Here is a 65,857-nt window from a genome sequence, read left to right on the forward strand (position 1 = left end):
CTGTGTGACCACCTAGAGAAGTGGGATGGGGTGCGAGTGGGGGACTCAAGAGGGAGGGGGGATATGTACACTTAGGACTGACTCACATCATTGTACATTTTAAAGAAAATAAAAGTAAATTTAAAAAATAATATATACATCTATCAAATTCTCATGTTATATACTTTAAATATCTTACAGTTTTATTTGCTAATTCTGTCTAAAACAATACTCTGCTTGCTAGACACTATTCATGAAATTTGATTTATATATGTCGTTGTCTAATAGGAAAAAAAAAAAACTTTGCAGTATCTACTAAAAAGGCAAAATGGAGACTTTTTTGATGCTTAAATATCACTTAAGCAAAAGGTTTTATGATTAAGTAGTTACCAGTGGATGAATAGCCCCTCAGCCTCACAATCAAAAAAATAAAACTGCTAAAAAAATAGCACCTCAGCAACATAACCAAAAAATTAAAATGGCTAAAAAAAGAACTGTTGGTATCTTACCAATATAGTGGTTTTAATTATGAATCTTGGAGTCCTGTAGCCCTTGTACATACTCCCACTGCACCACTCACTAGCCCTGAATCTTTCAGTTCAGTTCAGTTCAATCGCTCAGTCATGTCCAACTCCTTGCGACCCCATGAACCGCAGCACACCAGGCCTCCCTGTCCATCACCAATTCCCAGAGTCCACCCAAGCCCATGTCCATCGAGTCAGTGATGCCATCCAACCGTCTCATCCTCTGTCATCCTCTCCTCCTCCTGCCCTCAATCCTTCCCAGCATCAGGGTCTTTTCAAATGAGTCAGATCTTCGCATCAGGTGGCCGAAATGTTGGAGTTTCAGCTTCAACATCAGTCCTTCCAATGAACACCCAGGACTGATCTCCTTTAGGATGGACTGGTTGCATCTCCTTGCAGTCCAAGGGAGTCAAGAGTCTGCTCAACACCACAGTTCAAAAGCATCAATTCTTCGGTGCTCAGCTTTCTTTATAGTCCAACTGTCACACCACACATGACTACTGGAAAAAACATAACCTTGACTAGATGGATCTTTGTTGACAAAGTAATGCCTCTGCTTCTTACTATGCTGTCTAGGTTGGTCATAACTTTCCTTCCAAGGAGTAAGTGTCTTTTAATTTCATGGCTGTAATCACCATCTGCAGTGATTTTGGAGCCCAAACAATAAAGTCAGCCACTGTCCTTTTTCCCCATCTACTTGCCATGAAGTGATGGGATGGGATGCCATGACTTTAGTTTTCTGAGTGTTGAGTTTTAAGTCAAGTTTTTCACTCTCTTCTTTGTCTTTCATCAAGATGCTCTTTAGTTCTTCTTCACTTTCTGCCATAAGGGTGGTGTTGTCTGCATATCAGAGGTTTTGAGATTTCTCCCAGCAAACTTAACTCCAGTTTGTGCTTCATCCAGCCCAGCTTTTCTCGTGATGTACCCTGTATATAAGTTAAATAAGCAGGGTGAAAATATACAACCTTGAAATACTCCTTTCCCTTTTTGGAACATGTTGTTGCTCCATGAGAAAATAATCTAAACAAGAGTGGATATATGTAGATATATACAGGTTATTCACTATTCAAAAAAAAACTGACAATTATAGCATTGTAAATCAATTATACTTCACTAAAAATAAAATAATGAATTAAATATAAGTCAAAGATCTGAAATAAACCTTAACCTCATGTATAACAGCTTTCAGTGAACTTTTGGAGTCCTAGCTGATTATGGAACCCAAGAATGGTCTTGGGAGATCCCCAAACTTGTAATTGCTATCTGAAGTGAATAAAAGCTTGAGGACTTTCCACTCTGAAATTTGCATCTGTCAAAGGTCCTTTTCTTCATATGCATAGTCGTGATATTATTATGTGGCTCAAATGGTACTTTGTCTAAGAACTCAGTAATTAACTCATATTTCAAATAGGAACACGTATAGGAGGGGGGGATTGCTCAATGACTGATAGCCAAGGAAGATGCTGGAGACACTCATGTAGTATTGTCAAATTCATCAAGGAGTTTGCCATCTCAGGCCTGCCCCCCGGGGCTGCTGGTCCTCACTCAGCTCCCTTAGTCCTCGGCTCCCTATCAGCACACAGAGCACTCAGTGGCATGAGGCACTGGGTCACCTCAGACCAGTCAGTCTCCTCGTCGGGCACCATGGTCTAAATGCTGTGTTCTTCCAAAATTCATATGTGGAAAACCTAATCCCCAAAGTGATGATTTCAGGAGGTGGGACCATTGGGAAATGATTAGGCCATGGGGGCAAAGCCCACATGAATGGGATTAGGGCTCTTATGAAAGAGTCCTGAAATACTTACTCATCCCTTTTATTTAGGGATATATCCTGGAAGAGGCCCTCACTCACTGAACCATGCTGGCACCCTGATCTTGGACTTCCAGCCTCCAGAACAGTGATAAATAACGTGGTTGATTAAACCACTCAGCCTCTGACATTTTGTAACAGCAGCCTGCATCCACTAAAACACTGGACATGATTAAACAGGAGAAAAAAAAAATGTCAATCTTATTTTCCCTCCCAAGGTCATGAATGAGGAACAGGCAGCATAGATATTCAATTCCAAATAAAGTGGCACATGGTAATATATTCCATAGAATGTACAATTCTTTCAAATTGTAGTTCTTTGACATGCTCACCTGGGAACATATTTTCTTAGAGGTAATTAACATTTAAACCTATAGATTGTGGATTTTTTGTGATCAGTTCAGGGCCTTAAGAGCAACAAAAGAAGTTTCTCAAAATAAAAGCAATTCAGTCTGAAGACGGGACCATTACTGGTAGCCCAAATCCGGCCTGTCAGCCTAAAGATGAAGCAACTGGACCCTAAGGCCTGTCACCGGGTTCTCATCAGAATCCTAGAATAACTACTCTTTGACTTGGAAAACCTATCTTCACTTCCCTAGGACTTGGTTTTCTCAACTGGAAAAGGAAAATTAGAGTAGAAAAGCCTTTACCTTTCCAAAGATTATGCAAATCTCTGTATAAAACATGATTCCAAACTGACGTTTGTTCTTTTTTCCGAAATGAAAATTTATCCATTGGTGGACCAGCTTCCCTGTTTGTATCTCTTATACTTCTCATTATCTGCTCTATGTCACAATGTATATCTCCAGCTTAGCTTTAAGAACAAATCATTGATGGAAATAATTACTTGACTGTTATGGAATATTACTTTTATCTTTGATCTTCCATTGAAAAGCAGGAGTTGTAGTTAAGCACATTAGTGAGAGAAAGTTTTCTAAATGTCAATATGTCAATTTGAGAAGTTTGCTGTGTGTAATTGCTCCATCTTATCCAAAATTTTATAACCCCATGGACTGACGACCCCATGGATTGCAGCCCGCCAGGCTCCTCTGTCCATGGGGATTCTCTAAGCAAGAATACTGCAGTGGATTGACATGCCCTCTTCCAGGGATCTTCCTGGCCATGAATGGAGCCCAGGTCTCCTGTACTGCATGCAGACTCTTTACTCTCTGAGCTGCCAGCCCCTAATGAAATGGGTCTTGAAGTATACAGAAGATGAGTGATTTGTCTACTTTTGTTTCCTGCAACAGTAGCTTTTTTTTTTCCAGCTATCATATAAGTCCCATGCCTATTTACCTGAACACTCTCTAGTGTGCAAGTTCTCTCTAAAAGAAAGACATTAACACAAAAGGAACTTTTATCTGGAATAGCAGATAAGATTTTGTCCAGTTGTCAGTTTATCCAAAATACCAGAGGCTGGATATTTGTTTTTAATTATAGGAATAGCAGTTAAGATTTTGTCCAGTTCTCAGTTTATTCAAAATACCAGAGGCTGGTTATTTGTTTTTTAATTACAATATTTACCTCAGAAAGAACAAATGGCTGGACAGTTTCTGCCATATTTGCTACTCAGTAAAAAGTAACTTCAGGGCAGTTGGCATACCTATGTAGCCTCAGGGAAACTAAATTAAAGTAGTGGGCATTGGTGTTGTTCAGATAATTAACTACAATATAAGTCAGAGTGTGGTCACGAAGATAAAAATGGTGAGAGTAAAATTAGGAAGCCATAAGGAGGAAGATGGCACTTTCATCTAGGAAAAGTAGGTAACAATTCATCAAGGAGGTGAATTTCTTTTGTACCTTAAAAGAGAGATTAGGTGTTTGTGTACAATGTAAGAATATTTGATTTGTAGGCTCTCCTTAAAGTATTTTTACTGTCATGATCAGAGAGTACAGCTAAGAAACTGAACGCCTCTTAGTGACGTTAAGAATCTTATGGTAAAATGTAGACTCAAGTGGCAGGTTCAGAGCACTGTCTCTAGTTCTGGCCTATTCAGCCTTTTAGTCAGTGACTCAATTATCACATTATTATAGGACAGGAAGCTGTGAGGGCTAGTGTATGTGGGAAAAAAGACCAAACATCCAGGGATTTCCATCTAGTAGGGCAACAACTAAATGCAAATGCATCCACAGTTCTTTGAAAGAAGGTCGCTCCGTCGTGTCTGACTTATGACCCATGGACTCTAGAGTCCATGGAATTCCCCAGGCCAGAATACTGGAGTGGGTAGCCTTTCCCATCTCCAGGGAATCTTGGAATCTTCCCAAACCAGGGATCAAACCCAGATCTCCCACATAGCAGGTAGATATTTTACCAACTGAGCCACAAGGGAAGCCCCCACACTTCCAGTTCTGTAGTATGTCCAAATATTAAGGGTATGATGGTTTGGGTGGGAAGAAAAGACCTCAATGGTTTTAGTTCACTCTATGCTGTGAGAGCAGCATCAAAATTTCAGTGGAATCTAACTCTGCACAAATAAAAGTGTTTCATTGACCAAACACCTAATGAAGGTCTGCTGGATGCAAAGAATGGACAGTAATCAAGAGCACACATGTGGAGTTTGTAAATTAGGACTTCAATTTTAATAGAAAAACAGAAATGAGGTAAACTTCAAAGTCAAATGTTGCACCATAATTGGGACATGTGTCAAGAGGGAAAAGCACAGAATCCCATATGTCCACATAACAAGGAGACCTGAGCTGTCTCAGAATTATGAAAGGCTGCTTTGTGGAAGTGGTTTTTACTGAGATCTGAAAGATGTCAGGGAAGTCATGAGGTAAAAGAGCGAGGGTCTTACAGGGAGAAGAAACAGAATTTATAAAGAGCTTTAGCCATATGTGAGAATATAGAGTGAGATGATCAGACATGCCAGGATTGAACCGTCAAGGCATTTAATTTACTTGGTAAAACTTATGCTAACTGGACAATGAATACAAGGCAGAGTATGATCACTTCTGTGAAAGAGATAAGAATCAAATTTTGCAGAGCATAGGAGATATTTCTATTTGCCGGGAAATTCGGTAAACATCCCCGTAAACCTAGGAAACCTGGTTGCTATTGTTACTTTTGCATTGAGTTTTATAAGTTTAAATAAGTGACTTAATCATTCTTGGAATTCACTTATAAATCCTTAATATGGGAGGAATGTCTAGATAATTTCCAACGTTTCTTCCATTTTTGAATATCCAGTTAATCCTACATGTTATTATATGGAATAAAGAAAACTCTTTTACATACCAAGAGTAATGATTGAAATATCTACAATATTATATAAAAAGCATTGAAATTCTTGTTTTTTTTCCTTTGTTCAGTTTTAAAATATAATTTCCAGATAAAATGGCAAGATATTTAAAGTATACCTGCCAGTTTAAATAGGTATACATGATTAATGGATTCCCTCATTGATTTAATAAACATACCTATTAATATCACCTCACATATTTATCTTAAATATCTTTTAGGTGAGAACTTTTAAGTTTTCCTCTTTTACATGTGTGCTAAGTGACTTCAGTCATGTCCAACTCTTTGTGACCCCATGGACTTTTTAGCCTGCAAGGGTCCTCTGTCCTTGGGGATTCCCCAGGAAAGAACCCTAGAGTAGGTTGCCATGCCTTCCTCCAGGGGATCTTCCTGACCCGGGGATTCACCCCACATCCTTATGCATCCTGAACTCGCAGGAGGGTTCTTTACCACTAACATCAGCTGGGAAACTCCACAAATGTCAATGACACATTACAAACCATAGTCACCATGTTACACATTAGATCCTCAGATCTTATTCATCATCTTACAACTACAGTTTGTGTACTTTTACCAAATTCATTTTTAAATCATTAATTTCTCAGCACTTATTTTTACACAACCTGTGACATGTTCTTGTATTTATGATTTTGGTGTCAGGAAAATAGATGCCGCCCTCCTGTTGTAAGCAATTTAGAATTAGAGCTTTGAGGGATCATCTTTATCTAGCAGCTCCATAACCACCCCTATCATTGTCAGAAATCAAGATGATACACACAGATAAGGAAAACAAAGAAAACTGGCTTCCCTGGTGGTACAGATGATAGAGAATCTCCCTGCGATGTGGGAGCTCTGGGTTGTTCCCCAGGGTGAGGGTAGATCCATTGAGAAGGGAATGGTGACCCACTCCACTATTTTGTCTGAAGAATCTTTTGGACAGAGAAGCCTTGTAGGCTACATTCCATGGGGATCAGAAAATGTCAGATATGCCTGAGCGAGTAACACACGAAGGATTTAAGGATTTGGAAGCTGTAGCAGAGCTAAGGAGAGCTTAAAAGGAAAAGTACAACTCTTTGAGACTTGCAAGAACAGGGGTGCATGAACACTTTTAGGGCCACGGGGCAAAGAAGAGAATGGATATTGCAGTCTCTAAAGAGTCTTGTACATAGCTGCAGCTAAAAGCAAGCACCTCTGACCAGAACTCTGGGCTTCAGTGGAGAGATCTGGCCACTGCCCAGGAAGAAAGGAGTCAGAGGAAAGAATCAATCCACGAATCTCTTTCTCCACTGACTCAACAATTTCTTTTGTCCACCACTGGCCAAATTCCAGTAGAAGTCAGAGGCCAGGAGAGCTAGAGGGATGAAGTCTGGTCTTCTCAACCTCCAAAGGTTCATAACATAATAGAAAATGATCGACATGTTTCCAATTGGGCAAATAAAGAATATCAAACACACCCACCATTTCTATGTAGTAGGAATGCTTTCCTTATCTTATGAATCTAGTTGCAATGATTTTTGCTAGATACTGAAAACGACTGGGTAGGATTAACTTTAATGGGAGAAGTCAGTTTCAGATTTGACCTAGACCAAGGATTTTTCACTGCATTTCTGGTATAATAATATTCTTACTGGGACCCTAACTGTGATGCTGGGAGGGATTGGGGGCAGGAGGAGAAGGGGACAACAGAGGATGAAATGGCTGGATGGCATCACCAGCTAGATGGACATGAGTTTGAGTAAACTCTGTGACTTTGTGAAGGACAGGGAGGCCTGGCGTGCTGCGATTCATGGGGTCACAAAGAGTCGGACACGACTGAGCGACTGAACTGAACTGAACTGAACTATCTATATACTTGATTCACTTAAACTCTTTGAAGAGATAGGTAATGTGACAAGACTTAGGAAGGGACTAGAAACTATCAAGAGAGATTTTTATCCATTGTTGAATTCATTTGGTTGATTTGTATGTGTGAGAGTGAAAACTTTTAATTCCAAATTTGTCAGAGACGTTAGTCTGAAATTTCCTTTTTGTTCTGCCTTTATGTGAATTTGATATAGAGCAATACTGACCCCATCTAATTAGTTGGGAATGGTTTCGTACTCTTTCTTTTTCTTGAAGAGATTATGTCAAATTAATATCAATTTTTAAAATGTTTGTTAGAATTCTCTGGTCAAACTATCTTGGATTGATGATTTCTGTTTCAAAAGTTTTATGTCATACTTTCAATCTCAAAAAGTGTATAGGAGTATTCATATGATGTATCTAATTTTGCTTCAAGTATTTTGAGATTATGTTGTTTCATGTATACATATTTAGGACTAATATGTGTTCCTGCTGGATTGATTCTTTTTTCCTTATGTAATGTCCTTGTATTCCTTTGTACTTAGATATTTTCTTTGCTCTAAAGTCTACTTTATCTAATATTCACATGTGTTTTTATCCTTTTAATTTCCAAATATCCATGCCATTATTAAATTATTCAGGCTTTCCTGGTGGCTCAGACAGTAAGAAATCCACTTGCCTTGTGAAGACCTAGGATCAATCCCTGTGTTGGGAAGATCCCCTGGAGGAGGACATGGGAATCTGTATTCTTGCCTGGAGAATTCCATGGACAGATGAACCTGGTGGGCTACAGTCCATGGGGTCACAATGAATCAGACACAACTTAGCAACTACACCACCACCTGGTGTTCCTTCACATTTACTCCTTGGGAGGAACAGGCCCACTCAGGCTGCCTTCTGATGCCAGGTTGGAGGTCAGGAATGCTGGGCCTGGCTGTCTTCTGTCAAGTGCTGCTGCGTTTCTCTTCCTTTCTTCAGGCCCTGAACTAGTTCCCCTTCTTCTTGCCAACTATAAAAGGTCTCCTTAGTGGTCTCTACTTATTTCCAGAATAAACAGAGGAGTGGGCACAACGAGATCAAGGTCATCGTGTCTGAACCAGAAGCCCAAAGTGTGTTTTATAACCTGGGGAAGAGATTTCATGGAGGGAAGTTGAGGAGGGAAGTGGAAAGGAGTCCACAGTGGGCTGGAGATGAATGTCATGGAGTCCCTTTCTTCAGAAGTCATCAGAAGCTGTGAAAGTATTTTTTCTAGATTATATGTATATTCAGCTGTGAATGAGTACACTCTGTTTCAGCAAACTGTAAGTCTTCTGTATTTTTTCATTAATTTTCTTTACAAATGCATATATATATATATATATATATATAAAATGATATCCATACACCATTTTTTTTGGTTCAATTTGGTTCAGTTGCTCAGTCATGTCTGACTCTTTGTGACTCCATGAACTGCAGCACTCCAAGCTTCCCTGATCATCACCAACTCCCGGAGGGCACCAAAACCCATGTCCACGGAGCCGGTGATACCATCCAACCATCTCATCCTCTGTTGTCCACGTCTCCTGCCCTTAACCTTTCCCAGCATCAGGGTCTTTTCAAACGAGTCAGCGCTTGGCATCATGTGGCCAAATTATTGGAGTTTCAGCTTCAACATCAGTCCTTCCAATGAACACCCAGCACTAATCTCCTTTAGGATGGACTGGTTGGATGTCCTTGCAGTCCAAGGGACTCTCAAGAGTCTTCTCCAACACCACAGTTCAAAAACTTCAATTCTTCAGCACTCTGCTTTCTTTATAGCCCAACTCTCACATCCATACATAGCCACTGGAAAAACCATAGCCTTGACTAGACGGAACTTTTTGACAAAGTGATGTCTCTGCTTTTTATTATGCTATCTAGGTTGGTCATAACTTTTCTTCCAAAGAGTAAGCATCTTTTAATTTTTGGCTTCAATCACCATATGCAGTGATATTGGAGACCAGAAAATTGAAGTCAGCCACTGTTTCCACTCTTTCCGCATCCTTTTGCCATGATGTAATAGGACCGGATGCCGTGATTTTAGTTTTCGGAATGTTGAGCTTTAATCCAACTTTTTCACTAATCCATTTTTTTCAAGACCATTGCTCGACTTTTATTATGAAAAAAAGAAATCTATTGTAAAGTTTGGATTTCTTTTACCAGTAGATGAATTGACGGAATAACAAAAGAACTAAAGATGATTACTTAATTGAGCTCAAACTTTTACATATGTATATGAAGAAAGTTATTCATAAACAATTTATTCTTGCCCCCTTGTGGTATTCTAAGAATTTTGATTGAAGCTATATATAAGAGAAATCAGTTTATTATTATAAACACCTGGTATAATTATGTGTGTACATTCAGAATCTATTAGTTCAGTGGCCAAAAAAATGAGTGTCCTCATCCACTGGGGAGGAAAATGTTAGCATTTTCATTTCTATTTATTTTTATCTCACTGTCATTTAATTTACATTTTGTGTATATTTTTAAATGTCATAATACATTAGAATAGCAATGCATATATATTATTTTTATATATTATTCAATCACTGACAGTGTGTTGTAAAATGAAAAATAATTTGGAAATTAGTTCTTCAGGAAACAGAAAATTATCAAATTTTGCTGCATAAAATGTTACTTAATTTGGGGGAGTTTATCAAAAATATTTTTTTTTAAACCAGTTCAACTAAAGTGAGGCAGAATTTTAAGAACATCCATGTTTGCCTGTGTTTGCATAGAGCCTCAGAGACAGAAACATTTTGAAGTTGGGTAGAAGACCAAGAGACCTGACTGGACAGGGGAAAACTGGAATCCTGAATGCAAGAAAGGGTGTTTGCTCCCCTCAGTGTGGTCTAAGTTGTTTTTCTTTAAATCACCTCTCTTTCTTCACATTCATTCCCTAAACCCCATCCTCTGCTTTACTATTTCTTTTCCCACAGTACAGATCATCTGTTAACATACCATATAATGGACTTGGATTCATGTTTATGGCAGATTATATGTCTGCCCCCAGCTGGAATATCTGTTCCATGAGGTTAAGTGTTTGCCTGCTTTGTTTATTGATATAAACTAAGCACCTATAAGAGTTTCTGAGTCAAGGAAGAATTAAGTCAATGATCATTGGTTAAATGACCAATAGCAGAGTACCTGGCAGGCCTATTGGCTTCAAAATTTTGTGGTTTCGATTAGCTATTGTAAATAAGCTGTTCCACAATTAATGTTACAAGTTGAAGACACATTTCTGTTTCTTTTATCAGCATAAACATAAACTACATATGAAGATAAGGTTTTAGACCCAACATGATAGCTAAAATGCACATTTTAAAAAATATATATACTAGTTGATTTGATTTCTTTATCCAAAATAGAATTACATTCCTTTTCAAATCTTTTCTTTACATAAGTGTGTATACATATATGTTTTTATATATGAATACAATTCCATCTAGTCAAAGCTGTGGTTTTTCCAGTAGTCAGGATGGATGTGAGAGCTGGACCATATGGAAACTGAGCACCGAGGAATTGATGCTTTTGAACTGAGGTGTTGGAGAAGACTCTTGAGAGTTCCCTGGACTGCAAGGAGATCAAACCGGTCAATTCTAAAGGAAATCAGCCCTGAATATTCATTGAAAGGACTGATACTGAAGCTGAGGCTCCAATAATTTTTCCACCTGAGGCAAAGAACTGACTCATTGGAAAAGACCCTGCTGCTGGGAAAGATGAATGGCAGGAAGAGAAGGAGATGGCAGAGGATAAGATGGTTGGATGGCATCACCCACATGATGGACATGAGTTTGAGCAAGCTCCAGGAGATGGTGGAGGACAGGGGACCCTAATGTATACAGTTTATGGGATCTCAAAGAGTTGGATATGACTGAGTGACTGAACTTAACTGAAGGTATGCATATGTGTTAGGTATTTAACATAATGATTATATGATATTTATACATAGGTCACATGACAAATAATGCTATTTAAGTTTCAGGTATCATTATACATAGATAATATTGACATATAATGTTATTTTGGTTTCAGGTATACAGTGTAACTATTTGATATATATTGCAAAATGATCACCACAGTAAGTCTGGTGAACATCTGTCAATAGAAATAGTTACAATGTTCTTCTTCCGATGAAACTACTAAAATCTCTTAACAGTGTTCAAATAGGCAATGAGTATATTCCAGTTTTGACTTAGTTCAGTTGAATGAGAAAGTGGCTTTGAGTCTTAGAATCAAAGAATCAGGTTGGAACAGTTGAGTTGAATCAAACTTCTCAGTGCCAACTCATACAGAACCTTCTTGAATAATCCACCCCTGAATAAACCCACCTGGCTCCCATCACATGTGGTATGGTGTGCAGGCATAGATCGGTGTTTAAGGCTTCTGCTCTCTTTTCCACTTGTCCATGCGATTCTTTCTCAACATCTTTCAGTGCTTCTTCCATCTCCTGTCTTTACTATCCAAACAGGTTATAATTATGGCAGATGATGTCTAAGTAGCTACACTCACAGTTGCTGCCCACTGGACATTTGGAAAGAGGCTGGGAAGGAGTTCTTCCAGTATTAGAGTTTTATGTTCACGGGATTAGAAACATTTTCAGTTTGAAGAGTCCATCAATACAAATATATTACAGGAGTGAATAAGGTTTATTTATTTGATTAGTGATTAGCTGGCCATCTGCTGAGAGTAAGGCAATGAAGGGTTAGTAAACAAGGGAGGATTCAGGCAAAAGGAATGAGGAACTCTTGGAGAAAGGGGACACATGATTAAGGAGACCATTACCTCTATTTTGGTTAGGTTTTAGGTTTTGTTTAGGCTGGCTCTGTAAAGGTATGTGTTGTTTCCAATTTATTTCCATTCATCCTCTATGCTTTACAATCTATGTCTTATTTAAGTGTTGAAAGTGACTAGAGACTTACTGCTTGTTATCACTGGGTGGTTGTGCTTTGCTTCTAGTATTCTAGGGGGTCCAGCAGAGGGTCTAGCAGAGGCTCTGTAGAGTACTTATTTCTATCATTTGCTGCAGAATCTTAACATTTTTTGGTGATTTCTGGTACTAAGTTGATGAAATACAGGAAAATAGAGCTCAGGTGCTTTTGGATAAAACCTTAATTTATCTCCTCCCTTCTCTCTTACTTTTCATTGATTGACTCAACTAGTCCCATATTGTTGGATGTCTTTTTTGGCTCTTATGTCTGCCTCATTCCTTGCATGTGATCAAGGTCTATTTAATTTCCTTTATCTCTCACATCCTTTGCATCTTTTCACTTGGCAGAGCCCTCTTTGATTTTTATTTTCATAATATTCCTAGCTCTTTCTGCTCTCTTTCTTATTCTCTACGAGTCCCAACAGCCACAACTCCTCAATGCACATTGAAGTTTCTCTTTTCTAATTTTGGACATCCTGCTCTCTTGGACTAAAAGTTCTTGGTTTCCTGTTGTTTTGTAGAATAATGACAGAGTTTCCAAATTGTCATATATGATTCTCCCTAATGATAATTGGCATATGTGATTCTCCCATAGGAGGGTTTGATTGATTGCTTTGGGGCAGAGTATTCTGTCATGTTCTGGAAGGTTTGCGTCATTCCAGGTAGAGACAGGGGCAGGACTCAGGCAAGAATAACCCTGGCTATGAGGGAAGAGGTTGGTTTTGCTGGACAGTGTTCCTGTATGTGGGTGAAAGGTGTCTTTGCCTAAAAGATAATTTGGCTGGATTCTGCCCTGAAGACTTACCAGGCTTGGTTCATCTCTAGAATTATAGCCTTTAGTAACAACAAAGAATACTCCTAATATAAAGGACAATTTCAGAAAAAAGAGAGGAGAAGAGAAAATGGAAATAAAAGGGAATAGAAGATATTTGCTCTTAGAATATTATATATATATATATATATATATATATATATATATGCATGTATTTGGGTCCTTAAAAAAAAAGTGTTCTAACATCTTTTCATCCTTCACTACCAAAGTCCTTGACTTACTTTCCTTTTCCTGCTTTTCCTTCCTCTGTCTTTCTGTTCCTTCTCTCTTATTCATCCCCCTTGCCCATCTACCTGTTGATCTCCTACTTTCTGTTTAATAGAAATGACTGGTAATGCCCTAAAGATGCTAGACAGCCAGCCCAGCAACATCACTGACTTCTTAGGAGTGCCAGTCAAGAGATTGGCCCTCAACCCAGGTTGTCTGGAGGCTCTTGAAGAAGCTGAGCAACACTAATCCAGTCACACTGCTCCAGCCACAGTAGAGACTCAGTCTATTTGGAGGATTTTATAATTCAGTGACCTACTAGGGCATGTTTGTAAGGCCAAATAATTAATGACAAGGATAGTTACTCTAAAAGGAAGAGAGAATGGTATCTCACATCTCAGATAAATGTGTTTTTAAATCCAGCTTTCTGACCTACTCGGTATCTATATGACTAGGTGGACATCTGTCCTAAGGCCCCAGGCAGGGACAAATGCACACCAGTATTACTGCATTCAATTGTTCAGAGTGTTTATGTTACATGGGTTTCCTGTCCATCAGCTAGTAGGCATCTGACTGTGGGCTACTTAATTTTCTCCAGATGGTGCTTGCAGAGTGAGGGAAACAGAGAGGCTGTGCTGACGACTGCAGCTGGTGAGCTGTGGGTACCAGAAGATTTCCCCTGAAAAAAGGAATCTATGGCATTGGGGATCCCCAACGTGTGAATGTCCTGGATAATCACAAGGACACCCCACAAGAGAAATACTTGTCAATCAGGGGGAATTTCAAATCAGTCTGTCTGGACCAAGAGAATGCTACAAGAGCACCATGTAAGTCAGTGATGTCAGAACTTTCCCATCTCATTACCAACTACCCTGTTCCAACATGGCCCAAGGAATGAAGATCCAGAGAGGGAGAGAGGAGGAACCTTGCAGAAATGGACATATCGATGCTTCCTGGCAGGTCCCCTGGGCCTCAGCAGGGCAGATGGAAACATTGAATAGGCTGAATATGAGGTGGAGTTGACACTTGACTGACCTGGCCTTGTGAAACCCAGAGTGATAGAATGTATGGAATGGTTGCAAGATGATGCAGAAAATGAGGGTGCAGTGGAGTTTGGGTGAAGACAGCCACTGGAGGAGGATGGAGCCAGTTCATGTTTCTATCTGTTATGGTCTCAACCTTTGTGTCCCCCAGAAATTTCATATGATGAAATCCTGATTCCCATGGTTATAGCATCCATAGGTGGTGCCTTTGTGAGATGATGGAGTTATAAGGATGGAGCCTCCTCAATGAGATGAGTGCTTTTATGTGTCAGAGACACACAGGTCCCAAGCCTCTCTACCCATGTGAGGATACAATAAGAAGTGTGTGAACAGAAAGGACCCTGCATGACCACACTGTGGAAATCCATTTCCCTTGTTTATAAGTCTGTGATATTCTGTTATAGGAACCCAGAGGTCTAAGACAGCATCCTAACAATCTTTAGACAGTTCTGTAAACCTCATGCTATTTGTACAAAGGTGTGAAGCACTGATTCTGTCTGGTGTAACACTGTGACAGTTGGCTGACAGTTCACAGCTGGCTTTCATAAAGAATCCTGCAGATTCAGTGTTCTTGGTAGCATGACCAGAACCTTGAACAATTGTCTAATTCTTTGATTCTAATAACTTGACCCAGCAAAATTTTCTGTGATTCTTATGTAATCTCTTATTGGTCTTCTTTGTAATGCCAGCCTCTGCTATTTGTGACTAATTTTAATGGGAGCTTCATTCTCTCAATTGTAGGATTGGATTTTCTTTTGATTTTATATTAAATGAAAGTAAGAAATGTTAACAAGTTACCCTCTTAGATTTTGACATCTCTATAAAGTCTGTGTCTATTTTTTTAAGAGGAGACCCATTTCACACAGCGTGCATGAAAAAGCCGTAAATATCAAAGAAACTTGTGATGAGATAGATCATTAGGACCATCTCAGAGCTGGATGGGGTGGATGTGGATTTAGCACACGTTGTGGATTCGGCACGCCAGGATCTTGCTGTACTTGTCAACTTTACGTGAGTCCTTTCTCCGGCGCTTGAACAGGTTATAAAGTGCCGAATGACGTACATCTTCATCGCTGGACACCAGGGATTGGTATCCTGACCAGTACATGCGGTCCTCCGACAACTTCCTCCAGACTGGAAGAATCATCTGAATACCAAAAAGATAATGACTTCTTATGCAGTTTATTAGTATTTCCTTAACTTTGTCCCTTGTAATTCTCAAATTAAGATTTGGGGAACACATACAAATGTAAAACTCTCTAGATATGGATTTTGGAGACAGCCTATGAGAACACTATTAGGAATCTAAAAAGTAGAAACATAACTCAGGTTTAGTTTTAACTTTCTCTTTTCTTTCTTCCCACTCTCATTCTTTGATTTGAGGAGAACAGAGAAAAAGACAAGTGGACTTCAATAGTGATGTCCTGGGATACTTTGAGGAAAATGCTGAGCTTGGAAATTCTGTTCTCTAGTTCTTTTACACTTGACAATATTTCAACCACCTGTGCCCAGGAAGAGGCAAGCTTTTGGTGGAATCATGTGTAATGTAGGGAAGGCTGCACATGTCAATAATTGCAGTGAAATTCTGATCCCTTTGCAGTAGAGTCTATCACTATGAATGACTAGACTCCTGCTTTATGGAGTAGCAGTCTAGATATAGAGGTCATGAATCTTTATCTTACAAAATGAGATATTTCAAAACTCCTTGTGATTACAGAGGTCAACTCTTTCATTCATGAACAAAGCAAGAAAGCCCTCTGCAGGATGCTCACCTGGGTGAATCACAGTTTGAAAATTCCTTGAAGCTTGTATGATTTACTAACACTCTTTGAGGCACTTGATATGATAATACGTGAGAGGTCTTTCCCAACCTCCCGGTCAGCGCCTATATCAAACAGAGGAGCAATCCAGAGGTACTGTAACTTCAGGATCCATTTACTAAGGTCTTCATTCTAAGCAAACATAAGAAACAGGCTCATTAAAATAATCATAATTCTTCACCATTGAGGGTGATGTTTGCTGTGGGTTTGTCATATATAGCCAGGACATGGAAGCAACCTAGATGCCCATCAGCAGATGAATGGATAAGGAAGCTGTGGTACATATACTCACATATACTGTGGAATATTACTCAGCCGTTAAAAAGAATTCATTTGAATCAGTTCTAATGAGATGGATGAAACTGGAGCCCATTATACAGAGTGAAGTTAGCCAGAAAGATAAAGAACATTACAGCATACTAAAACATATATATGGGATTTAGAAAGATGGTAATGATAACCCAATATGCAAAACAGAAAAAGAGACGCAGAAGTACAGAACAGACTTTTGAACTCTGTGGGAGAAGGTGAGGGTGGGATGTTTCAAAAGAACAGCATGTATATTATCTATGGTGAAACAGATCACTAGCCCGGGTGAGATGCATGAGACGAGTGCTCGGGCCTGGTGCACTGGGAGGACCCAGAGGAGTCGGGTGGAGGGGGGTGGGAGGGGTGATCGGGATGGGGAATACGTGTAACTCTATAGCTGATTCGTGTTAATGTATGACAAAACCCACTGAAATGTTGTGAAGTGATTGGCCTCCAACTAATAAAATTAAAAAAAAAATAATAATCATAATTCAGTGGTTTTGTTAACATGTGGTCTTTGGTCAGAGCAGCTGACCTAAAAGACTTTTGCTTATTCCTATGTGTATGCAGAGATTTTTGAAGGTAGTAACAGTTTCAAAATTATAAAATGTAAGCTATTAATTTGCACTTTGCAAATTATTAAAATCTGGGTTATATTAGGAATTAATTCTCTGATGAGTTCTAATTTATAACATGAATTTTCTTTTTTCCTCTGAAATTCTACCACCCATTCAGTGAGTTTTTTTATATTTATATATTTGTGTGAGAGAAATCTAAGTGTTTTATGACAAGTCAGTATGTGCCTGCAGTACCTGACCCAGGAAAGAGGCATTCTACTGTGCCCACATCATTGTCACCCAGTGATTCTTTCCTATTAATGAATCAGATGCGTCATTCGTATTGATTTTCAATTGGTAATTTGTTTTATGATATTACAACAAAGAGACAATGAAGAAGACATGACATTCCTAACAGGCTTTCTTTCCTCTGTTAATCCCAACACCAGCCCCCATGCTGGTATCAGAAGAGTCTGTCTTGTTGACATGTGTCTGGGCAGAAAATGGCACAGCGTTGTCTTAGTAAGAGCATCAATGGGATTCACAATGGAGGGTTTTCCCCCCTAGTTCACTACTACTAGTAGAATTGAGCATGAAATCCCAGGAGGCTGAATATCTCTAGTTAATATGCTTGATTTCTTTACAGCCATGAACTGTTTTTGTGGTAAAGAACAGAGAACTGAATAGGATGAAATATAGTAATGCACATAAAGTGCTTAGTAAAATGTATGGCTATGTAGTAACTCTCAATAAACTTTAAATTCAGTTTATTGAAAAATCCCTCCTCGTCCTCCTCTTTGACCTTTTCCTTTACTTGATCATCCTCATTATTAATGAGCTTAACAGAGGGAAAGAATGCTGGTACCATTAAGAAAGTTGTAGAGAGAAAAGATAGAATTTTAAGGCGGGATGCATGTGAAAATACTTTAAATAATGTTAGGATTAAGGACAATGCAGGAAATCAGAAAGGAGAGGTTATAACGGTGAAAATATGGAGTTGTCATTAATCATTGAGGCTTGATATGTAAACTGTGTTGTCCTCAAAACAGAGGCAATTGTTGCGGCCATGAGAAGCAAAGCAATGTTACATAGGCCATTGTGGGGGAAACTTACTAATTAAAAATAAAAGGTGACAGAAGAGTCATTGAGAATGACGAATAAAGGAGGTTTCAGAGAAGTAGAAGCAGAATCAGGAAAGCCTTGAGAGGCAGACGTGCTGGCTTGGGGGTGCAGTATAGTACTCCCACATATGAATCACTAGTAACAGGGAGTATTCAAAACTGGGGTGTGTTTCTTACATATTCATGAATATTGCAATATTTTATTTTAACATGGACTTTCCCATTCATTTCCTGTTTTTGTACAGAATAATAGCTGCAATACTGTGTCAATGCATTGACTGAACTAAACTTGTCTGCATGGACTATTTATAGATCTGTTATTTATTTTGCTATTACAGATCTTTAGTCATCCCTTGATTTCATTCATTCTTCATCAACTGCCTGATATAATTTCTCTTCAACTGCTTACATTTCCTCCACCATTTTCTGCATGTACAGTTATCATTACCTCTAATAATCTGAAGCCTGGTAAGCTACATACAGTCTCATTTGATCCAGTGAAAAACCCAGGTGAAGGACTCACGTTCATCTGTTGGGCTTTTTCTCTTTCTTCAGGAGCATGTAGGGGATCACTGTGGCAGTCGTTGGTGGAATTTATATATTCTGGTTTACTCTGGGAATACTTTTTATCCTGAAAGTGATCAGGAAATTAGTTAGGGTTCTTGGGCATTCAATAGATGAACCCATTACCAGAACATTAACATGTTTGATAGACGTGTAATTTTTTAATGGGGGGCATCACAAAAATTGAAAGTCATTCTTTTCCTATTTTTTCTATATATTCTCTCTATAAAAATGATCTTACATCTAATTTTTCTAAGTTCTAACTTTTCCCTTCTCTACTTTATCATTATCTTTTTTTTGTTTGTTTTAGTATTTGAACCAAATATAGTACTTTTGTACCAATACTCGGTGCTTCCCAGGTGACAGTAGTGGTAAAGAACATTCCTGCCAATGCAGGAGATACAAGAAGACTCAGGTTTGTTCCCTAGGTGAAGAGCATCCCTTGCACGAGGGTACAGCAGCACACTCCTGGACTCTCACCTGGCAAATCCTATGGACAGAGGAGCCTGTTGGGCTACAGTCAGTAGGGTTGCAAAGAGTTGGAAACAAATGATGTGACTTAGGATGCATGCATGCAACTATATTTAACCATTCAATCTCCTGTTTACTATGGTTCAGAACCAATATATTCCCTTATAAGGAGTAATAACAGTAATGACTCTGACTTATCTCTGAACACGCTCACCAAAAAGATTACTGTTCATCACAGGTGCAGAATACAATGCTTTAATGGTTACAAAATGGTACGTCAGAAAAACATGGCATAAAGTTATAGGAAATAATAACCAATGAACTGAGAAAAATAAGAGGAGAAAAATCTAGCTAACACTTTGATAGAGAAAAACTTATCTTTAGCGGAAGTTATGAACATTTAAAGAGATTACTTGAAAGAGTTGGGAAAAAATGGACAGCAAAAATGGGGATGAAACAAAAACGAGTGTTTACAAAGAACTACGTGAATTTAATAGAAACCTTTAGCACCGCCTTTTATTAGCTGTCTGCTCTACTGTGTGCTCCTTGATTGACCTAAAAGAATTAACACACAACTTTCAAATACCTTCATTACAAAGAGAATAATTGTTTCCAATTGTAAACTCCCCTTCTATTGTGGCTTGAAACCCATTCACTGCAAATCTTAAAACAACAATTTATAGCATTAAAAAAACTACCCGTAGTCGTTATTGTGACCGGGATTCAGCTTTGTTTAACATGTTCCATCCACCCAGTTCACTGCAGAGCAGTTCTCATCTATTGGCTATTTACTCTGAGCCTGTAGAAGAAAGCCCAGAGAGACACTGAAGGACCAGAAAATCAACATGCTTCATTTTCCCCAATTCCACCTAAAAGTGCTTTCTGTCAGGTAGTATTATGGACTGAATGTGTGTTCATCAAATTCATATCTTACAGCCAGAATTGCCAAAGTACTGTGTTTTGAGAAGGGTTCAAACCTTTTGTCACGCCATGGTCTGTAGCCCACCAGAATCCTCTGTCCATGGGATTTCTCAGGGAAAAATACTGGAGGAGCTTGCCATTCCCTTCTCCAGGGACTCTTCCAGAACCAAGGATAGAACCCAGTTCTCTCCCATTGCGGGCAGATTCTTTACCATCTGAGCCACACGCAAAGCCCATTAAGGTTAAATGAGCTCTTAGGGAGCAACACTCATCCAATAGGTTTAGTGTCTCCATGAAGCGAAACACCAGAGAATTTTCTCTTCTGTCTCTGTGTCTGTGTGTCCTTTCCTCTGTCTGTCTGCCCCACTCTCCACCCTGTGTGAGGACGCACGGAGAAGCCATCCTGGGAAGAAAGAGTTCTTACCAGAACCTCACCTTGCTGGTGCCCTGATCTGGGACTTCTAGCCCCCAGAGCTGTGAGGAAATAAATTTCTGGTGTTTATTCCATTGAGTCTGTTGTATTCTTTTATGGCATTCCTAGCTGACAAACACAAAATCATTTATTTTGGAAATTTAAAAAAGAAAATGAATGAAAGGAAATTGAAAAACTTATTGCACTTCTTAGGAATTTTTGAGATTTCAAAAAAAATGGTCCTTTCTTTGATTTCCACATCTTATGAGCGGATGGCGTCTTTAACCTAGAGAGTGTGTTATTTGAAGTTAGGCTGATGCAGCCCTCTTGTTAAAAGGATAGCATGGCCCAGTCACTAATGCAACGGTACCTTCTGGGAGACTTGTAGGCTACAGCACATGGGGTCACAAGAGTAGACATGACTTAGCAACAAAACCACCACCACCACAGTTCTTACAAACTCATTGAACATTATTGTGGAAAGGTTATGCATCTCATGGGACAGTCTGAAGACATGGCTAAACGTTTTTCTAAGGAACTTCAGGTGGACACCAAACATGTCAGGACCACAGGAGGGGCATTAATTGCCTTGGCATGGGAGCAGATTTGAAAAGAACAGCAGTAGGAGCAGGCAGGACCCTGCTAAAATAAAAACATGAGCCATTCTGAGATGATCTAATCACCTGAGGTTATCAAATCCATCCTGTGGAGGGAAGCCTTCTCTTTCCCTGTTGCTCTGAGCAGGAGTTGGTGCTGTAGTAGCTGGGGTGGGGAAAAAAGAGTGCCTTCTGTGTAAATTTAGATGGATGATGATATCTGCACAGATAGATAGTTGGAGAAGTAAGGTACTCCCTGAATTTTGGTATTGCTCCCAGAAGTATTTCTGTGCTCTGCAAACATTTGGAACTTAATTCTGAGCCAGAGTCTTTAGGCCATTCTTTTAAGACAGTTTAATGTGGGGACTCTGCAGACCCTGACCAGAGAGGCCCTCTAGGAGTGTGTTATTTTTTCACTCTACACTGACTAGGGCTTGAATTTTAGACACGGAAATGGCAACAAGTGTACAGTTGATCTGTGTGGTTTACCATCACGCTGGGGTAAGAGTAAACACATGACTGACTGATCGCTACTATTGAGTACAGAGAGAATACTAAGAGAAAAAGGATACTGTACCTTGGATCTGCTAACTCACCTTCCTAACCCCATGCATGTCTTTGATACTTTCCCAAAAGCTTTAAAACATCTGAAAGTTTATGTTTCACAGTAGCCCTGTGAGATAGCCTTCATCTTCACTATGATCATCAAGTTATGTTAATGAAGATGTGATGACTTGGAGAGGGCAAGTAATTTTCCCTGGTCCCATTATTAGCAGATGGAGGTGACTGGGCACCAATGCAGTCATCTGTTCACTTCCTGATGTCACATCACACATGCCTGTGGGCTCTCGGTCTGCATGTGTGTAACCAGGACCACATCAGGAGCTGTGATGACTTGGCTTAAAGCAAAAAATATTTTGTCTTTGACTGCAAAACAGCAGTGACCCTAGAAAATTGGTTTTATCCACTTGGTCTGCTCTGTCTATAAAACACTCACTGTTAAATTCTTTGACAGTTATCAGTGTGGGGGCCTGGTTCTCCTGGCTAGCCTTGCTTCTAGGCAACTTGACAACTCTTCTACTTTTATGCATCCTTAATCTTCTTATTAGGTTTGTTTCTTCGAGAAAATGGCAGGTAAATCTCCAAATGGTAATCCAAGAATATTACCTGATCAGCACCCAAGACAACCTCATTGGTTCTGTGAACAAGGCCTGACTTTGATATTTTAGGGAGAAAATTCATCTGTCTTGTCAGGTATATATCCTGGCAACCCATTGGGCTTAGTTTTTGAACCATCTCCAAACATCTCCTCTTTGATTGTAGAACTAGAACTTCATGCTTCCATGATGTTTGTAATATTTCAGAAATTACTTCTGGCTCTACCTTTGGCCAACAGAAGCATAAAATCCTAGACTCTTGCAAGCATGATTTTAATATTACTTTTCCTGTCCGTCCTTTGTAAGTAAGTAGAATTTAAGACTGAAGTGAGCAAGAATTGAGTTTGGACAAGAGAACTCATAAAACAGGAATTCTATCCTCCTGAATGAGATGTGAACATGATTCTTTTTATAATTTACTAGAAGAGTGGTAATTTAATGAAGGATAAGATATCAGCATTTACTAGGTTTTCTCTGTTCTTAGTTACTTTATAGGGGCATGGTATGGAAGAATAAAATGGTTATTTAAAATTAGGTGATGAAAATCAAAGCAGTTGTTCTCAAAAAGAAGACATACAAGTTGGAGAAATTTGGGACTATCTCTCTCTTCAACTAAAGAGTTTATTGTGACAGGAAAGGAGAATAATAGCTTGTGTAACATAGACGTATTTCTGTGTATATATTCTGTGTATGTATACATGTGTTATGAATAAATATATGCTTAATTCCTACATGGAACTTTGGGCCTTATAAAATTCAATTTTATAAGTGGCAGCAAATATAACAGAATACCCTAATTCCTAATGTAATTGATCATTTGCTGGTAGATGACTAGCTATATGATTTTTTTTTTTCTGTTAAAGTGTTACTTGTATGTTTGCTCTGGTAGCACATATATTAAAAAACTGAAATAATACTGAGAAGATTAGCATGGCCCCTGCCCAAGGATGACACATATATTTGTCAAGCTTTCCATATTTTCTCTAACAACTTTGAGGGGTGCGATGGGAAGGATAGTGGGAATGAGGTTCAAGAGCGAAGGGACATAGGTAAACCTATGGCTGACTCATGTTGATGTTTGGCCAAAAGCAGTACAGTATTATAAAGCAATTAGCCTTCAATTAAACATCAATAAATTTAATGATTAAAACTGTTACTGGGGATCATATAACAGGTTCAGATGTCCATTCTATGACTAAAGAGGATCTGACTGCAAACTGATGGTGTCAATTATCCTTGGTTAGTGATTCATTAACTTTACAGTTGAATGAGAAAAGTAAACTAACAACACTATTGTCTGTGACTCAGTGTCATAGCAAGCTATAATCCTTGTCTGCGTTCGCCTTTAGGCAGTATAGTGCTCAAACTTTGAAACTGACGCCATTCCCAGAAGCGCACAGGCATGAGTTCTGTTCAGGGTTTCTGTTCCTGATGCTGGAGGCTTCTGTTCACTGGTCCACTAGGTCTGAAATTTTCTCTCCTGAGCGTTCTCTGGTTCTATCATGTGCACAAGTCTTTCTATTTTGGTTGTCTAATTTGATTCTCTTATTCTGTTGATCAGATTCCCAAAGTTTCTTTACGATTTACTATTCAGACCCTTTTGTGCTTTGATTTTTCTGATGCTCACTAGTGTATTTGCTTCCATGTCTACATCTCTGAGTAGTTTTCAGTATCTACATGCACCATACCCTATTCGCTTACTGTCTGGATTTTGGCATTCAGCATCAGCAATTTTTTATGAATTTCATTTTCTTCTGGTGAATTTTATGGTATACAGCTTAAGCTGGTTGGCTCCCAACTGGCTTGTTCGTGTTGTCTCCAAAAAATTAGAGAGCTCTGCTTTCTTTCTAGGCAATACTGCCTCTTCTTTTGATACCATTGCTAAGTTTCTGTGACTTCACTACTTGACTCATAGTTTTGTCTTTCCCAATCTACTGTAACTTGAGTGCTATGTGTCTCTATGAAGGTATTACTATTTAATTTCATTTTGTTAATTTTAATTGGAGGCTAATTGCTTTACAATATTGTATTGGTTTTGTCATACACTGACAGGAATCTGCCATGGGTGTACATGTGTTCCCCATCCTGAACTCCCTTCCCAACCCCCTCCCCATCCCATTCTTCTCGGTCATCCCAGTGCACCAGCCCGGAGCACCCTGGATCATGATTCGAACCTGAACTGACAATTCATGTCACATGTGATAATATACATGTTTCAATGCCATTCTCCCAAGTCAGCCCACCCTCGCCTCTCCCAAAGAATCCGAAAGACTCTTCTATACATCTTTGTGTCTTTTGCTGTCTCACATACAGGGTTATCTTTACCATCTCTCTAAAATACATATATATACGTTAGTATACTCTATTGGTGTTTTTCTTTCTGGCTTACTTCACTCTGTATAATAGGCTCCAGTTTCATCCACCTCTTTAGAACTGATTTAAATTTATTCTTTTTAATGGCTGAGTAATATTCCATGGTGTATATGTACCACAGCTTCCTTATCCATTCGTCTGCTGATAGGCATGTAGGTTGCTTCCATGCCCTGGCTATTATAAACAGTGCTGCGATGAACACTGGGGTGCACGTGTCTCTTTCAGTCAGGTTTCCTCGGTGTGTATGCCCAGCAGTGGGTTTGCTTGGTCATATGGCAGTTCTATTTCTAGTTTTTTAAGGAATCTCCACCCTGTTCTCCATAGGTGCTGTATTACTACTTTAAATAAATATCTACCTAGTATACCAGAGAATTAAAGGGAATAAAATTACAATAGTAGTAGTAATAATACAGTTCCACAAATTATAATCCAGTAATGCTCCCAGTTTTAAATGACTTTCTACCCATGTATTATTAGGTCCTCTCCTCACTCCTTACTAGGTGTCTCAATTTTGAAATAGAATGTAGAAAACAATGGAGTGGAAAATTCTGAAAATCGCTCTGGACTTAAATGCCTCAATATTACCTACACAATCATTAGCTTTTTTATAGTTAGTAGGGCTATTCTGAGCACACACAGCTCAGTGTAGGGTGATGGCTATTGAGTGAAGGATGTATACTGTGAACTGCAGTCACCAAACAGGTGATTGGAAATAAAGAAAGCACTGCCAGGAAGACAGAGGCTTTGGTTCTGGAAGGAAAAACTTACAGTCTCTCTCATCTACAGTCTGATCTTCAGATTTTTCAAAACACTTACTCTTCCTTTGCTCATTTAATAATTTGAGTTGTTTGATTTTTTTTCCTACTGAGTTGCATGAGTCTCTTATATAAACTTGATATGAAACCCTTACCAAATATGTGATTTGCAAATTTTTTTCATTCCATAGGTTGCCATTTGATTTTATTGATGGCTTTTTTTACTATGCAGAAGGTTTTGAGTTTGATGTGGTCTCATGAGTTTATTTTTGCAGCTCTTGCCTTTGCTTTTGATGCCTGATTTGTTTGAGCTGCTTGTATTTTTGAAAGGGATCCTCTATCATTTGTTTTATTTGCTATTATCTTCTGCCATTCTTACTAAAAGACACAGACTGGATGAATGGATATAAAAACAAGACCCATATATATGCTGTCCACAACAGACTGACTTCAGTCCTAGAGACATATACAGACTCAAAGTGAGAATATGGAAAAAGATATTCCATGCAAATAGAAATCAAAAGAAAGCTGGATTAGCAATTCTCATATCAGAAAAAAATAGACCTTAAAATAAAAACTATTATAAGAGAGAAAGAAGGACACTACCAAATGATCAAGGGTCAGTCCAAGAAAAAGACAAAACAATTTTAAATATCTATGTAGTCAACAAAGGAGCACCTCAATACATGAGGGAAACACTAACTGACACAAAGGGGGAAATTGACAGTAACACAATAATAGTAGGACATGTCAACACTGCACTTGTACCAATGGGCAGATCAACAAAACAGAAAATTAATAAGGAAACATAAGCCTAAAAGGAAATTCTAGAGCAAACAGATTTAATTGATATCTTCAGTGCATTCCATCCAAATGCAGAATACACTTTCTTCTCAAGTGCACATGGAACATTTTCCTTATCGTGGGAAATAAATAAACCTCAGTAAATTTAAGTAAATTGAAATTATATCAAGCATTTTCTCTGACCACAACACTATGAGACTTGATATAGATTATATGGAAAAAAACAACTTTAAAGAACACAAACACATGAAGATTCAGCAATACAATTCTAAATAATAAACAGGTTACCTAAAGCAATTAGAGAAGGAAGAAATGAAGAACCCCAGGGTTAGCAGAAGGAAAGAAATCTTAAAAATTAGGGCAGAAATAAATGCGAAAGAAACTAAAGAGACCATAGCAAAAATCAACAAAGCTAAAAGCTGGTTTTTTGAAAAAATAAACAAAATTGACAAACCATTAGCAAGACTCATTAAGAAACAAAGAGAGAAGAACCAAATTAACAAAATAAGAAATGAAAAGGGTGAGATCACAACAGACAACACTGAAATACAAAGGATCATAAGAGACTACTACCAGCAGCTCTATGCCAATAAAATGGACAACTTGGATGAAATGGACAAATTCTTAGAAAAGTATAACTTTCCAAAACTGAACCAGGAAGAAATAGAAGATCTTAACAGAGTCATCACAAGCAAGGAAATTGAAACTGTAATCAAAAATCTTCCAGCAAACAAAAGCCCAGGACCAGATGGCTTCACAGCTGAATTCTACCAAAAATTTAGAGAAGAGCTAACACCCATCTTACTCAAACTCTTCCAGAAAATTGCAGAAGAAGGTAAACTTCCAAACTCATTCTATGAGGCCACCATCACCCTAATTCCAAAACCAGACAAAGATGCCACAAAAAAAGAAAACTACAGGCCAATATCACTGATGAACATAGATGCAAAAATCCTTAACAAAATTCTAGCAAACAGAATCCAACAACATATTAAAAAAATCATACACCATGACCAAGTGGGCTTTATCCCAGGAATGCAAGGATTCTTTAATATCCGCAAATCAATCAACGTAATACACCACATTAACAAATTGAAAGATAAAAACCATATGATTATCTCAATAGATGCAGAGAAAGCCTTTGACAAAATTCAACACTCATTTATGATTAAAACTCTCCAGAAAGCAGGAATAGAAGGAACATACCTCAACATAATAAAAGCTATATATGACAAACCCACAGCAAGCATCACCCTCAATGGTGAAAAATTGAAAGCATTTCCTCTGAAATCAGGAACAAGACAAGGATGCCCACTCTCACCACTACTATTCAACATAGTGTTGGAAGTTTTGGCCACAGCAATCAGAGCAGAAAAAGACATAAAAGGAATCCAGATAGGAAAAGAAGAAGTGAAACTCTCGCTGTTTGCAGATGACATGATCCTCTACATAGAAAACCCTAAAGACTCTTCCAGAAAATTACTAGAGCTAATCAATGAATATAGTAAAGTTGCAGGATATAAAATTAACACACAGAAATCCCTTGCATTCCTATACACTAACAATGAAAAAACAGAAAGAGAAATTAAGGAAACAATACCATTCACCATTGCAACAAAAAGAATAAAATACTTAGGAGTGTATCTACCTAAAGAAACAAAAGACCTATACATAGAAAACTATAAAACACTGATGAAAGAAATCAAAGAGGACACAAACAGATGGAGAAACATACCGTGTTCATGGATTGGAAGAATCAATATTGTCAAAATGGCTATTCTACCCAAAGCAATCTATAGATTCAATGCAATCCCTATCAAGCTACCAACGGTATTTTTCACAGAACTAGAACAAATAATTTCACAATTTGTATGGAAATACAAAAAACCTCGAATAGCCAAAGTAATCTTGAGAAAGAAGAATGGAACTGGAGGAATCAACCTGCCTGACTTCAGACTCTACTACAAAGCCACAGTCATCAAGACAGTATGGTACTGGCACAAAGACAGAAATATAGATCAATGGAACAGAATAGAAAGCCCAGAGATAAATCCACGAACCTATGGACACCTCATCTTTGACAAAGGAGGCAAGGATATACAATGGAAAAAAGACAATCTCTTTAACAAGTGGTGCTGGGAAAACTGGTCAACCACTTGTAAAAGAATGAAAGTAGAACACTTTCTAACACCATACACAAAAATAAACTCAAAATGGATTAAAGATCTAAATGTAAGACCAGAAACTATAAAACTCCTAGAGGAGAACATAGGCAAAACACTCTCCGACATAAATCACAGCAAGATCTTCTATGACCCACCTCCCAGAATATTGGAAATAAAAGCAAAAATAAACAAATGGGACCTAATGAAAATTAAAAGCTTTTGCACAACAAAGGAAACTATAAGTAAGGTGAAAAGACAGCCCTCAGATTGGGAGAAAATAATAACAAATGAGGAAACAGACAAAGGATTAATCTCAAAAATATACAAGCAACTCCTGAAGCTCAATTCCAGAAAAATAAATGACCCAATCAAAAAATGGGCCAAAGAACTAAACAGACATTTCTCCAAAGAAGACATACAGATGGCTAACAAACACATGAAAAGATGCTCAACATCACTCATCATCAGAGAAATGCAAATCAAAACCACAATGAGGTACCATTACACGCCAGTCAGGATGGCTGCTATCCAAAAGTCTACAAGCAATAAATGCTGGAGAGGGTGTGGAGAAAAGGGAACCCTCTTACACTGTTGGTGGGAATGCAAACTAGTACAGCCACTATGGAAAACAGTGTGGAGATTTCTTAAAAGACTGGAAATAGAACTGCCATATGACCCAGCAATACCACTTCTAGGCATACACACTGAGGAATCCAGATCTGAAAGAGACACGTGCACCCCAATGTTCATCGCAGCACTGTTTATAATAGCCAGGACATGGAAGCAACCCAGATGCCCATCAACAGATGAATGGATAAGGAAGCTGTGGTACATATACACCATGGAATATTACTCAGCCGTTAAAAAGAATTCATTTGAATCAGTTCTAATGAGATGGATGAAACTGGAGCCCATTATACAGAGTGAAGTAAGCCAGAAAGATAAAGAACATTACAGTATACTAACACATGTATACGGAATTTAGATAGATGGTGGCGATAACCCTATATGCAAAACAGAAAAAGAGACACAGAAGTACAGAACAGACTTTTGAACTCTGGGGGAGAACGTGAGGGTGGGATGTTTTGAAAGAACAGCATGTATACTATCTATGGTGGAATGGACCACCAGCCCAGGTGGGATACATGAGTCAGGTGCTCGGGCCTGGTGCACTGGGAGGACCCTGAGGAGTCGGGTGGGGAGGGAGGTGGGAGGGGCAATCGGGATGGGGAATACGTGTAACTATATGGCTGATTCATGTCAATGTATGACAAAACCCACTGAAATGTTGTAAAGTGATTGGCCTCCAACTAATAAAATAATATTAAAAAAAAATAAAAATAAAAAAAATAAACAGGTTACCAAAGAAATAAGGGAAATCAAATCATTCCTAGAAACAGATTACAATAAAACATAATGATCTAAAACCTATAGGATGAAATTTCTGTTTAGTTCTTTGGCCCATTTTTTGATTGAGTCATTTATTTTTCTGTAATTGAGCTGCAGGAGTTGCTTGTATATTTTTGAGATTAATCCTTTGTCTGCTGCTTCATTTGCTATTATTTTCTCCCAATCTGAGAGCTGTCTTTTCACCTTGCTTATAGTTTCCTTGGTTATGCAAAAGCTTTTAAGTTTAATTAGGTCCCATTTATTTATTTTTGCTTTTATTTCCAATATTCTTGGAGGTGGGTCATAGAGGATCCTGCTGTGATTTATGTCGGAGAGTGTTTTGCCTATGTTCTCCTCTAGGAGTTTTATACTTTCTGGTCTTACGTTTAAATCTTTAATCCATTTTGAATTTATTTTTGTGTATGGTGTTAGAAAGTGTTCTACTTTCATTCTTTTCCAAGTGGTTGACCAGTTTTCCCAGCACCACTTGTTAAAGAGGTTGTCTTTTTTCCATTGTATATCCTTGACTCCTTTGTCGAAGATAAGCTGTCCATAGGTTCGTGGATTTATCTTAGGGCTTTCTATTCTGTTCCATTGATCTATATTTCAACAAAGAAGACACACAGATGGCAAACAAGCACATGAAAAGATGCTCAACATCACTCATCATCAGAGAAATGCAAATCAAAACCACAATGAGGTACCATTACACGCCAGTCAGGATGGCTGCTATCCAAAAGTCTACAAGCAATAAATGCTGGAGAGGGTGTTTAGAAAAGGGAACCCTCTTATACTGCTGGTGGGAATGCAAACTAGTACAGCCGCTATGGAGAACAGTGAGGAGATATCTAAAAAACTGGAATTAGAACTGCCATATGACCCAGCAATCCAACTTCTGGGCATACACACTGAGGAAACCAGATCTGAAAGAGACTTCTGCACCCCAATGTTCATCACAGCACTATTTAAAATAGCCAGGACATGGAAGCAACCTAGATGCCCATCAGCAGACCAATGGATAAGGAAGCTGTGGTACATATACACCATGGAATATTACTCAGCCATTAAAAGAATGCATTTGAATCAGTTCTAATAAGATGGATGAAACTGGAGACCATTATACAGAGTGAAGTAACCAGAAAGATAAAGACCAATACAGCATACTAACACATATATATGGAATTTAGAAAGATGGTAATGATAACCCTATATGCAAAACAAAAAAAGAGACACAGATGTACAGAACAGAATTTTGAACTCTGTGGGAGAAGGCGAGGGTGGAAGGAATGTTTCGAGAGAACAGCATCGAAACTTGTATATTATCTAGGGTGAAACAGATCACCAGCCCAGGCTGGATGCATGAGAGAAATGCTCGGGCCTGGTGCACTGGGAAGACCCAGAGGAATAGGGTGGAGAGGGAGGTGGGAGGGGGGATCAGGATGGGGAATACATGTAAATCCATGACTGATTCATGTCAATGTATGACAAAAACCACTACAATATTATAGAGTAATTAGCCTCCAACTAATAAAAATAAATGAAAAATAAATAAATAAATAAAAATAAAACTTATAGGATGCAACAAGAGCAGTTCTAAGAGGGAAGGTTATAGTAATACAAATCCTACCTCAAGAAACACATTGAATAGACAATCTAACTTTACGTATCTTTAGCTCTTTTTAAAGTTCTCTTATCAATGTCTTTGGGAAGGGAAGTTGCTCAGTCATGCCCAACTCTTTGTGAACCCATAGACAGTAGCCTGCACCAAGCTCCTCCATCCACGGATTTTCTAGGCAAGAATACTGGAGTGGGTTGCTGTTTCCTTCTCCAGATCAATGTCTTAAAAGTTTTATATAAAATCTTTCAACACCTTGCTTAAGTTTATTTCTAAGTGTTTTATTTTTTGTGATGCAATAGTAAAAGGGCTTGCTATCTTTATTCAACTTTCTGATAGTTTGTTGTTGATATGTAGGTGGGCAACAGAGTTTCATATATTGGAATATAGTAAACATATGTATGCTTCATCTTTAAAGAATAGACATTTTCCCACAAATAAGACATATAGATGGTCAAGAGGTATATGACAAGACACTCAGCATCGCTAATAATCAAAGGAAATGCAGATCAAAAGCACAGGAGATATCACCTCTTACCTGTTTGAATGGCTATTACCAATAATGTAAGAAATTACAAATCTTGTTGAGGATATGGAGAAAAAGGAGTGCTTATGCACTGTTGATAGGGACAGATACCGGTGCAACTCCCAGGAAAAAATACTGTGGAGGTTCCACAAGAAATTTCAAAGAGAACTGTTATGTGATCCATTATGCCACTTCTAGATATATAGTCAAAGGAAATGAAATCATTGTCTCAAAGAGAGATCTGTATTCCCATGCTCATCACAGCATTCTTCACAGTATCCTTGGTATAGGAACAACCTGAGTATATGTCAACAAGTGAATGGATTAAAACAATGTAATGTGACATATGTAGGTAAATATTATTTAGCCATTAGAAAAAGAAAGAAATCCTTCCAATTATTGCAACATGGATGAAACTGGAGAATACTGCACTGCATAAACTAAGTCAGAGAAAGAAAATACACTATGATCTCAATTATAAGGAATCTCAAAAAAAATTCTCTGAGAGAGTGGACATTATCGAGTAGCATAGCGCCTCAATGGACATGAGTTTGAGTAAGTTCTGGGTGTCGGGGATGGACAGCGAAGCCTGGCGTGCTGCAGTCCATGGGGTCACAAAGATTCAGACACGACTAAAATGACTGACTCAACTGAAGAGAGTGGAACTTACCTGTATTCTCCTCAAAAGACAAAAGTTAAACATGTGTGGTGATGGCAATGTTACTTAATAGAAAGGGAAACTCGTTTCTAATACATGCACAAATGAGGGTGGACAAGATGACGGAGCGGTAGGTGGAAGTGGGGTACACCTTTCTCCACCGATGCATTAAGAACATCTAAAGATGCAGCAGTTCTCACAGAAGACCATGTGAATACTGGCAGGACATCCTGACTACTGAGAAGGAATGTCCGGATCCACACAGAACTTGGTAGGACAAAGGAAAGGAGGGACAAGGACGAAGGGGAAAGAAGGAGGAGTACAAGTGGGACCAGCCTGCACCTGGGGGTGAGGGAGCTGAAGTGCAGGGGAGAGATCCCCACGTCCATGGCCGTCCACTGGAATGGGGGAACCATTTGAAGCTGTTGTTAAGTGAAACAACTAACCTGTGACCGTCTGAACATAGTGAGAACCACATAGACAAGCCATGATGCTGCCTTTCATACCTCGGACAGGGTTGTAAGTCCACTGGTTTCCATGGAAGCTGGGAGCTAGAGCCATGGGGATTGCAGAATGATCCCAGGGTAAGGACTCCTGTTGACCGTGGGCAGTCAGCCGAATGGGATGGGATGGAGGAAGTCTGCTGCATCTAATGCTTCTCAAGGAAAGCCACGAGGCCATAAATGTAGGGTTCAACTGCCTGTGGAGTAGAGCTATCTCTTTCTCCATGGTGGTACCTGTAGGTTGAGCAATAGAGAAAGACTTCAGTGAGGGTGGTCCTTGAGTGCCTGATGCACTAAGCAATGGAGAATTTTGAATGTCTATATACACTACCCTACCCCATTCTCTGTCTAAATTGTGGGTTTTAGCATCACAATATTTTTATGAACTTAAATTTCTTCTGGTAGAGTTTCTGGGTTTCAATTTAAGCTAATTCTTCACATCTGGCTTGTTCTTGGTGTTTCAAGAAACTTTGAGAACCTTCCTTCCTCTCAAGGCAATACTGCTCTTTACTTTACTACCATTGCTGACTTCCCATACTTTCACTTCTTGCCTACTATATTATGTCTTTCTCTATTCACTATAACTTTGGTACTATGTTTTCCTATGTTGCAGTTAATAATTATAAATTATTAGCCTGATGCAGTAGAGAATCAAAAGAACTTCAGTTTCAACACTAGTAATAAATTACCCCCTAATTATAATCCATTTATGCTCCCCTTTAAAACTGATTTTCTTTCAATATATTAGTGAGGTCTCTTAACTCATTTTCCTTACTAGGTGACTCAATTTTGAAACGAAATACAGAAAACAATGGTCTGGAAATTACCTTCCTTTTGATATGCATCATTAGTAAGTATGCAAATATTAGTTGTTGTTGTTGTTGTTTTTTCCCTGTGAGGCTGTTCTTAGTACATATTATAGCTCACTGTGGGGTGTTTGCTATTGACTGAAGAATGTACACTGTGGACTGTAATTGTCAAACAAGCGAATGGAGATGAAGAAAGTAATGCCAGGAAGGCACAGGCTTTTGTTGCTCTAGCAGGAAAACTTTGCTGTGTCTCTCATATACAGTCTAATCTTCAGATTTATTGAAACTCTTACTTTTCTTATGCTCCATTAAAAATTTGGATTATTTGGGGTTTTTTGCCCTTGTGTTGTATGTCTCATGTATTTTTGGATATTAAGCCCTTATGAAATATATGATTTGGAAATATCTTCTGTCAGTCTGTAAATTTCCATTTGATTTTGCTGATGTTCCATTCTTTGGAGTTTGATGTGGTCCCATTTGTTTGCTTTTCATGGTGTTGCGTTTGCTTTTAGTTTGAAACCCAAAAACTAATTGCAAAGACTGATGGCAAGAAGATTACCTCAATGTTTTCTTCTAGGGGGTTAGTCGCTTAAAGTCTTATGTTTTTAATCCCTGTTTAGTTGATTTCTGTGTATGCTAAGAGACAGGGGCACAGTTTCATTTTTTCATAGCACTATCCAGTTTTCCCAGTGCCATTTTTGAAAAGCATGTCCTTGTCCCACTGGATATTCTTGGCTCCTTTTTCATAAGCTAACTGACAATATATGGGTGTGCATTTCTTTCTGACTTCGATGTTCTGCTCTGTTGATCTATGCGTCTGTTTTCGTGCCAGACGTGAATCATTCTGTTTTGATTACTATAGCTTTCTAATACAATGTGAAATCAGCAAACCTAGTCTTGAATTGTGTTCTTCTTTCTCAAGATTACTTTGACTCTTTGGTATTTTGTGATTTAATGCAGCAGAATAGACCAAGAAGAGATGGAGAAAGTACACAGAAGAACTACACAAAAAATCTTAATGACCCAGATAATCACAATGGTGTACATTCTCATTCAGAGCCAGACAATCTGGAATGTGAAGTCAAGTGGGTCTTAAGAAGCATTGCTGCCAATAAAGCTAGTGGAGGTGATAGAATTCCAGCAAACCTATTTAAAATCCTAAAAGATGATGCTATTAAAGTGCTCCACTCAACACATCAGAAAATTTGGAAAAGCCAGCAGTGGCCAGAGGACAAGACGAGGTCAGTCCTCATCCCAATTCCCAAGAAGGGCAGTACTAAGGAATGTTCAAGCCACTGAACAGTTGCACTCATCTCCCATGCTAGTAAGGTTATGCTTAATTCCTCCAGGCTAGGCTTCAGCATTCTGTGAGCCCAGAACTTCCAGGTGTTCATGCTAGGTTTAGCAAAGGCAGAGGAACAAGAGATCAAATTGCCAACATTTGTGGAACATAGAAAAAGCAAGGGAATTTCAGAAAAACATCTGCTTCATTAACCTCACCAAACTGTGTGGATCACAACAAAGTGGAATATTCCTAAGGAGATAGGCATACCAGACCAACCTTACCTGTCTTCTGAGAAATCCGTATGCAGTTCAAAAAGCAACAGTTAGAAGCAGACAAGGAACAATAAACTGGTTCAAAATTAGTGAAGGAGTTTGTCAAAGCTGAATATTGTCACCCTGCTGATTTAACTTATAGGCAGAGCATGGCATGTGAAATGCTGGACTGAATGAGTCCTAAAAGATGGAATTAAGATTGCTGGGAGAAATATCAACAACCTCAGATATGTGAATGATACCACTCTAATGGCAGACAGTGAAGAGGAACTAAAGAGCCTCTTGATGAGGGTGAAAGAGGAGAGTGAAAAAGCCAGCTTAAAACTTAATATCAAAAAAGCTAAGATCATGGCATATGGTCTCATCACTTCCATGGCAAATAGAAGGGGAAAAGGTGGAAGCAGTGACAGATTTCCTCTTCTTGGGCTCTAAAATCACTGTGGATGGTGACTGCAGCCATGGAATTAGAAGACGATTGCTTCTTGGCGGGAAAGCTATGACAAAACTAGACTGCGTTAAAAACAAAAACATCACTTTGCCGACAGAGGTCTGTACAGTCAAGGCTATGCTCTTTCCAGTAGTCATGTATGCATGTTTGAGCTTGACAGATAATAAAGAAGGTAGAGTGCTGAAGGATTGATGTTTTCAAACTGTGGTGCTGTAAAAGACTCTTGAGAGTCCCTTGGAAAGCAAGGAGATCAAACCAGTCAACCTTAAAGGAAATCAACCCCAAATACTCTTGGGAAGGACTGATGCTGAAGCTGAAGCTCCAATACTTTGGCCACCTAATGTGAATAGCTGACTCAATGGAAAAGACCCTGATGCTGGGAAAGATTGAAGGCAGAAGAAGATGAGAGTGACAGAGGATGAGATGGCTGATTGTCAACACCAATTCAATGGGCACGAACTTGGGCAAATTCTAGGAGATGGTAAGGGACAGAGAAATCTGGTGTTTTGCAGGCTTGTGAGTCACAGAGTCAGATATGACTTGGCAACTGAACAACAACAACAGATTTATACAAGTTGTAGAATTTTTTTTCTGTTTTGTGAAAGGTGCCTTGGAATTTTGAAAGAGGCTCCAGTGAATATGTACATAGCTTTGGGTAGTATGGGTGTATTAACAATATTAATTCTTCCAGTCAATAAATATGAAATATGCTTCATTTTGTGTCTTTTAAATATTTCTTTCATGAGTGTCTTGAAGGTTTTCATACATAGATCTTTCAACACCTTGCTTAAATTTATTTCTACATATTTTTTTGATGCAATTGTAAATGGGATTATTGGTACTTCTGTTATTTGTTTTGGTGTATGGATAGGTACCTGAGTTTCATATATTCAAATATAGTACACAAAATTCATGCTATTTTTTACAGAATAGACAATTTTCCCCCTAAATAAGACATACAGAATACCCAAGAATTATATGACAAGATGCTCAACATCACTATCAGGAAGTGCAAATCAAAAGTACAACACATACCAACTTATTCCTCTTTAAATGGCTTTTACCAAAAAGTAAGAAATAAATGTGGCTGATGATGTGTAGAAAATGGAAGTCTTAATGGATTTTTGGTAGGAATGTATATTGGTGCAACTCCCACGGAATACCTTCTAGAAGTTTCCTACAAAATTTCACAAAGACATGTTATACAGCCATTAATCCCACTTCTGAATATATATTCATTCCTGAATGTATATTCAAAGGCAATGAAATAATTATCTCAAAGATAAATCTGTACTCACATATTAATTGCATAAATAGTCACAGTAGCCTGGAAACAAACTATTATAGGGACAATTTAAGTATCTGTCAGTAGGTAAAGAGATTAAAACAATGAGATCTGATATATACATATGAATTTTACTTAGCCATTTAAAAAGAAACAAATTATTCCATTTGTGCAGCATGGACGAAATTGGAGGGCCTATGCTAAGTGAAATAAGTTAGAGAAAGACAGATACTGTATGATCTCAATTGTAAGGAATCTTAAAAAAAAAAAAAAAAAAATGTGGAATTCAGAAACAGCATAGGAAAGTGATTGCCGGGCTTGGAGAGTGGAGGAAATAGGAACGGGTTTGTAGAAGGTTATACCTTTTAACATATGAATATTATGAGGTCTGAGGATCTAATGTATAGCATGATGACTATAACTGGTAAAATTTTGTTCTATAATTGATGCTGTCTAAGGGAGAGGAAGTTACCTGTGTTCTCTTCATAAAATAAAAGGTAAGCATGTCGGATGAAAGTTATGTTACTTAAGTTAATAGAAAGGGAAACACTTTTCTAATACATATATAAATGTGGGTCAGCACTATGGCAGAGGGTAGGTGGAAATGGCAAGTATATTGGAGTGGGTTGCCATTTCCTCCTCCAGAGAAGCTTCCCGACCCAGGGATTGAACCATCTCCTGTGTCTTCTGCATTGCAGGCAGATCCTTTAGCTGCTGAGCCATCAGGGAAGTTCTAACAAAACTACCATATGACCTAGAAATTCTACTATTGGGCGTATACCCTGAGAAAACCATAATTCAAAAAGACACGTGTACACCAAAATGTATTGCAACAGTGTTTACAATAGCCAGGACATGGAAGCAATGTAGCCATGCACTGAGAGAGGAATGGATAAAGAAGTTGTGGTACATCTATACAAGGGAATTTTAATTAACCTTAAAAAGAAGTGAATTTGGGTCACTTGAGCTGAAGTGGATGAACCTACAGCCTGTTATGGAGAGTGAACTAAGTCACAAAGAGAAAACTAATATTGTATGTTAATGTATATATGGAATCGAGAAAAATGGCACTGGTTAACTTATTTTCAGGGCAAGAAGAGAGACACAGATGGAAAACACGTTTGTGGATACAATGGGGAAAGGAGAGGGCAAGTTGAATTGAGAGAGTTGCATTGAAACATAGTACTTTACCAAATGTAAAATATTAACAGACAGCTAGTGGGCAGTGTCTGTATGGCACAGGAAGCTCACCCCGTGCTGTGTGATCACCTGGAGAAGTGGGACGGGGTGGGTGGTGGGGGGACTCAAGAGGGAGGGTATATATGTACACTTATGGCTGATTCACATCTCTGTACAGTAGAAACCAACACATTGGAAAGAAATTTTATACTCCAATTAAATGTAAATTTAAAAAATAATATATATATATATCAAAATCTCATGTTATATACTTTAAATATCTTACAGTTTTATTTGCCAAATCTGTCTCAAAACATACTCTTACTCTGCTTGCTGTTCCCATCCATGACATATGATTTATATATGTTAGTGTCTACGTAGGAAAAAGAATACCATCGCAGAATACTATCTACTGAGAAAGGCAAAATGGAGACTTCTTTGATGCTTAAATATCACTTAAGCAAAAGGATTTATGATTAAGTAGTTATCAGTGGATGCATAGCCCCTCAGCCTTTGGCCTCACTTTTAACTAGACCCTGCTTCTCCTCTTTCTAGTGCTTTAGTAGGTTCCTTATCTTTGAGGACAAATTTAACAAGTCAGCTTCATTACAAATGTTATAACTGGGTACTTAGACCCCCGAGGTGACAAAGTCCCTTATCACTTGAAACTGCTTGTGTGAAATAAATACCTCCCCCTGTATCATTGGTGTTTTTAAGGAGATCCAGAAGGCTGAGGGTAGCACTGAGGGAGAAGTTTTGTTTTCCAAGCTGGACTCCTCTTGTCAGGACTAGATCAGTGGTGTATGAAAATTTTCAGGCTGTTTGAGCAGCCTTGGCTGTCTTATGCTTTCATACATATGCCCATCTCACACACACACACACACACACACACACACACACACACACATCCCCCACATAATAAATGACTGGCATGCAAAGGAAAGTCAGGTTCCCATTTTCCAGTGACTGAAGATAAAAAATTTAGATGTATCTTGTTGCCTTAATTCTCTTCTTTCCAGAGTAAAATGTGAATGAAAAAAGTGAAAATCCCACACAAAACCTTCAAATCAAAAGAAAATTTTAACATTCTGCCTTCATTTTCTTAAAATAAAAATATTCAAAAAAATATAAATACATAGACATCAACACATTCATACAGATATCCATAAAGGGTAGCTGAAGCATCTTGTAACAAAGAGGTCATTAACTTTTGTGTGGAAGGTCTGTGACAGTGTTTATGATGACCAGTCACTGAAAGGTTTGACATTTTTCACGTGGCTGAAATATATATATATTTTTTGGACATTTCAGATCATAAAGACTTTGTGGGGCAACATGCAAAAACCGAGAAACTTTCTCTTATTTTGCTATCACCACCTCTGATTTTTGAACCTCTGGGGGTGTCTTATAAACAGAAGTCTCTCTGAAATGGCTGCTATTATAGTGTCCATGTGTTGCATTTGAAAAGATATTTTTCTTATTTGTTACCATAATAGCTGGAATTTTCAACTACTTTTCCATTCTGTAGGAAATTTTGCATTTTAAAATGTGAGTGTTTGTATTAAAGTTATAGGGACTTTGCTTAAGAGTTTTAAAAAATTAATACTTTCATCAAATTTTGGAACTAGAAAATAGGATTGCAGTGACCTGAATTCTCTCAGTCCTTTGACTTGGTTACAGAGTGTGAACCACATCAGATGGTGACCATTCCGATCCTTATACAATTCCTAGGGAGTCAGTCCACAGTCTCCTTTAATGATGCACCCCAGGACTCAACAACTCAGATTGTTGAAATTTCTTATTATATATACCTTGAAGCTTGAAGTCATTCCATGGTTTGTTTTCCATTTTCCATGGAATTTGAAACCTCTCTAGTCGCATCATTCCTAATACACTTTGATGTGATTATTAAATGATCTTGAACATAATTATTTAAAGGTAAGCAATCTTAAGCATTTAACATTTCTCATGTCTTCCTTTGCATTCTATCTTTTGTATATTTTGGCATATGAATAAATTATCATGACTGAAATTATTTAAAAGCTTCATAATTTATAAAGCAATTTGTATATCCATGCTGGTCTTAGTCTCATTGTGATAAACAAGGAAACAAGGGTTTGGTGCACTTCAGGAAGAAAGAAATCTGGGAAGGAAGGAAGGAAGTTGAGGTGATGTGTAATGAAAGGTTGAATAGAACAGGAAATGGATGTAAGAACTTGAAATAATGGGATGCTTACGTACTTCCGTGGCCAAACTATGTAAGATAGATGGGTCTGCCAAAACAGTTGCTCTTCTCTAATTGACTAATTTTTGTATCAAAATCAAAGCCTCATATTTTTTGCAGACTCTTGCCTGATTGAATCCCATCCTGACAAAGTTGGCACACAGATGCTCCGCACACAGGTGTGTACACAGACCTTGACAAGTGAAATGAGCCGATTTGCATTGTGGCTACCAATCGCTCTTTGGTCTGCCCCTCGTTCCCTCCAATTTTCTCTACTCTTCCTGCATGTTCTACCGGGTAGGATGCGGAAAATGGGTAGCTCAAACACACACATTAAAAGTAGAAGGGATAAAGTTGACTCCATTACAAATTAAAGTTACACTGCTGGTTCAGCAGAAAAGAACCCACTTGCCAATGCAGGAGACGCGGTTCGATTTCCTCAGTGGTGAAGATCCCCTGGACAAGGAAACGGCAACCCACTCCAGTATTCATGCCAGGGAAACCCCATGAACAGAGGAGCCTGGATGGTCACGTCCATAGGGTAGCAAAAGAATCAGGCAAAAATTAGAGACTAAATAACAAAATCAGGGAAGTCTTTCCCACATCATTCTGTCTTTCTGGCCACTCCTGAATAAGATTTAAAAACTGGAGATTTGGAGTTGTAATTGAAAATCAGAAATATATACTAATTTTCCAATTGAAGCAGGAATCTCTAAACTCAGTCTATGAATGTTTAAAATCTTAGAACTTCATTAAGTTGTGATGACTACAGTGAGACCGTCAAGGTTGAGAAATAGAAGCTCAGCCTTCTCTCCCCAGCAAGACAGCTGCCAGATGACGCTGTGCTCTGAGCTTGTTCTCTTGGCATCTGTCCTGCTTGTCTCCAGCATGCAGAGCAAGAAAACTTAAAAAGCTATTAGGGTTTGGGGGGGTCCGATACCCAATGGCAAAATTTTACTGCAATCCCACAAAGAAAACAACCCTTTAAGAAAAATGGAAACTTTTAAGGGAAAATTTATGGACCTTCAGGTTTATAAAACCATCTGGTGCTTCGTAGTTTGCAGGCTCGTGGCTTTGAGAGTTCAAAGTTTGGACTGACCATGCCACTTCTGCTACCACTCCCTTCTCCTTCCTGAATAGTTCTATTTAGATTCTACATTGATACCTAAGAAGCTAATCTTTTAAATTTATTGGGCAACTTGTAAAAATCAGTAGGATTTAGGAGAATGTACCTGTTACTTTTTAAAGGCATTTTTACTGTTTGTCCCTTGCTGCATTCAGGAGTCCAGTTGGTGACCTCTGAGTTTCCAGTAAGCTTAGTTTCCTTATGGAAGCACTGAGTAATTTGGGTTTTGCTTTAGTAGTTTGTGACCTTTGACCCCTCTCAAAAAGTGTTTAGGCTGAGGAGGACTGAAAAGAGCTTTCAGATGGGATATTTCCAACCTCTTCCAAGCTAGAGTAGTCTTCCTAGCAAAACTTTATATAGAAATGGTTTCCAACCTCTATAGAGTGTTCCAGTGGAGCAATTCAGATCAAAGGCTTGATATTTGAAAAATGCACATTCACATTGGAGAACAAAAAGAAAATGTTATGCAAGTCAATAATATCACTTCAAAGTGACTCAAGTGTGTTCTCAATCTCAAAAGATAATGGAGAAAATGAGAACAGGGTGTATAAGTTTTCTCTGCCTAATTCTCTTAGTAACTGAGATGAAATCTCAACTATCCCCTTACTGCTAGTGACAGGTCCCCAAGGACTCTGGGTGTAGGGTAATCTGCTTATTATTTGCCAGTACCTGTGATAATGTTGTACACTTAGATTACAAGGGTGGCAAACTTTTATCCACCTCACACTTTGGAATGGAAATTAGTTACACTTTATTAAAGGAATAGCATTTTAGGGAAGAATATAAAATGAGAAACAGAAATAACATGGATTAGCACCTTAGATACCTTTAGTCCCAGAAAATTAGTTGTATTCATAGAATTTGTTTCTGTTGTTGTTATAGTATTTATTGAGTACCCATTTTATGGGTGTCTGCCATTCTCCTAGGTGCGTTATAATTGTGTCTTTAGGTTACACAACATTTTGGGGATTGGACTATTTATTTTTTTCTTTGCATGTTCAACATGCTTTATGATAACATTAGAAAAAGTCTTCTGGGTGCATCTATCCATGCAAATGATTTAGCATATTATGTTGGGACTTACTTGACATATGTATCTTGCATACATCATCTGATTTGCTAGAAACTAAACATTAACCACATTGTGATGAAAATCAACTCTTGCAACAACTCTTTTTCCCCATGTTCTTTCCTGAAATGATGATGGTGAACTATAATATTGTGGAAGTCTATGTTCAGAATGTAAAGCTCAAAATATGAGGCTCAGGGATTGAGTCTTGAGGTGTTATCTGTCCCTTAACTTTCCCTTAACCCATTATACATTATGTCAGTAGTTAGGCAAAGCAATATTTTTCCTTCCACAAAGGAAGGAAAATAAGTAGCTCTTATTTTGCTTCTCAACCTCTGATAAATCTACTTGTGTGCATCCTCTTTCCAATACAGGGTTAACATGTCAAATTTCATATGTAGACTGAGTTGAAAACTGAACTGTGGATCTTAAATGATACTACACAGTCATTTATTTGGAAAATGGGGAGACTCCAGATTGAGCAGAAATGATACACAGATATTTGTCTAAACTGGTTCTGGATCTGACTCATCTATGACTGAATCTTGGTTACCAGACCTGCATTTCATTTCTATAAACTCTGAAAGTGCTTTGGATATTTTGATCAGGTTCTTTTGACTTTACTTTTAGTTAATCCCTTTAGACTCAGTTTATAGACTAAGGGGAACCTCCCAACACTTTGCAGAGTGAAATTGCATCCCCTAAAATGGCTACTTCTTGTATTGCTCAGTGACTGATTGGTGTAAGAAAGCAGGCTGGCTTGGGCTGTTTTCGTTCCTACTGTTTGTAGTCAGTAGAAAAGAAAAGGGCTCTGTAAGCATAGTTGACTGAATACACAAGATTTTAGACTCATCTTTTGCTCACTCACTTCTCCTTTCCTGTACTCCTATCATATCTGTCACCAGTTTTCTCAGAGAGTTCCTCCATATAGTGGGTGTTTCCACCTACCTCTGAAGTGAAAAGTACTGAAAATAGCTTTGAGCTTTGACAGACATATCAAATTCAGTTTTTCTAAACAGCAGCACCAAATAAACTCTGACATGAGGATTACTGACCTCATGTCTGCCAACTGGGGTTGATCCATGGTTGCCATCACCATTTAGAAAAGTACATTTGAAAATATCACATGATGTGAGTTTCAGTTGCAAATTTTGGGAATCTTTAATCCATCTGTTGTCATTACTGAGAAATTTAGAAAATGTCTGAAATTGTATTAATATGCAATTTTATATACTATTTTATGGATAGATATAATTTATATATAAACCTAAATATGCTTTTATATATATATAAATTATATATATATATATAGCAAAGGTTATTTGTATTAAACACTTTTTAACTTTATCAAGAAAGGGCAAAACAAATTCAATCTTTCATATTATTGTGTTTGGTCTTTCCTCTTAACCTTCTGAATCAAATCCATTCAAATCTATTCCCCACCTGAGTCTATGTTTTAGGGGTAGGGCTGACCCTATTTCCTCACTCCAAGGATGGCCAGTTGTCTTGATCTGAGCACTCAGGATTCACCTCATTTGTTCATGGTGGGCTTGTGAGTAGTGCTAACTTAACTATACTTGCCTCTGGGACTTTGCTAGATCTTTTGTGATAGTAAAGATACAGCCTCTAGTAGTTACATTTTCTGTTCTGTGGGACAGCCTCCTATCAACCTGGAGCTAAGGAGAGGGATGGAGAAAAGAGACACATTCCTGATAATAAAGGCTTGACTCTGCCTACTCCCATTCTCAAACTCAGTCATACTGAACTTCCCTGCTCTGTGGTCAAAAGAACTTTTCCATCTTTTTGTCTGTTTAATTTGCTTCAGAGAAGCTTCTGTTCCTGGCAATGGAATGTTCTGGTTTCTTCCCACTGTCATTCACTGGCTGGCTAGTGGTTGTGTTACCTTGAACTTGACAGCCATGTTTCCTGAGGTTCAGTGTTTTCATGTGCAAAATTAAATTGTAGCATTTAGAAATCAAACAAACGGTATAAAGAAATGAAAATATTTCAAGAGTGTTATCAAGTTGTGGGAGATGGGTGCTATTAAATAAGTTGTTATCAGCCTAGATCCAAAGAAATGGGAGAAGGGGGCATGTGTGGAACATAAACAGAGTTTTGCAGAGGAGGACACCTTGAAGAAACTGTGATTGTATCTGTAAAAATTTAAGAGGAGGGAGCCAGGGGAATAAGTTCAGTGATCTTATTCTGTTCCTTCCATCCATCTTGTGCCAGGGCTTCCCATTTGTTGATCCCAAAAGGAAGACAGAAAGTAAGGGGGCCTGTTGATGTGGACCTTAGGCCATCCCACCAAGCCCATAAACATGGTGGAGAAGGAAGGAAATGTATCCAGAGGGCAAAGATAAGGTATCTAGCATGGCAGATAATCTTGGACTTGTCTTTCAGCTCTAAAATTAAATGAGAATGAATAAAAGTCTAGAATGACATAATACTGGGATTCATTTGGATTAATGTACACACATGATTGAGAAAAGAGGACGGAAATCTTACATTACTATCCCTTCTTTCTGCACATTTAATATTTCTGTTCATTAAAGGCATGACTAATTAGGCCATTGATGTTTTACTGTTTCAATGACATGGCAAAAGAGTTAGGCTATTTACTAGTTCAATTAGACAATAAATTGATTCAAATTATTTTTGAAAGTTGATTTTAGAAATTAGAATCAGACTTTGAGTGTTAATTTTGAAAATAGATTTAGAAAAGTACTTTTCTTTTGTATGCAGTAGAGTTAAATAGCTTTAACTTACTCAACTAACATGTGCTTGAAAAAAATCAGAGAAGTAGACTCACAGATGTGGAGAAAGAACTAGTGGTTAGTAGTGGGTGGGGGGGTTATTTAGTGCTGCAGAGTGTACAAACTATTAGATATAAGATAGGTTGAAGGATGGTTTGTACAACATGGGTAATGTAGCCAACGTTTTGCAGTAAATATAAGTAGAAAACAACCTTTAAACATTGTATATATTTTTTTAAAAAGCAGAAGACAGACAAACATTTATTTTTAAAAACTAACCACTAAATGGAGGCCTAGTGTTTCATCTGGTTTCTCCACTAAAGAGGTAGGACTTTGTCTAATTGCTTGAGAAAGCCTGACCATGTTAGTCTTATTGTAAGACCACAAAGTATGTATAAAACCACATAACTACTCTGAGTGGGTGATTTCAAGAATGTTCAAGAGTAAATTTTTCTCCATACAAATTTTCCGCACTTATTTACTTCCTCAGTAACATAGAGCTCCATTGTAATGGCACAATAGAATATTTAGAGTTGTTCAGTCCTAAATCGTGTCCAACTATTTGCGACTCTACAGACTGTAGCACGCAGACTTCCCTGTCTTTCAGAATATTCAGAGAGAATAATTCTGTATAAAGATACGGAGATCTTACACACTTAGGAAAAAAGCCCGTTCAACTCTGATTCTTTGGTTAGAACTGCATCCTTGTAGATACGAAGTCTAAATGTATGTGTGTTAACCTTTAATGCAGAAACACCACCCTCCTCCTTGGTGATAGTGATGGTCTGTGTCTATAGTTAGGGAAGTAACACAGGCTTCTTCTGCTGTGGGATGGCTCTCCTGTGCCCTGCCCACCAGAGAGGTCTGTGTGTGGCCATCTCCATCTAAGCGGACCTTGTGTGTGGGTCAACCGCAGTTCTATAGCACCCCTGCCAAGAACTTTGTCTTGGCCACTGGAGGTGCAAACTGCAGAGTCTCAAGATTTTATTCCATCCCAAAGGGTTTCATCAGCAAGGTATAATCCATAGGAGTAAAAACAGACTCCCTGGAAAAAAACACAAACCATGTTCAAGATCATGCTCTTGATCATCTTCATAAGTTTAAGAGAAAAATCTCACCAAACTGATTGATATATATTCTCAAATAACAATTTTTATTGGCTGCCAACATGTAAAGGTGGAGCATTCAGAATCTGGAAGTCACACTGTAGACTCTTTCCACAAAGACAGCCTCCTGCCACATTCCTTTCCATTTGCACTGGTGAACTGCAGTCTTTGCAGCCAATGGTAGAGTGCAAAATAAGGGATTTGACCCAGAAAAAAATTCAACCTCATATCACCTGTAAGAAGTGTGAATTGTTCAGTTCAGTTGCTCAGTTGTGTCCGACTCTTTGCGACCCCATGAAATGCAGCACGCCAGGCCTCCCTGTTATCACCACCTCCCGGAGTTTACTCAAACTCATGCCCATAGAGTCGGTGATATCATCCAGCCATCTCGTCCTCTCTTGTCCCCATCTCCTCCTGCCCCCAATCCCTCCCAGCTTCAGGGTCTTTTACAGTGAGTCAACTCTTCGCATGAGGTGGCCAAATGGCTGGACTTTCAGCTTCAGCATCAGTCCTTCCAACGAACACCCAGGACTGATCTCCTTTAGGATGGACTGGTTGGATCTAATTGCAGTCCCAGGGACTCTCAAAAGTCTTCTCCAACAACAAATTCAAAGCATCAATTTTTCGGCACTCAGTTTTCGTCACAGTCTAACACTTGCATCCATACATGACCACTGGAAAAATCATAGCCTTGACCAGATGGACCTTTGTTGGCAAAGTAATGTCTCTGCTTTTTAATATGCTATCTAGTTTGGTCATAACTTCCCTTCCAAGGAGCAAGCATCTTTTAATTTCATGGTTGCAATCACCATCTGCAGTGATTTTGGAGCCCCCAAAATAAGCTGTTTTCATTTTTTGAGTTTCTTCCATTCACTAAGAAGTATAAGAGATGTTTAAGGTAGCCTACATTGTCACATTTATATTTTTATTCACATGATGATACATGGCAGGGATGATTCTCTAGTTATTTTATAGCTAGAGAACTTACTCTCTTGCTTTGCTTATCCCTCCTACATATTAGACTTTGTTGTAAGTTTTAAACATTCTTTTACTTAAATCTTCTAAAGATTTCTTTTGTGTCCAAACTTTCTACCACAAACTGCTCCATCAATCTCCTGAGTGATCCCCAGTCCCCCAATTAATATCCTTGGAATCCCCTTCTGCTCCCTCTAATACTGGTTCCATTCTTCAGTGGGACTTTATTTTAAACATAGAAGTATAATTGTGTCTCTGCTCCCTAAACCCTTGGATGCCTACCCTTTTCCCTAAAAGGCAGCCTACTTTTCTTCCCACTGTCCTGGGTCTCTCCTAGATCTGGCCCTTGCCTGGGTTTCTGCTTCACTCCTGTCCTGTCCTCTCCTCTCTCCAGTCCAGCTACACCAGACCTGATCAGTTCCTTGACTATACCATGATCATGCACTATCTTCCTTGTCTTGTTTTGCTCTGCCTAGAACGTTTTTTCCTATAGTTTGTTCAGCTTCCTTCCATGTATCTTTTAGATTTTTGGCTTCTGTGCCAGTTCCTTGGACAGTGACTCCTAACCCTTATGATTAGTAGCCAAGTTCCCTGCTCTCTGCTCCCACAGCGTGAGTCCTTCCTGTTTCCACATCTCTTCATGCATGCATTACTTGTTCAAATACCTGTCTTTTCCACTAGAAAAAAAAAAATCTTAATGAAATTAATGACCTCATCTGTCCCATTTATCAAAGTATTTTCTTTCTGTAATGTAGAATCTGGTGGTGGGAGGCATTCAGTAAACAATTGTCAAATACATAAAGATTTTTAAGAAAACAGAAAACTAGAGAGGTTGAATCACCTGTCCTGAGTCATACAAGTTATACCTCTGGCCACACCTGGATTAGAACCCACGTGTGTTTATCAAGAGAGTCTAGCTTTCCTTCCATTTGACTGCTACCTTGGGGAAGGGCTGGTGTGACTAGAAAGGTTCATTTATACTTTTTCCTCTTTTCACCCTCGGAACAGTATTTTGGATCCAGTTTTATATAATGGACAGTTCTAAGATCTTTGTGATAATAAAACATATATTTAAAAGAGCATTTTAAGAATATAGATGCCTACTTAGTGATATTTCTACATGTTTCAGAAAGTTGTATGATCTAGGAGAACCTTGTGAAATCTATCATTTACTACTTTTAATTTTCATCTTGAATTTTATGTTAAAATTTAAAGTAAGGATTTTTTGTTTTGCTTTTTTATTGTCTTCTAAGAGCTTCCCTGGAGGCTCAGATGTTAAAGAATCCACTTGCAATGAAGAAGACCTGAGTTCAAAACTTGGTTTGGGAAGATCTCCTGCAAGAGGACATGGAAACCCACTTCCCTATTCTTGCCTGGAGAATTCCATGGATGGAGGCCTGATGGGCTACAGGCCATGGAGTCACAAGGAGTCACACATGACTGAGCAAATAAGACACACACATCACTATCAACTATTTATTCACTATAAGGATGTGTATGGTATGGAGGTACCCCAAGTTTAAACATCAGGGTTTTGCAGATACTTTTAATGTATTGGTTATGGACAAACCATAAAGAAATCGTGCTATTTGTGATAACATGAATGAATCTTGAGCACATTATGCTATATGAAATAAGTCCAAGAAAGACAAATGCTGTATGACCACACTTAAATGTGGAATCAAACAACAACCACGAGGAACAAAACATAAATACAGAGAACAGATTGGTGGTTTCCAGATGCAGGGTTTGGGTGGGCAGCCAACATGGGTGAAGTGGGTTAAAAGGTACAAATTTATAGTTATACATAAGTCATGGGCATATAACACAGAGCATGTTGACTCTAGTTAATAATAGTGTATTGCACACTTGAAAGTTGCAAAGAGAGTAGATCTTAAAAGTCCTCACCACAAGAAAGAAATCATAACGATGTGTGATGATGGATGTTAACTAGATTTACTGCGGTAATTATTTTCCATCTGAGCCACCAGTGAAGCCCCTATTTGCAGTATATACAAACACCAAATCACTGTGTTGTACATCTAAAACTTGTATGATGCTATATGTCAATTTTATTAATATCTCAATCTAAAAATACACCATGAAAAAACAGGAGAGACTTTGATCATATGCATTTCTCTTTCTTATGTTCCTATTTCACCTATATTAATTGACCTAAGAATCTATGTTCACATAGCCCTGAATAACATGATGACTTGAGAAATTTTACTGACAAGAAGAGAGAAAAGAAAGAGAGTCTAAGTTTTAATATTCATGCAACAGGCATTTGACTTTATAAAGCAGAAAATAAGACTCCCCAGATTTTACTGATAAACCCTCTACCTTTTGTCCCAGTGGTGAAAATTGAAAGTGAAAGCTGCTCAGTCATCTCTGACACTTTTTTGTGTCCATGGGCTGTATTCTCCAGGCCAGAATACTGGAGTGGGTAGCTGTTCCCTTCTCCAGGAAATCCTCCCCACCCAGAGATTAAACCCACGTTGCCCACATTGCTGGCAGATTCTTTACCAGTTGAGCCACAAGGGAATATGCCAAGAAATAAGAAAATGCTTAGTTTTCCACTCTTATTTAGGCAGGGTAAAATGACCCAGAAATATGCTTGTGTATTCTGTGGTGTGTTTCCTTACTCGTGTTATTTATTAATTTTTTTTTTTTGCATTTTAATATATGTGGTATAATATAAGAGATGTGGTTACCATCTAGATGTGTACAAATCTTTGTTTTAATATGGTAATTTTGCATTTTTACCAAAGAAGATTATTATGGTCAAATTCTTTTTTTTTTTTTTTCAAATTCTGTCTTTTATACAAAGTAAAATTCCTATGTCTCCCTCTAAGAAATAATTTGTGAAGGATATTAAAGACATATATATCTATATAGTTGGTTGTGAGTGATGTTAAACATGCAGTTCATAAATATCCATTATCTCATCTAGCACATATTTGACATTCATTCTAAATTGTACAACATTATTATACATTATTAGGGAAATGAAATGAAACATGTGAAACGAGCGAGTTATATTTAAAGATGCGATTAGTCTACAAGTGATGCATTTGTAACCCTAGTATATTATGTGTTTTCTGATATGAGCAAAATACAAATAGAAATGTAGTGTTCTTAGGTGATTTAAATTTAAGAAGGATAAAGGAAATGGAATTTTTGATTGAGAGGAATACATTAAATAGATTGACTTTACTTTTGAATTCTCTTTATGTATAGACTTCACAATAGGGCTTCAACTACATAGAAGGGAACCATTAAATAAACTAAAGTTAGAAATTCATTTTAATACTGAATGATTTAATTAAGTTTCATTAGTGTCTCATCTTTTTTTTTTTTTTTTCTTTCCATGTTGGCTAGCATCATGGATAGATTTGCATTCTATTCTTATAAACAGTGATAAGTGTTCATTTCTTAAAATAACTATTTTCACTTGACCTGATATGGCCAAGAAAAGAAATAGTAAGCAATTGTGAAGCATTAAAATCCACAAAATTTAGTCACTGCATTGCTTTCTTGGTTTAAAAACCGATATAGTTTACAGTTTCTCTAGTAAATAGTATTTGCTTCATATTTGTGATCATATGTTGTATGATCACACTTAAATGTGGAATCAAGCAACAACCAACGAGGAACAAAACATAAGTACAGAGAACAGATTGGTGGTTTCCAGACGCGTGGTTTGGGTGGATTTTTTTAGTATAATCATAATGGTTTTTCTATAATCATAATAGTTTTGCCAAAGTATAGCAACTGTTCCATTTCCACCTCTCGGGCCAGGTGTGAATGATGCTTGCTATTGCAGTGGACATTGGGACTCAGGTCCAGGGGGGCAGGTAGCAAAATGGTGTCAAGCAAACAGACAGGGAACAATTAAAGAGGAAATTACACGAATTATACCACTATCAACAATTTGTTCGCCATGAGGGGTGAGTAGGGTGTGGCACTAACCAACATTATCCTCAGGATTATGCAAGTACTCTTAATGTATTAGTTATGGACTTACCATGAAGAAATCTTGCTCTCTGTGATAGCATGGATGAACCTTGAGGGCATTATGCTATGCAAAATAAGTCAGATAAAGACAAATGCTATATGAGCTCCCTTAAATGAGGAATCAAAAACCAATAACTACAAAGAACAAAGTATAAATCCAGAGAACAGTTTGGTGGTTTCCAGAGGCAGAGTTTGGGTGGGGGAGTCAGGATGGGTGAAGTGGATACAGATTTCCCGTTATAAACAAGTCACGGGGATATAATACAGAGTGTGGTGACTATAGTTAATAACAGCGTGTTGTATACCTGAAAGTTGCTAAGAGAGTAGATCTCGAAGTACTCACCACAAGAAAAATTTGAAGCAGTGTGTGATGATGGATCACACTAGTAAATTAACACTAGAATTACTGTGGTGATAATTTTGCAATATATACAAATATCAAACCATTGTGTCGCATATCTAAAATGTGTATGATGTTATATGTCAATTAAAAAATAACCTTCATCTTGGGAAAAAAATAGAAGTAGACTTTGACCATATGTTTCTCTATGGTCCTTCATATTCCTATTTCTCCTTTATTAACTGACATAAGAATCTAGGAGGATATAGCCCTGAATAACTTGATGACTTGTGAAATTGTCCTGACATAGGAGGGGAAAGAAAGAGAGTCTAGGTTGTAATACTTATTCAACAGGCATTTGATCCTGGATAACAGAAAGTAAGATTCCCCAGACTTTCCTGATAAACCCTCTGTCTTTTGCCACACTGGAGATTAAGAGTAAAAAGTTACCTTGAATGTTAAGTATAAAAACTCAGTATTTTCCAAGGATCCCTTTATGTTAAGAATTTGTATCTATAGATGAGTTTTTGAAATCATTCACATTTGCAAAATATTTAACTGATTTAGAGTTTACTTCTTTACTCCTTTACATTAATAAAAATTTAATACTATCCTGAAACATAGTCTAAGGCATTTTAGCATGAGAAATGACCATGCCAATTTATCAATAACCAATTTATAAATAAATGATGTATTTTGAGCATTTGTTCAACATACATTAATTGAATATTTGAGGGGTTAGTGTTTAAATTTAGTCTTGCTGGTCCCAAATTTTTCATGAGAAAGAATTAAATATGTGAATAAATAATTAGTTCAGTGTATTCATTTCTTTGGTCAATGTAAGTAAAACTTAACATAGTAACCCAAAGGATAGAAGAGCTGATTTGTCTGGAAATGTTACAAGAATTTTCAAAAAGGAAGTGAAATAGGACCTGGAGGAGCTCCCCAGGTGTAGATAGGGGACGGGACTCCAATTTGGAGAAGAGCTTATAAAAAAAGACACTTAAAATCCAAAGAGCACCACAGGTTTGGGGAAAGATGATGAATTCTATTGACTCTTTCCTATCTTTGGGAAGGCCAGGCAGAAACAGCAAAAGATCCCTAGCCTGTGACTCACACATCTCACTTGCTCCCTGCAGTTGTGTCCTTCCATTGAGTAGACTTCCGGGCAGACACATGGACACATGAGCCTAGGAGCGAACCCTCCACTCCTGTCTGTCCTGGAGACGTGCCTCCTCACATGGCCTTGGGAGACAGCACTGGGTTCTATATAAGATCCCCTGTAGAAGGAAATGGCAACCTAATCCAATATTTTTTTTCTGGAAAATCACACAGACAGAGGAGCCTGGTGGGCTACAGCCCAGGAGGTCCCAAAAGTTTCAGACATGGACTTAGCAACTAAACAGCAACAACAATTAGAAACTGGTTGTAACAACAAATCAAAGAATTGTGATTACATTGGGCCTTTTAATTGTGCTGTGATTAGCCTTTATCACAACTCACATTACTGAAGTTATTCTATATGTGTAATGTAAGACTGCTTATATTTCATAAATATTAAACTTCATATCCACACGTGAGGCCTTGTTCTTCTTCTTGTTCAGTCACTAAGTCATATCTGACATTTGTGACCCCTTGGACTGCAGCACACCAGGCTTCCCTGTCCTTCACTATCTCCTGGAGTTTGCTAAAACTCATGTCCATCATGTCAGTGATACCATCCAACCATTCCATCCTCTGTCCCTCAATCTTTCCCAACATTAGGGTCTTTTACAATGAGTCAGTTCTTTGAATCAGGTGGCCAAAGTATTGGAGCGTCAGCATTGGTAATTCCTTTGAATATTCAGGGTTGATTTCCTTTAGAATTGACTCATTTTTTTCTCCTTTAGTCCAAGGGACTCTCAAGAGTACTTCCAGCACCACTGTTTGAAAACATCAGTTCTTCATGCTCAGACTTCTTTATGGTACAACACTCATATCCATAGGTGACTACTGGAAAAACCATACCTTTGGATATACAGTCATTCTTTTGGCAAAGTGATGTCTCTGCTTTTTAACATGCCTTCTAGTTTTTTCACATCTTTTCTTCCAAGGAGCAAGTATCTTTTAATTTCATGGCTGCAGTCATCATCTGCACTGATTATGGAGCAAAAGAAAATAAAACATCTGAGGCTTATCAAATACCTAACTCAAACATTTCATCAAGATAAATGTGGTTAAAGAATTATATAGCTTTAGAATAACCACGTTTTGACATTTTTTAACCAATTATCAGGATTCTTTAATGATTCTGATTTATATCTCAAAGTTGTATTCTTTATCCTAGAGCATGACTCAAATTTACACTGAATCTACTATGTTCGCTAAGAAATCCTGTGGCTAGTGACACAATAGGGGAACAAAATTAAAACAAAAATTATGTGCTTAAAGCTGACATTGGAGAAAAAGAAGAGAACCACAGATAAATGTAAAAATGTGCACTGAATAAAGATCTGGGTGGTAGGAAAGAATGGCCATTTGGCTAATTAAGAACAGTAGCCATACAGGGACACTTTATATTAAGACAGGGTACATATTTGTCCATAATGCTTCTACTTCCTGGGGACAGTGGGTATTCTGTTCAGTTCAGTTCAGTCACTTAGTCATGTTTGACTCCTTGCAACTCTTCCTGGGGACACTAGGTATTAAGTAATTAAAAATTAGAACTTAGATTGCTACAAGAAATTTAGTGAAGAAGATGATACATTGGGTGTGGTAGGGAAAAAGTCCCTTTTTTCAGCAAAAGACATTTGAACCTCAGGGCATATTCTACAGTAATCAAGGTAATTAAAAAGCAGGCAGCTGTCCCATCTTTAAAAAACAATTTCACAATTACCTGTTTCTAAACATTACAGGCAGTACAAGAGAAGAACATCTATGTTTAATATTGCTTTAAAATCATGATGGTAACTGCTGTTTCAAAGAACACCCACTTGAGGGGTGAGAGACATAGTATTATTATAAAAGTGACTCTAGATTCAAATGGTAACTCCATGGCTAAGAGTCCCCAATTGGCTTCCTGGATGGAAAGTGAACTCCTATCCTTCTTGGAGGAACTTTTCTCTCAGACAAAAGTAGAACTAAGAAGTAAGGGGTCTGGACGCCATCAATATTTTCACATTAAGAACACCTTGGGTTGATTAGAACAGGTCTGTGTTGCTCCTCCATTGCTTGGTCATTTGTATTACTGTTGCTGGTATCCTATTTTGATACCATTTCCTACAGAGAGCTCACTCTGTCTATATTGAAGGACTGTGAGTTGAAACACTTCTGTCTTGCCAACAGAGCTTAAACTCAATCCTTTCCCCTGTCCTCAGTTGATGCATGGAGTGGCCTCTTTCACACAGAACCTTGAGGACCACATCTCACCAACCATCATTCCTCAGAAAAGTTAAAATTCCTTTCTCCCTCTGTATATCAAACTCCCTTCACTTAGACTTCAGATTACATTTCTCATCTGTCCACTCCATTTTCAGCAACCCCATTCCGACTGATTTATCAATTACCAACACCATTGGTCACATGAGAAGTTCATGAAAGCTTCACCCAAAATTAAGAAAATCATTAAAATACTAGTTCAGTCAGACTGTGTTAACAAGCCAGGGTATTCTGGGGTATGTGTACCCCAGTTTTCCATGTTGTATGCTCTTGGGGAGAGTTTTAAGGGAAACAATTTTCAGACTCTCAACATTCATATGAATTCTTTTCTAAATTTTTCTCTCTGAGAAAGCATTTGTATCTGAAGGCTTAAATACTGGTCTTCTTTCCCACCTCTCATTTCAGAATTGCCCTGGCCCTCTTTGATAAAGAAAGGCATGTCTTTCACTATCTGGAATCCTATTATTGTAGGATGGTCCAGGGTGTACAGATTTCTGGGATGCCAGACAAAAAGACCATATGAAATGCTCCTGTCACCTAAGCCTTCTTTGATCATCACATCATGGGCTTATGGTAAGTCTTCATGTCTTTTTGTCTTCTATTTATTTCTGTTAAATGGATAGCAAGAAGAGTTAGTGTTGTAACTTTCTTAACTCATATATACTGTGGAACAGAATGACAGCACTGGACAATATTGATTCAACAATCTTCTTTGGATGTGCACTTGCATGTGAACATTTACTCCAAATGGAAATGGTGTTGGAACTTTCCCAATTGTCCAGTGCTTAAGGACCCGTGCTCCTAATTCAGGGGGCCTGGGGTTCAATCCCTGCTTGTGGATCTAGATCCCACACACCACAAGAGACTTGGAAGATCCCAATGTGCGAAAATTAAGACACAACACAACCAAAAAAATAAAACTGATAAAAAAAGAATTGTTGGTATCTTTGCAACATAGTGGCTTTAAGTATGAACCTTGGAGTTCTGTAGCCCTTGTACATACTCCCACTCCACCACTCACTAGCTCTGAATCTTTAGGCAAGCCTTATTTTACTTCTCTCCATATGCCATTCAAACTAGTATCCACCTCATGGAGTTGCCTAAGATTTAATGAAGATAATGCAAAAAAAAAAAAAAAAAAAAAAATTCTTTTTCAGAGAAAGACCAGAAGAAGATAAATGCTTGACCAATGTTTGTCACTTCACATTTTCTTATTATGAAGTTACAACGAGAGAGCCTTGTCAAGCAAAACCAGCAACCTGGCTGTGTAGTGAAGGGCTGAGCCTCATCCAAAGGGAAGTCTGTGCTTTGCCCTTGTTTCATGTGAGCTCCTCTCTAAACCCTTAGGCTGTTTCCTCTGAGAAAGGGTGACTAAAGGTGTCAAAGGTTGATGCTGAGAAAAGTGCTTTTGCTTTTTGAGGGTCTTGGACCAGCCTGACAGGGATGTCAACAGTGTGATTTAGAGTAAAAACTTTGGGCCTCAAGAATGATGTGACTCAGGATGGGGATTTTGGTCATGCAGTATCAGCTGCACCTCTAGAGAGGTTTGAGCCTGACATCAGCTATATGGACCATCAGTCATTCCTTGGCGATGGAGCCCCAGTAAAAACTCTGGACATGGAGCCTGGAGTGAGCTCCCGTGTCTGCAAGTGCTCACTGCTGGCACATCGGTGCTGGAAACACAGAGCTGCCCATGACACCCTGGGAAGAGGAGACCAAAGTTCCATGTTTCACATTTCCTTTGACTCTGCCCTATATGCCTTTTCCTGGGCAGTTTTTTATCTATATATTTTAAAAAGTTGCAATCCCCTGGATATATTCCAAGAGAAAATCATACTTTCTAAAGATACATGTTCCTTGCTTCATCAGGATGGTAAAGAATCTGCCTCAGATGGTAAAGAATCTGCCTGCAGTTCGGGAGACCTGGGCTTGATCCCTGGGTTGGGAAGATCCCCTGGAGGAGGGGATGGGAACCCACTCAATATTCTTGTACGGGGACTACCCCCATGGACAGAGGTGACTGGCAGGCTACAATCCATGGGGTCGCAAAGAGTCGGGAACGACTAAGCAACTAAGCATAGTGGTGTGCTTTGCAGCATCATTTACAATAGCCAGAACATGGAAGCAACCTAAATGTCCATCAACAGAGAAATGGGCAAAGATGTAGTGCAGATATACAATGTAATGTTACTCAGCCAAAAGAAGTAACAAAATAATTCTAACAGAAGCAATATGGATGGACCTGGATAATGTCATACGAAGTGAAGTAAGTCAGACAGAGAATACAAATGTATATGATATCACTAATATGTGGGATATTAAGAAAATGGTACAAATGAACTTATTTACAAACAGGAAGAGAGCCACAATGTAGAAAATAAAATTATGTTTCCAGGGGGAAGAAGGGAGGGATGAGTTGTGACATTGGGATTGACTTGTACACACTAATATATATAAGATAGATAACTAAAAATGATCTAGTGTGTAGAACAGGAAACTCTACTCAACTCTCTGTAATGACCTACATGAGTTCAGTTCAGTTCAGTAGCTCAGTCGTGTCTGACTCTTTGCGACCCCATGAACTGCAGCACACCAGGCTCCCTGTCCATTACCATCTACTGGAGTCAACCCAAACCCATGTCCATTGAGAAGTGATGCCACCTCACCATTTCACCCTCTGTAACCCGCTTCATCTCCTGCCTTCAATCTTTCCCAACATCAGGGATTTTCAAAAGAATCAGCTGTTTGCATCACATGGTCAACATATTGAAGTTTCAGCTTCAATATCAGTCCTTCCAAGGAACACCCAGGAATGATCTCCTTTAGGATGGACTGGTTGCATCTCCTTGCAATCCAAGGGACTCTCAAGAGTCTGCTCCAACATTTCAGTCAGTTCAGTTCAGTTGCTCAGTCGTGTCTGACTCCTTGCGACCACATGAACTGCAGCACGCCAGGCCTCCCTGTCCTTCACCAGCACCCGAAGTTTACTCAAACTCATGCCCATAGAGTTGGTGATGCCATCCAGTTATCTCATCCTCTGTCGTCCCCTTCTCCTCCTGCCCCCAATCCCTCCCAGTATCAGGGTCTTTTCCAATTAGTCAACGCTTCCCATGAGTTGGCCAAAGTACTGGAGCTTCAGCTTCAGCATCAGTCCTTCCAATGAACACCCAAGACTGATCTCCTTTAGGATGCACTGGTTGGATCTCCTTGCAGTCCAAGGGACTCTCAAGAGTCATCTCCAACACCACAGTTCAAAAGCACCAATTCTTCAGTGCTCAGCTTTCTTCACAGTCCAACTCTCACATCCATACATGACCACTGGAAAAACCATAACCTTGACTAGATGGACCTTGGTTGGCAAAGTAATGTCTCTGCTTTTTAATATGCTATCTAGGTTGGCCCTACCTTTCCTTCCAAGGAGTAAGCGTCTGTTAATTTCACTGCTGCAGTCACCATCTGCAGTGATTTTTAAGCCCAAAAAATGAAGTCTGACACTGTTTCCACTGTTTCCCCATCTATTTCCCATGAATGATGGGACCAGATGCCATGATCTTAGTTTTCTGAATGTTAAGCCTTAAGCCAACTTTTCCACTCTCCTCTTTCAATTTCATCAAGAGGCTTTTTAGTTCCCCTTCACTCTCTGCCATAAAGGTTGTGTCATCTGCATATCTGAGGTTATTGATATTTCTTCGACAATCTTAATTCCAGCCTGTGCTTCTTCCAGCCCAGAGTTTCTCATGGTGTACTCTGCATATAAATTAAATAAGCAGGGTGACAATATACAGCCTTAATGTACTCCTTTTCCTATTTGGAGCCAGTCTGGTTTTCCATGTCCAGTTCTAACTGTTGCTTCCTGACCTGCATATAGGTTTCTCAAGAGGCAGGTCAGGTGGTCTGGCATTCCCATCTCTCAGAATTTTCCACAGTTTATTGTGATCCACACAGTCAAAAGCTTTGGCATAGTCAATAAAGCAGAAAGATGTTTTTCTGGAACTATCTTGCTTTTTTTATGATCCAGTGGATATTGGCAATTTGATCTCTGGTTCCTCTTCCTTTTCTAAAATCAGCTTGAACATCTGGAAGTTTAGGATTCACGTATTGCTAAAGCCTGGTTTGGAGAATTTTGAGCATTACTTTACTAGCATGTGAGATGAGTGCAATTATTGTGGTAGTTTGAGCATCCTTTCGGATTGCCTTTCTTAGGGATTGGAATGAAAACTGACCTTTTCCAGTACTGTGGCCACTGCTGAGTTTTCCAAATTTGCTGGCATATTGAGTGCAGCACTTTCACAGCATCATCTTTCAGGATTTGAAATAGCTCAACTGGAATTTTTCACATCTACTAGCTTTGTTTGTAGTGATGCTTTCTAAGGCCCACTTGACTTCACATTTCAGGATGTCTGGCTCTAAGTGAGTGATCACACCATTGTGATTATCTGGGTTGTGAAGATCTTTTTTGTACAGTTCTGTGTATTGCCACCTCTTCTTAATATATCCTGCTTCTGTTAGGTCCATACCATATCTGTCCTTTATGGAACCCATCTTTGCCTGAAATTTTCCCTTGATATCTCTAATTTTCTTGAAGAGATCTCTAGTCTCTCCCATTCTGTTGTTTTCCTCTATTTCTTTGCATTTTTCCCCGAGGAAGACTTTCTTATCTCTCCTTGCTATTCTTTGGAACGCTACATTCAAATGGGAATATCTTTCCTCTTCTCCTCTGCTTTTCACTTATCTTCTTTTCACAGTTATTTGTAAGGCCTCCTCAGACAACCATTTTGCCTTTTTGCATTTCTTTTCCATGGGGATGATCTTGATCCCTCTTTCCTATACAATGTCACGAACCTTCGTCCATAGTTCATCAGACTCTCTATCAGATCTAGTCCCTTAAATATATTTCACACTTCCACTGTATAGTCATAAGGGATTTGATTTAGGTCATACCTGAATGGTCTAGTGATATTCCCTACTTTCTTCAGTTTAAGTCTGAATTTGGCAATAAGGAGTTCATGATCTGAGCCACAGTCAGCTCCTCATCTTCTTTTCGCTGACTGTATAGAGTTTCTCCATCTTTGGCTGCAAAGAATATAATCAATCTGATTTTGGTGTTGACCATCTGGTGATGTCCATGTGTAGAGTCTTCTCTTGTGTTGTTGGAAGATGGTGTTTGCTATGACCAGTGCGTTCTCTTGGCAAAATTCTATTAACTTTTGCCCTGCTTCATTCTGTACTCCAAGGTCAAATTTGCCTGTTACTCCAGGTGTTTCTTGACTTCCTACTTTTGCATTCCAGTCGCCTATAACGAAAAGGACATCTTTTTGGGGTGTTAGTTCTAAAAGGTCTTGTAAGTCTTCATAGAACAGTTCAACTTCAGCTTCTTCAGCGTTACTAGTTGGGGCATAGGCTTGGATTACCTTGATATTGGTTTGCCTTGGAAACGAACAGAGACCATTCTGTCATTTTTGAGATTGCATCCAAGTACTGCATTTTGGACTCTTTTGTTGACCATTATGGCTACTCCATTTCTTCCAAGTGATTCCTGCCCACAGTAGTAGATATTATGGTCATCTGAGTTAATTTCACCCATTCCAGTCCATTTTAGTTCACTGATTCCTAGAATGTTGACATTCACTCTTGCCATCTCCTGTTTGACCTCTTCCAATTTGCCTTGATTCATGGACATAACATTCCAGGTTCCTACACAATATTGCTCTTTACAGTATCAGACCTTGCTTCTATTACCAGTCACATCCACAACTGGGTGTTGTTTTTGCTTTGGCTCCATCCCTTCATTCTTTCTGGAGTTATTTCTCCACTGATCTCCAGTAGCATATTTGGCACCTACCGACCTGGGGAGTTCCTCTTTCAGTATCCTATCATTTTGCCTTCTTATACTGTTCATGGGGTTCTCAAGGCAAGAATACTGAAGTGGTTTGCCATTCCCTCCTCCAGTGGACCACATTCTGTCAGATCTCTCCACCATGACCCGACTGTCTTGGGTGGCCCCACATCGCATGGGTTTTTTTCACTAAGTTAGACAAGGCTGTGGTCCTGTGATCAGATGTCTAGTTTTCTATGATTATGGTATTAATGTGTCTGCCCTCTGATCCCCTCTCGCAACACCTACCGTCTTAATTGTGGTTCTCTTACCTCGGACGTGGGGTATCTCTTCATAGCTGTTCCAGCAAAGAGCAGCCGCTGCTCCTTACCTTGGATGAGGGATATCTTCTCACAGCCGCCCCTCCTGACCTTGAATATGGAGTGCCCTCCTGCACCCCACCGCAGCCACTCCTTGGAGGTGGGGTTGCTCCTCTCGGCCGCCGCCCCTGACCTAGGTCGTGTGGACCAACACCAGAGTTTAAAGGATCAATTCTTTGGTGCTCAGCATTCTTTATAGTCCAACTCTCACATCCACCATGACCACTGGAAAAAGCATAGCCTTGACTAGATGGACCTTTGTTGACAAAATAATGTCTCTGTTTCTTAATATGCTCTCTAGGTTGATCATAACTTTCCTTCCAAGGAGTAAGCATCTTTTAATTTCACGGCTGCAATCACTATCTGCAGTGATTTTGGAACCCCAAACTATAAAGTCAGCCACTGTCAGTTTCCCCATCTACTTGCCATGAAGTGATGGGACAGGATGCCATGACCTTAGTTTTCTGAATGTTGAGGTTTATGCCAAGTTTTTGCTCTCCTCCTTCACTTGCATCAAGAGGCTCTTTAGTTCCTCTTCAATTTCTGCCACAAGGGTGTGTCGTCTGCATATCTGAGATTATTGATATTTGTCCTGGTTAACTTAATTCCAGCTTGTGCTTCATCCAGCCCAGCGTTTCTCATGATGTACTCTGCATATAAGTTAAATAAGCGGGGTGACAATATACAAACTTGACATACTCCTTTTCCTCTTTGGAACCTGTCTGTTGCTCCATGAGAAAAGAATCTAAACAAGAGTGGATATACATACACACACACACACACACACACACACACACACACACATAAGTTATTCATTGTTCAACAAAAACTGACATTTATAGCATTGTAAATCAATTATACTTCACTAAAAATAAAAACTGAATTAAAAATAAATCAAAGATCTGGAATAAACCATAACCACATGTATAACAGCTTTCATTGAGCTCTTTGAGTCCTAGCTGATTGTGGAACCCAAGATGGTCTTGGGAGATCCTCAAACTTGTAATTGCTATCTGAAGTGAATAAAGTCTTGAGGACTTTCCACTCTGATATTTGTATCTGTCAAAGGCCCTTTTCTTCATATGTATAGTCGTGATCTTTTTTTTTTTTTTTTTAGTTGGAGGCTAATTACTTCACAACATTTCAGTGGGTTTTGTGATACATTGACATGAATCAGCCATAGAGTCACACGTATTCCCCATCCCGATCCCCCCTCCATGCATGAAACAAGTGCTCGGGCCTGGTGCACTGGGAAGACCTAGTCGTGATCTTATTATGTGGGTCAAATGGTACTTAGTCTAAGAACTCAGTAATTAATTCATATTTCAAATAGAAACATGTATAGGAGGGGGGATTGCTCAATGACTGATAACCAAATAAGACCCTGGAGACACTCATATACTGTTGTGAAGTCTATCAAGGAGTTTGCCATCTCAGACCCTCCACCCGGGGCTGCTGGTCCTTACTCAGCTCCCTTAGTCCTCAGCTCCCTATCAGCAGCACAGAGCATTCAGTGGCATGAGGCACTGGGTCACCTCAGACCAGTCAGTCTCCTCGTTGGGTGCTGTGGTCTAAATGCTGTGTTTTTCCAAAATTCACATGTTGAAAACCTAATCCCCAAAGTGATTATTATAGAAGGTGGGACCATTGGAAAATGATTAGCTCATGAGGGCAGAGCCCACATGAATAAGATTAGGGCTCTTGTGAAAGAGGTGAAATGCTTACTCATCCCTCTTATTTAGGGATATGTCCTGGAAGAGGCCCTCACTCACTCAACCATGCTGGCACCCTGATCTTGGAATTCTTGCCTCCAGAACAGTGACAAATAACCTGGTTTATAAACCACCCAGCCTCTGGCATTTTGTAACAGCAGCCTGCATGCACTAAAACACTGGACATGATTAAATGGGAAAAAAAAAAATTGTCAATCTTATTTTCCCTTCCAAGGTCATGAATGTGGAACAGGCAGCATAGCTGTTCAATTCCAAATAATGTGGCACATGGTAACATATTCCATAGAATTGAACATTTCTTTAAAATTGTACTTCTTTGACATTCTCACCAGGGGAACATATTTTCTTAGAGGTAGTTAACATTTAAACCTATAGATTGTGGATTTTATGCGATCAGCTGAGGGCCTTAAGAGCAAAGAAAGAAGTTTCTCAAAATAAAAGCAATTCAGCCTGAAGACAGCACCATTACTGGTAGCCCAATCTCTAGCCTGTCAGCCTAAAGATGAAGCAACTGGACCCTAAGGCCTTGTCACCGGGCTCTTATCAGAATCCTAACATAACTACTCTTTGACTTGGAAAACCTATCTTCACTTCTCTAGGGCTTGGTTTTCTCAACTGGAAAAGGAAAATTAGAGTAGAAAAGCCTTTACCTTTCCAAAGATTATGCAAATCTCTATATAAAACATGATTCCAAACTGAGGTTTGTTCTTTTTTCCAAAAAGAAAATTATTGATTGCTTGAGCAGCTTCCCTGTTTGGATCTCTTATACTTCTCATTATCTGCTCTATCTCACAATGTATTTCTCTAGCTTAGCTTTAAGAATAAATCATTGATAGAAATAATCACTTGACTGTTATGGAATATTACTTTTATCTTTGATCTTCCATTGAAAAGCAGGAGTTGTAGTTAAGCACACCATTGACAGACACTGTTTCTAAATGTCAGTATGTCACCTTGAGAAGTTTGCTGTGTGTAGTTGCTCCGTCGTGTCCAAAACTTTACGACCGCACTGACTGATGCCCCCTTGGCCTGCAGCCCACCAGGCTCCATGGGGATTCTCTAAGAAAGAATATTGGAGTGGTTTGACATGCCCTCTTCCAGGGATCATCCTGACCATGGATGGAGCCCAGGTCTCCTGTACTGCAGGCGTACTCTTTACTGTCTGAGTTGCCAGCTCCTAATAAAATGGGTTTTGAAGTATACGGAAGGTGAGTGATTTGTCTACTTTTGTTTCCTGCAGCAGTGTTTTTTTTTTTTTTTTTCCAGCTAAAATAGAAGTCCCGTTTCTATTTACCTGAACGCTATCTAGAAAACAAGTTCTCTCTAAAAGGAAGACATTAACACAAAGGGAACTTTTATCTGGAATAGGAGTTAAGATTTTGTCCAGTTGTCAGTTTATCCAAAATACCAGAGGCTGGGTATTTGCTTTGAATTATAATATTTCCCTCACAAATACAATTGGCTGGCCAGTTTCTGCCATGGTTGATACTCAATAAAAAGTAACTTCAGGGCAGTTGGCATACCCGTGTAGCCCCAGGGGAAGTGAACTAAAGGAGTGGGGATTGGTGTTCTTCAGATAATTAACTATAATATAAGTCAGAATGAGATCAGGGAGATAAAAATGGTGAGAATGAAATTAGGAAGCCATAAGGAGGAAGATAGTACTCTCATCTAGGAAAAGTAAGTAACAACTCATCAAGGTGGTGAATTTCTTTTGTACCTTCGAGAAGCATTAGGTGTTTGTGTACAATGTAAAAATATTTGATTTGTATGCTCTCCTTAAAGTATTTTTATCTGTCATGATCAGAGAGTACAGCTAAGAAACTGAACTCCTCTAGTGAAGTTAAGAATCTATGGTAAAAAGTAGACTCAAGTGGCAGGTTCAGAGCACTGTCTCTAGCTCTGTCCTTTTCAGCCTTTTAGCCAGTGACTCGATTATCACATTATCTGAGGACAGGAAGCTGTGAGGGCGAGTGTGTGTGGGATAAAAGACCGAACATCCAGTGCCTTCCATCTAATAGGGTAACAATTAAAAGCAAATGCATCCACAGTTCTGTGAAAATGAAAGTCGCTCAGTCGTGTCCGACTTGTGACCCCATGGACTATACAGTTCATGGAATTCTCCAGGTCAGAATACTGGAGTGGGTAGCCTTTCCCTTCTCCAGGGAATCTTCCCAACCCAGGGATCAAACCCAGACCTCCCACATTGCAGGCAGATATTTTACCAGCTGAGCCACAAGGGAAGCGCCCACAATTCTAGTCTATAATTAGGTCCAAATAATCAGGGTGGAGGATTTGGATGGGAAGAAAAGACCTCAATGGTTTTAGTTCACTGTATGCTCTGAGAGCAGTATCAAAAATTCATTGAAATTTAACTCTGCATGAATAAAAGTCTTTCATTGGACAAACACCTAATGAAGGCCTGCTAGATGCAAAGAATGGATGGTAGTGAAGGGCACACATGTGGATTTTTTAAATT

The 65,857-nt window shown here is 38.7% G+C and overlaps 1 protein-coding gene and 1 non-coding gene across 2 annotated transcripts; one reads left to right on the forward strand and one right to left on the reverse strand.

The window, feature by feature from the left end:
* Positions 1 to 15,381: 15,381 nt before the first annotated feature.
* LOC136151239 (placental prolactin-related protein 3-like) lies at positions 15,382 to 33,368 on the reverse strand. The gene is made up of 5 exons (XM_065912183.1): positions 33,086 to 33,368; positions 20,614 to 20,663; positions 18,757 to 18,864; positions 16,250 to 16,378; positions 15,382 to 15,573 (listed from the first exon to the last, which is right to left on the reverse strand). Exons 1-5 carry the CDS (start codon positions 33,366 to 33,368, stop codon positions 15,382 to 15,384), a joined length of 762 nt encoding a protein of 253 aa, XP_065768255.1.
* Positions 23,228 to 23,336, forward strand: LOC136151982 (U6 spliceosomal RNA). Its single transcript, XR_010660144.1, has one exon. It is a non-coding gene; the product is annotated as a U6 spliceosomal RNA (small nuclear RNA).
* Positions 33,369 to 65,857: the final 32,489 nt, after the last annotated feature.

The sequence above is a fragment of the Muntiacus reevesi genome, chromosome 20, assembly GCF_963930625.1.
Source record: "Muntiacus reevesi chromosome 20, mMunRee1.1, whole genome shotgun sequence".
Lineage (NCBI taxonomy): Eukaryota > Metazoa > Chordata > Mammalia > Artiodactyla > Cervidae > Muntiacus > Muntiacus reevesi.

Bases quoted from the DNA above. Each gene is read 5' to 3' on its own strand.
- LOC136151239 (XM_065912183.1), bottom strand. From the start codon at position 33,368: ATGGAGAAAGAGATAGCTCTACTCCACAGGCAGTTGAACCCTACATTT. The intron at 20,664-33,085 runs GTTAGTTGTTTC...ATTTCCTCACAG, and splicing joins CTATGTTCAGACGGTCACAG to CTCTGGGGGCTAGAAGTCCC. The intron at 15,574-16,249 runs GTTAGTAAATCA...TTTGGTATTCAG, and splicing joins TATCAAGTGCCTCAAAGAGT to ATGATTCTTCCAGTCTGGAG.